This window comes from Bidens hawaiensis, unplaced genomic scaffold (assembly GCF_021521415.1).
Source record: "Bidens hawaiensis isolate Kalapana, Puna unplaced genomic scaffold, B.hawaiensis_p1.1 tig00067459_1, whole genome shotgun sequence".
Classification (NCBI taxonomy): Eukaryota; Viridiplantae; Streptophyta; class Magnoliopsida; order Asterales; family Asteraceae; genus Bidens; species Bidens hawaiensis.
This window is the reverse complement of record NW_027501958.1, coordinates 1-67,668: the sequence shown is the minus strand read 5'-3', so window position 1 is coordinate 67,668 and position 67,668 is coordinate 1. Positions and strand designations below refer to the sequence as shown.

The window sequence follows — 67,668 nt, the reverse complement described above, 5'->3', positions numbered from 1 at the left end:
CCCGAGGAAAGTAGATCTGCTACCAGTGAGTAGATCCACGTTTCTTCACAGCCCTCCACTTCCTTCAGTAGTTAATCTAACTAGGATATTACCCTCCTTTATAATTAGATCTTTGTGTCTCAAAATAATTCATAAACTGAGAAACAGTGGTCCCCTTATCATATGCATAAAACTGGAAATTAATATAGTCTATAATATGACCATATCTCTTCCAAAGAGCCTGATAATGACTTTGAACTTCATCATCTTCATATGGAGCTATAGATGCAAACGAGACGACTCCATTGTTTTTAAGGGCAGTTATAAGCTTCCCGATGCAGTTAGCAAACGTTTCAGGATCTGCATGAAAATGCTCATAGTCGATATCAATCCCGTCCAGATTATACTCTTTGATGATGTTAGTTGTAGGGGTATGGTATTAAACCCGGTTTACAATCCTAAATTTATTATATTTGGTTTGTTTTATTATATGGGCTAATACATTTGTTATTGGGCTGAGGAGGTTTGTGGAGGTAGCCCTAATTGGGCTAGGCCCATTAGGGTATCATGATGGTGGCCATGAGACTCTATATAAGGAGGTCTTCACCTCCTTATCATGGGGTCATGCTCAGTAGGTGCCACCACCAGTTTTTGTGTCTGTGAACAAGAGGTCTTGAAGATCTCTTAGCGGTCACCTCCACACCCCCAAAACGCCACTGCAGATCGCGAGCAGCCGGAGGAGAGGATCAGCAGACCAGGATGCGGTTCATTCATCTCGAAATCCGTGGAAGCTCCGTCATGAGTCAGGTCAGATTCCATTTCATGCTTCGACATTTGCGCCATCCGTGGGACGGCAATGAACCACACTGGCCTCTCTTCTCGGCCCTCCGATCCGTTCATCAAAATCTCAGGAAGAACCACCGAGCTCTTGGGGAAACCCTTAGATCTATGTTTTCAGATCTGGAAAATACTTCCAGATCTGGAAGATGCAGGAGGAAACCACCAAGCTTTTGGGGAAAATCCTTAGATCTGTGTTTTCAGACCTGGAAAATACCTCCAGATCTGGAAGAAACAGGAAGAAAATGAGCTTTTGAGGAAAACCCTCAGATCTGGGTTTTCAGATCTGGGTTCGTCCGAGCAGCAGCCACACCTCATATTCATAGGTTTATAAACCCTATCAGATCTGTTGGTTTTACATAAAACCTACCTGATGTGGATATTCAAAACCTTTGGGTCGCGCGCGTGCCCAGGCGATTACTCTGCGCCTCAGCGGGTCGTGTGCGCGCGCCCAGGCGATTACTCTGCGCCACAGCGGGTCGCGCGCGCGCCCAGGCAATTACTCTGCGCCTCAGCGGGTCGCGCGCGCGCGCTTAGGCAATTACTCTGCGCCACAGCGCGCGAGCGCGCGCGCCCCAGGCGATTACTCCGCGCCACAGCGGGTCGCGCGCGTTCCAGGCGATTACTCCGCGCCACAGCGGGTCGCGCGCAGCGCACAGGCAATTACTCTGCGCCACAGCGCGCGCGCGTGCCCAGGCGATTACTCTGCGCCACAGCGTGTCGCGCGCAGCGCCCCCCAGACATGAAGGCAGAGCATGCTCAAGCAATAAGCATGCTCAAGCAATAAGCATGCTCAAGCATCAAGCATGCTCAAGCATCAAGCATGCTCAAGCAGCAAGCATGCTCAAGCATCAAGCATGCTCAAGCAATAAGCATGCTCAAGCAGCAAGCATGCTCAAAGCATCAAGCATGCTCAAGCAATAAGCATGCTCAAGCAGCAAGCATGCTCAAGCATCAAGCATGCTCAAGCAATAAGCATGCTCAAGCAGCAAGCATGCTCAAGCAGCAAGCATGCTCAAGCAATAAGCATGCCCAAGCAATAAGCATGCTCAAGCAGCAAGCATGCTCAAGCATCAAGCATGCTCAAGCAATAAGCATGCCCAAGCATCAAGCATGCTCAAGCAGCAAGCATGCTCAAGCATCAAGCATGCTCAAGCAATAAGCATGCTCAAGCAGCAAGCATGCTCAAGCATCAAGCATGCTCAAGCATCAAGTACGCTATCAGATCTGTTGGTTTTACATAAAACCTACCTGATGTGGATATTCAAAACCTTTGGGTCGCGCGCGCGCCCAGGCAATTACTCTGCGCCTCAGCGGGTCGCGCGCGCGCGCCCAGGCAATTACTCTGCGCCACAGCGGGTCGCGCGCAGCGCCCAGGCAATTACTCTGCGCCTCAGCGAGTCGCGCGCGCGCGCCCAGGCAACTACTCTGCGCCACAGCGGGTCGCGCGCGCGCCCAGGCAATTACTCTGCGCCACAGCGCGCAGCAGTTTTGCATTCGCGCCACCGCATACAAGTTTTCGCATACATGTTTCGCACTTCCTTTTACTAATTTGAGCAATATGACAACATTATATTGACATCAAATTAAAAAGAAAGCGAAGTAAAACATACATGCGTGAGCTCCAAGCTCAAACGCGTTGACGAGTCTTAACTCTAAAACGTCAGGGCCTTAGCCCAAAAATATGAGTCTTAGCTCAAACTTGAAGGCTGGGAATCCTCACAATTTCCCATACGGCTCCGCGCCATAGGCTGGGAATCCTCACAATTTCCCATACGGCTCCGCGCCATAGGCTGGGAATCCTCACAATTTCCCATACGGCTCCGCGCCATACTTAAAGGTTGGGAATCCTCAATTTCCCATACGGCTCCCAGCCATACTTGAAGGTTGGGAATCCTCATAAACCCGTCGGCCACGCGCCAGCTTTTATTATCATTACTTTCATTGCCCGTAAGACGCCCCGCGCGCAGGTTTCCATTATTATTACAGCCCGTAAGACGCCCCGCGCGCAGGTTTACATTATTATTACAACCCGTAAGACGCTTCGCGCGCAGGCTACTGTTATTATTACAGCTTGTAAGTCGCCTCACGCGCCAGCTCAGTTATTATTACAGCTCGTAAGTCGCCTCACGCGCCAGCTCAGTTATTATTACAGCTCGTAAGTCGCCTCACGCGCCAGCTCAGTTATTACTCTTAGCTCGTAAGACGCCTCTCGCGCGCAGGCTTTATTATTTTCAGCTCGTAAGACGCCTCTCGCGCGCAGGCTTTATTATTTTCAGCTCGTAAGACGCCTCTCGCGCGCAGGCTTTATTATTTCAGCTCGTAAGACGCCTCTCGCGCGCAGGCTTTATTATTTTCAGCTCGTAAGACGCCTCTCGCGCGCAGGCTTTATTATTTTCAGCTCGTAAGACGCCTCTCGCGCGCAGGCTTTATTATTCTCATCTCGTAAGACGCCACTCGCGCGCAGGCTTCATTGCTCAGCTTGTAAGACGCCTCTCGCGCGCATGCTTTATTACCCAGCTTGTAAGACGCCTCTCGCGCGCAGGCTTTATTTCTCAGCTCGTAAGACGCCTCTCGCGCGCAAAGCTTTATTATCCTTATAACTCGACACCACCATTATCTTAAGGATCACAACGCGTCACCATCATGGAGAAAATCTCCCAGACTCAAGACAATAAAGATAAGGCCGAATAAAAGGGAAAAAACGCCCTAACACCTTATAAAGTCCAACGCTCCACCTAAGCGTTTGCGCGCCCAGGAGCAACGCTGGACTTGGGGGGGCTTGTAGGGGTATGGTATTAAACCCGGTTTACAATCCTAAATTTATTATATTTGGTTTGTTTTATTATATGGGCTAATACATTTGTTATTGGGCTGAGGAGGTTTGTGGAGGTAGCCCTAATTGGGCTAGGCCCATTAGGGTATCATGATGGTGGCCATGAGACTCTATATAAGGAGGTCTTCACCTCCTTATCATGGGGTCATGCTCAGTAGGTGCCACCACCAGTTTTTGTGTCTGTGAACAAGAGATCTTGAAGATCTCTTAGCGGTCACCTCCACACCCCCAAACGCCACTGCAGATCGCGAGCAGCCGGAGGAGAGGATCAGCAGACCAGGATGCGGTTCATTCATCTCGAAATCCGTGGAAGCTCCGTCATGAGTCAGGTCAGATTCCATTTCGTGCTTCGACATTAGTGAGTGAAGAAAAACCCATGAGTCCACTGAAGATGGGCTAAAGTTACATTGTTGTTTATTGACAGTGTCACCTCCTAAGCTCAAAGCCACTTTGACATTAGAATGTTGGTTCTTGATTAAAGAAACTGTAGAAGGGTTGAAGTTATTTGTGTCCCAGAACACGTTGAATTTGCCATTGGTTGGGTGGGGGGAGACGAATCGGTGTAATCGATTGCAAATGCAAGTATGTAGTGGAATTCGAGGTTTGGATTTACGGGTACATCTGAAAATTCGACATTTTTGGATTCCGCTCCAATATATTCTCGAAATATTTTCGGTTTTTGATCAGTAGATTGGGCGGATGCTGTAAGTAAAAGAGTTTGTAGAGTGAAAAGAATAATTAAAAGTTTAGAGAGACCCATGTTTGATCAGAGATTTTAGAAGTGTCAAGTTGATATTAATTGTGGTAGCATAAGTTTGATTCTGATGTTATTATATAGGTTAAATAAATATTAATCTTGTTCTTAGCTGTCACTACCACATTGTCACAAACCAAAGTTTTTGTCATGTCGGCCGTCTGTAGAAGATCACAAACAGTGTCACTGTCATTCCTTGTTTTTTCTTGTTTCAATGTTTTCTTTTAGTAACCAAAGATGCATTTATTATGGTTTATTCAATTCCAGTAGTTGATTAGATCCTGTTTTCAGTCAAACCCTGAAGATGCATTTGATACATTTTTATTTAAAACAACTAAAAAACGAGATGTATTGCTTCATCTGATGGTGTGTTACTTATTTTTTATGAAAGAAGAAAAGAAACAATCTGCACAAGAAATCTTAGATATGCCCATGATTAGAAAAAGGATGATGCCAATATGCCCTGAGATTCTTGTTCATATCTAAAATAAAACCAAAGGCTTTGGATTCATCAACACACCGAACAAATATGCCTCCAAGCTTACCTTGTCTCTTCAATTATTCGCAGGCTTCAAATAATTCATTATCAGGAGGTAAAAACAAATTCATGGTTGTAAACTAAAATTTTAAAAACCACATTAGCTAATAAATTTAGGGAAAAAAAACCGCTTGCAGCTTAAATTGTTTCATCTGTTATATTATTTTTGTCACAAAATGATGGTTTAAACTTTTCATGTATGCTTATTTTTAATAGCTTGTATGGGTCCTTTCATGTTGTAATCATCTGTTTGATATGTGTGTGTCAATTGCGTACAGAAATAATAAAGTTCTTCTCTCTACGAGACTGCTTGGTCTCTTTTTTTTTTTTTATCATATATCATAATTAAGCGAATTAAGGTTCACTTAAGCTTAAGATCACAAAAAAGATTTGTAAGCACTTCAATAGTAGATAACAATCATATTATACACATACAATCTTTCGCACCAGAGTCACAACCACAAAGATATTTAAGTACAAAACATAATATATATACACTAAGGATGAGCAGCCAGCAAAGCTTGTGATTGCTTCTCGTAACGGAACCCTAAAGCCTTCGAATCATCTGCAGACCATACAAAGATCCCACCTAGCTTCCCTTGGTTTCTAAGCCTGCTACAGGCAGTAAAAAAACCGTTCTGTGGCGATAAACCTCCACTTCCATCACTGATGAAGCTAGCCAAGATACTACCACCATTATAATTCGAGCTTTGAGTCTGAAAATAGTTCATAAACTGAGAAACAGTGGTCCCCTCATCATATGCATAAAACTGGAAATTAACATAGTCTATAACGTGGCCATAACTCTTCCAAAGAGCCTGATAATGGCTTTGAACATCATCATCATCAAACGGAGCTATAGATGCAAACGAGATGACTCCGTTGTTTTTTAAGGTGGTTATAAGCTTCCCGATGCATTCAGCAAAGGTTTCAGGGTCTGCATGAAAATGCTCGTAGTCGATATCAATCCCGTCTAAGTTATACTCTTGGATGATTTTAGTGAGTGAAGAAACCGCGTTAGAAACCCATGAGTCCACCGACGAAGGGCTAAAATAACAGCTTCCTCCATTCACACTGTCACCTCCCAAGCTCACAGCTACTTTGACATTAGAGTGTTGATTCTTGATTGAAGAGACTTGAGGAGGGGCGAGGTTATCGGTGTCCCAGAAGACGTTGAACTTTCCATTGGTCGGGAACGAAGAAGATGAAGTGGTGTAATCGATTGCAAAGGCGAGTATGTAGTGGAATTGGACATTTGGGTTGATGGGCACATCTGAGAATTTCACATTATTGAACTCGGCTCCGATGTATTCACGAAAAAGGTCTGATTTTGATGCAGTAGCTTGTGTTGATGCCAAGGCTAAAACTAAAAGAGCTTGTAGAGTGAAAAGAACAATGTGAAATTTAGAAGAATTCATTTTGATCAGAGAGCAGATTGTATTGAAAGTTGATCAGTGTTGATGACTTGATGATGATTAAATGTTGGGAACAGCATTTAAATAGGAGATTATTTAGCGAGTTAATCATAATTTGAATATGGTGGCGTATGTGTGCTCCTGCTGGTGTTGTTTAAAATTTTGGTTTGAAGTCAAATTTGCAAGGGAAAAAAAACAAGAAAGTTGTCTCTGTGTTTGCTTCTCTTTTGTCATTTCTTGGGCATTTTGGTGAACATGTCTAAAATTGCATTCATTTTTCTTTGAAGATTGTTGCCAAGGTTGAACCTTTTAGTTTGTTCACATGACAAAAAGATTTTGTGTTCAAATTGAACACCTAGCCACCTAGGCATTAGACGAACCAAACGAAAACAAACATGTTCGTTTTCGTTTATTTAACTTTAAATGAATATAAACAAATGTTCAAGAACACAAACAAACTTCCCATCAAACAATTAACAAGCAATTCAGTAAACATTAAGTCCGTTTTAGGCCTAAACAGTAAACACCTACAAAATAAATGACCAAAATTCTATTCAAACTGGTTCCCTCCAACAATCAATCAAGAATTTGAATCACCCAATCAAGGTTGAATCAAAGAAACCAAACTCACATAGATAACATAAGCTCAAAAATCATAACCCGATTTCAAAATAAAATGATCCGTCTCATGCTTATTCAAAGAAAACATCAGTTATTCAAATCATTTATATTCTAATGTTTTCGAGTACTTGAAATAACAAAACAAAAATCACATTGTTTAATTCTCCATACACACAATTATAACCATAAACGATTTCAACTGGTAGAACCAAACTCAAAACCCTAACCACCAAACCCGTACAGGGTCCGGCCTTGTCTCTTCAACGCGTACACCACATCCATGGCGGTCACAGTCTTCCTACGAGCGTGCTCGGTGTACGTAACCGCGTCTCTGATCACATTCTCTAGAAAGATCTTCAAAACTCCACGGGTTTCCTCATAGATCAGCCCGCTGATACGTTTCACTCCACCTCTTCTCGCAAGACGACGAATCGCCGGCTTCGTGATGCCTTGAATGTTATCGTTTACGGTGTCGTTTCGCTCCTCCTTTGCCTAATCCCTTACGTCCCTTCCCACGGCCTGACATTTTCAACTCTCTTCAATCAGTGCTAATTATATTAATCGGATAAGTGACTGATAATGAGAATATAATGAATTGAGGTTTGCCTGATAGTTTAGTGAGATTGAGTGGATGGATGAGTTGAGGGGAAAGGGGTTTGGTGAATGTTTGTAGCTGTTGATTTTATTATTATTATGGACGGTCAGCATTCACGGCAATGTGATTTGTCACATGGATCGATGACGTGGCAAATGGAGTAAAGTGAGATGAGGTCAAATTTTACCAATTTTAATAAAATGTAATTACCTTTTGTTTTCTTTATTATTTTTCCTCACATAAATTAAGCGGGTCTATTTTCATCACCGTAATTACATAAAAATTACTATATTTTTTTTATTCTTTTTAGTTAAATAATATTTTTAATTAAAAAAATCTAGAAATAAAGTATACGTAATTAAAAATTTTATTGGCCATTAAAAATTATTATAGTAATAGTCGCTAGTCTAGCTAACGATTAATCATGATTAATTAGATCAAACTTTAATATACAATTTTTATTTTTGTATACGCACATGTACATATATGCATTTTTATATGTAATGTTTAGTTTTTATATATACACGTACACATTTTGACTGAAAATTGATTGGAATCATCGTAGAAACCGTTGATTTTGGTCGGAATCTCGACGGAACCGTTGATTTTGGCTGGAACCTTGCAGAATGTCGACTAAGTCCGATTAATTCTGAGTTTAGCTAGATTTGATTATTAACCAATTAATTGACCGATTGGCCCAAAATAATGAATGTGGTGGGGACTAACAATTAATCAACGTCTGATCAAGATTTTACAACCATAATTATTATATATATATATATTAAATACCAGATGTTAATTAACAGACAACAATTACTATTTATTGAACAAACCAATTACTTTCTTTACACATAAACCATAAATTTTTATTAAAGTCAATGGGTAGTTACAATCTCTCTATACCAATATATAATTCATTTTTAAAATTAATAATTTATTTTATTTGTAAGAACTTTAATACTTTGATGTATTTATATATTTATCTTTTTGACATATTTTATTTTTTAACTTTTTTTTCGCAACGTAATGTTACTTCGTTCGAAATCGATCTACGTCAACTATTATATATTTTTAACTTTTTTAAAACGTAATTTTACTCTAAATTTAAAAACAAACGACAATGTTTCTACGTACGTCTCGATATAAATTTAATTCAATGCCGAGCTCATGCAATGCACGACCAAAACACATGTATTAGCTATAACTAGTATCTTGCCCAGCACGTTGCGCCGTGGCAGGTCGGTGAAATTCCGTCGGTGGTAAAACCCAACATTGTCCGTCCCGGGTGTTGAGGCGGCAAGTCAACCCGAATTTGGTCGGTTTTTGTTACCTGCGTTATGGTATTGAACTAAAACAAAAAAATATATGAATTTATATGGCCCAATGGGGTGGCATCAGTCGGTCAAACACTAGCGTTTGTAAAACTCAAGCGTTGTCATTCCCGGGCGTTGAGACGGTGAGTCTACGCAAATTCGGTTGGTCTCCTTCACGTTTGTTACGTATCAGGACTAAAACAAAAATAAATTTGGCATTCAGTTGGTTTTCGTTACGGTACTTAAACTAATACAAAATGTAGTGAGCTTATGCAAATTCGGTTGGTTTTCGTCATGTTCATTACGGTACCGGAACTAAAACAAAAAAGAAAAAATTTGACATTTGATTGGTTTACAATATGTTCATTACGGTACTGTAACTAAAAAATTTTTAAAAAAAACACAAAATTTCGCCGACCACTAAGGTGCCGCCAAGTCGTCCAATGAGGGTCCTTGCGGTACCAAAGTTGTCATTTATTATATATAATATATTTTTATTTCTTCACCGCAACTTAGTTTTTTACAAAGGCAACCTTATTTCTATCTATGTTTCGATATAAACTTTATTATAACCGAGCCATCGTAATGTGCGAACAAACTTTTTAACTTTATTTTTATAAATGTCACCTTCACGATGCACGGGCTACCCTCTATCAATGCTCCCCGCGCTTTGCATGGGCATAGGATTCGATCCAACAACAGCTTCTCCCTATGGCTATTCTGTTGTGAACGGAAGATTGGAGCTCTATTCTTCTAGCAATCTTCTTTCGATAAGAAAAAAGAAAGAAGAGAAAGAACTGGGATTTGACGCCTACATAATTGCTTGCTTGCTTACCAAGCCATCCTAGCGAGCTCCTCAAATTTGATTATGATTCATTATGATTCTTGACTTATTATAAAAACAACTCACTGTATAAATGAAAGACGATCTATTATTGTAACACTCCGCAACCGCAGCGGAAATGTAAACGGGATGCAACAGACACCTCTGATATCAACCACATTGTTTATAAAGAAAACTGAATACATTAATATACTTCAAAATTACATTATCTCGTATTTCATTACCGTCTAGGTGATACACACATCATACAATACGATACATAATTCTATTTATTATAATGCATCCTAACATTCCGCACACAAATCTTACACACATCAAGCACTTAGCACGTAAGCAATCACTTCATCTCAGTTGTACCTGAAAAGCATGTGAGAAAACGGGTCAACTACGAATAGTTGGTGAGTTTCACAATTTGAGTAAACCATGATAAATCCATATCAAAATATAATATTATCTGGGGACACTTTTAACCCAGTACTGTACTCATTCCGGGGGCAATGTTAACCCAGAATTACGATGTAATTATGCTGAGCCCACAAGTGAAACCTCTGACTATCACACACAACCCCCGTGGCATATCCCCCGCCCACGGGCCCGTGGCATATCCCCCGCCCACGGAACTGCCCCAAACCGCTATGTCTAACATTACATAGCAAAATAAATAACAACAAAATAGACATGTGCAACTGGCTGGGAAACATCAGCAAATCCATCCGGACCAGTTGGGTTTGTCAAACCAATAGTACTATCCACACTCTACCGGCTTTCAGTTAATCACTCGTGTTCCGGGGCCTTAGAATGTTAGCAACTCAGACAATTACCATCTTAGTACATTTCCGTACGATTCCCGTACAATAAAATATATATAAATCCACGCAAATCCATGCGTTCAGTATGTACTTAAACATTTCAGTAAAAACATGCTTCCGCCCCGAGAAAATATTCGAAAACAGTTCAGAAAAAGGGGCTCGTGAAACTCACCTTAGCACATGCAAGCAGGTAACAACAATCATTATCAGTTAACACGTCCAATCTGTAATATGATCCCTGCGATCGTTACTATACACTCATTATTAATATAACTTTAACCAAGTTAACCGGTACATCTGGGGACACTGTTAACCCAGCACTGTACCCGTTCTGGGGGCAAGGTTAACCCAGAAACACTTCTCCGGACTCAGATTGTGATGTCGTTTAGAGTTCAACAGTCAAATTTTCTAATAGCTTGTTTTCCCCGTTTTGCGTGCCTAGCACGGTTACCCGTTTTTATGTTTCAAAAATGAGTTTGGTCACACACGACCCGAGAGTAGTGGTTGACTGATAATTTAATTAAAGATGTGAAATTAGAGCTCGGTTTAGACGTCCCGATTGGCCGCGGGACTCGTTTCCGTCTTTGGCGTACCGGAAACTGTTAAAATAGGTTAAAATTACTCAAATCATCCTAATTATGTTCGGATGATTTATTTTTACTTGTTTAACTCAATTATATGAAAATAGTTCATTTTTAGGGTTTTTATACACCAGTCAGCTTGCTTAAGCGAACTTCACCGGTTTACGCGTTTTAACTCTAAAAGTTAGATGATTAGCACAAATAATTATCCGTTTAATCTCGGATCTTGAAATTTTGCACAAATCACTTTTTGACAGTGGGGAATTTTATAAAAATATTTCCAGAATTAATTTCTATATTTAAAATTTATTTATCTATTTTTAAACACCATTTAAACACTAAATATGTCGTAAATACCAAACGATCTTAGAAAAATCCCAAATTTTTCCTGGGTGTCCCCTGCTATCCACATAGTCTCCTGTAATTTTTCCAGAACCAAAATCTTCTTTTACATGCCATTTTCACTAAAACCGAGCTAGAAAACCCTAGAACTCGTTTAACCGAAAAGCCTACTTAGACTTCTCCAACGGACCTCAAATTTTGTGTGTGACTTATACATGATATAAAAAGATTATGTGAAATTTTTCAGAATTTTTCATTATATTTAACTATTTTTCACCATTTTTGGCCAAAACCGAGAATTAAATTCACCAAATATTCATCCTTTGTCCAAAAATTACCAAAAATTCACAGAACTCATATTTTCATATATAGAACATCCCTGTAAACTTTCATGACCCAACTCTAAACACACCACAATCTGTCCAAAAACTCCAAAACCGAACATAACCGAATATACCTTTCGTTTTCCGCCACTACAAGCTACAAACTCGTCTTTCCGCCTTATTTACCACTAAATACAGAACCTACAAACAACATACCACAATACCAAGCAAGTTACACTCACGATCAAGCCATTTCTTTCATGGTTTCAGTTATGATTCCAAAAAAACAAAGATTTAACCGTAAAAATTCATTTTTGCTTCGTTTAACTCCTTTCTTGGACCAAGATCCCTTGTATAACCTGTATACATCACTTGATCATGCAAGAATCGGTTTTCATCTTTGAAACCTCATTTTCTTGCGAACCAACTCAAGAAACGAAGATGAACAAGTGATTAACTCGGTTCTTTACCTTGTTTTCTTGCTACAAAAGCTCGGTTTTGGATCATGATCTTGAGAGGATTGAAGAACTTGGGAGTGTTTGTGTAAAAAAAAGAAATGAGGGCATGGGGTTGGACCCTTAGGTCCGATCAGTGTAGTGAGGGGGTGGGGTGGGACCCACCTCTGCATTCTTAGCCACATGTTTGGATATCCGCAATCCGGATAATGTTTTGGATAATCTGGTTCAGTTCGTTTTTCGGTTAAATGTTTAATTTGGCTTAAAACGAGGCTAAAACAGTCGTTTTTCGGCTTAAAAATGAAATTTATATAAAACCGATTTAAGAACTTTAAAAACTTAAACCATGACATTTATTAACTTAAAACATCATATCATTAATTATCGCGCATCTTTTTCGGCTTGATCGATCGTCTCTTGCTTGGTTTGGTATTAAAGGTTTCGTTTAACGTACCGACGTACCATTAAATCGAAATTCTTTTTCTGTGCCGTACTTCACTTATCCCGAAGCATGAATGCTTCGTAAAATCACTAAATATTATAGATATCGTCTATAATTGAACCCTCGATTCGTTCGGGTTTCCATAACTATCGATCGATTGATCGCATATTCAATACGATGAATTATATATTCACGTACAATCGATACAGTGAACCACGTATTCTCGTATAATTACTATGGTAATTCATGTATCCGACATTAAATATGACGTAACTCTCGTCTACCGGTTAGGGTATCCCTGGTTTCGTCGGAATCGTTACATTCTCCCTCCGTTAAGAAATTTCGTCCTCGAAATTTTACACGCCCACTATCCCCTTTCGAGAGAAGGGTGGGGGGTCTTTCCTTCAGAATTCACCCTCGCGTTACCAGGTATAATCTGGTCCTCGCTGTGAATTCCACTTAATCTTAATCAATAAAGCTTGGTATGTCCAAACTGTTTAGTTTTCCCGTCTACTATCTCTACGGAATTAGTTATGATATCAAGCATGTCTTCTATGAGTACTTCTATTACTAGTACTTTCGTTGCCTCATCGCTTAGGCACTTTTCAATCCGTATACATGGCAAAACATTATGTATAGTACTTAGCCCCTGGAGTACTTTAATCGATAAACTACATGACCAAACATAGAGATAGTCTCATGAGGTCCTGTATATTAAGGAGCTATTTTCGGTTTTGCCAAACCTCATATCACCTCTCTAAGGTGATGCCTTAAAAATACCTTGTCACCTCTTTCCAGCGACAATGGTTTCCTTTGAATGTTGGCATAAATCCTTTGCCAATCTCGCGCTGCTTTCAGCTTATCTTAAATATTATAAATCCAATTGGTTGTTTTTCGAATCAATTCAAATCTTATGGTTTGATTGGCGCCCATTTTCAATTCAATAAATTGGTGATAATTACTTCACCTATAGAAAGCTTCAAGCTCTCGATGCTTCCTTCCCCGCCTTCCAATAATGGAAGTAGGATGACTATTTCGATCTGAGATAATTGAAACTGGTACTCCACGACGAGATACCATTTCACTATCATGAATTTGGGCGAGAATTCATTGTGGTAATCGTCATGGATTGGGATGAAATGCGAGGATTGGTTAATCGATCCGCGATTACCCAATTTGCCTCATGCCTTTGATATATCTTGGGAATTTGCGTCCCGAAATCCATTGTAATTTATTCCCACTATCATTGGCAAATTTTCTGTCGTTGTGGCGTTCCCAAGGGTTTTCGGTATGCAGCCTTATCTCTTGCATAACTTAAATATTCACCAACATACGTAACCATATCTTTCTCCAAACTTGGCCATTAATAAAATCCTTTCAGATATTCGTATCATCAATAGTCTAATCCGATCCCGGATGTATGGAATATTTCGATCTATGCGCTTCGTCCATGATTAATTCACGAAGGTCATGGGGGTCGGGATCCAAACCCAATTTTTGAAGTAGAGAATTTCGTCCACGCGTTGTTCGAAATTCTTCTCATTGCCGTAAAGTCCCTACTTTTCCGATTGTTCATCTTTCAACGCCTCACGTTGAGCGACTCAAATCAGGTCCGAAAGGTTCGACTAGACTATCATCCCCAGTACTCGCACTCGCAGTGGCTTACCCCGATCTTTCCTACTCAAGGCATCGGCTACGACGTTAGCCTTACCGGGGTGATAACGGATGTCACAGTCATAATCGCTTAACAACTCGACCCATCTTCGTTGCCTCATATTCAGTTCCTTCTGATCAAACATGTGCTGCAACTTTTATGATCGGTGAAGATGGTGCACTTCGTACCGTAGAGATAATGTCTCCAGATTTCAAGTGCGAAGATAACCGCTCCCAGCTTTAAGTCGTGAGTAGTGTAATTTTTCTTGTGTACTTTTAACTGTTGGGAAGCATAGGCTATAACCTTATTATACTGCGTCAACACGCATCCTAACCCTTTACGCGATGCGTCACAACACGCGACAAAACCATCGTCTCCATCGGGGAGACTTAAAATCGGCGCTTGGCACAATTTTAATGGTTTCTATCTTATTTGGATCTTTGTGAAATCCTTGTTGCTTTACAACATGACCAAGGGATTATGCCTTCTTTATTCAAAATCACATTTCGAAAACTTCGCGTATAGCTCCTCTTGCTTTAACACTTCCACAATTTTCTTAACCGTCGTTCGTGCTCTTCTTTACGTTGCAAATATATCAAAATATCATCAATGAATGCTATGACAATTTTGTCAAAATAAAGTTTATAGACTCGGTTCATGAGGTCCATGAACACTGCCGGCGCATTTGTTAGCCCGAAAGGCATAACTAAGAATTCATAATGGCCGTAACGAGTCCGAAACGCTGTTGTTGCAACGTCCTCCTCTTGGATTTTTCATTTGGTGATAACTATATTTAAGATCAATTTTCTAAAAAATAAATCGCCCCTTCCAATTGGTTAAATAGATCATTTACTTCGAAGAAGTGAATACCTATTCCTGATCGTCACTTTATTCAATTCTCCCAAATCAATACATATCCTAACACTTCCGTCCTTCATTTCCCAAACAACACTGGTGCACCCCATGGTGACTAACTAGGTCGTATGAAACCTTATCCAATAATTCTTGCATTTCAACTGGTGCAAGTCGGTAAGATGCTTTAGCAACAGGGCCAGCTTGAGGTATTAAATCGATTCTGAATTCGACCTGTCGGGTTGGCGGTATTCCAGGAAGTTCTTCTGGGAAAACTTGTGGAAATTCGCGTACCATCGGGATATCTTCTATATGTTTTCTTTTAAATACTTTGGCAATCGCGTTTGTTAAATACACCACGTCTTCTTGTCGTAAATATTATAACATCTCAAGATGAGATTAGAGTGGTAACATAATACCGTACACTTTTCTCTGTATCAAATCGCTTCATCGTCCGAAGGAGATCTTCTAATCATCTTCTTTTCATATTTGATTTCAGCTTCATGTTGAGTTAGCCAATCCATGCTAACTATTACGTCAAAACTTCTTTACTTTACTGGTCGTAGGTCAATAAGGAAAGGTTAATCGTTCAGAATAATAGGACAATCCCGAACAATTTAGTTAACCATTAGGGATTTACCGTTAGCGATTCTACAGTATAAGGTTCTATAGTTTCACTAATCGGTATCTTTCCAAAGGGTAGGAGATTAACAGGAATTAACTACTATCGACGACCGTAAAAATATCACTGGTGCCTATTGATTTAAAACCACAACATATTTAATACCACCTTTGGATCATGACGTGCTTTATTCAAATTACTCACAAAAGCACGGCTCCTTGCTTGATCAGAGGTTGATGCTTGTCATGAGGTTCGTCTTCCAACGACACTTTGGTTCAACTTTGGGCATTTTCTCTTGAAACGTTCTGTACTGCCACATTCAAAGCAAGTACAACTGTTTGGCATAATTTGATTTATTTGGATGGATGGTTATTGAAGCTGTTGGGTTTGGAGTGGTTGAACACGGATGGGTTGGGGTTGCCGGTTCACATGGCTTCAATTGGTTCTACAATTGGGCATTACGTCCATCTTTACCACACCTGTGGCCTACTATCACTCGACATTCTTCTTCCTGCTGATAACCATATTTTCCACATTTAGGGAAGGACCCTTCATGCGGTTCATGTTTTCACACCAGAACTAGTCTTAGTATAATTCTGGGTTGTAGGACATACCTACTTATTCAAAAGCCTATCTTGCACTATACCTTTATCACTTCTCTTCTTTAACACCCGATGTCTCACCTAACGTCCTTCCAGTCCGCTTCCCATAGAGTTAAATATATCGATGCTGGCTTGTGACACAACCCTTCCAAAGGTTGTATATTTTACAGGATTGACTATACTCCTTATCGATGGAGTTAGTCCCCGATATAGCGCTCACTTCGCTTAGTTTCAGGAGTAAGTAGCCATGTTACCAGACATGACAATTCCTTCAAACGATTAGCGTGTTCTAAGTGATCAGCACACAACATTTCTATCTTCCATAGCTCAGTTTCCAATCTCTGAACTTAATTACTCGAATAAAAGTGCTCTAGCACAAGAATTTTAAATCCTGACCATATCATCTGAGCAATAATTTTCTAACTATAATTTTGTACCATCGTGTTCCATCACGATACAACATAATCTACCAACATATCTGTAGCATATTTCACTACACAATGTTCTAGACTCTTACCAATATCCTAAACCATTTCGATCTTTTCTATCCACTCGTTAATCTATTCCTCCCTTTACCATCAGTAAACTATTAATAATTTCCTTAACACAGTCAGCAAACATATCCTTCATACCGGATCTAATTCATTACGACTACTATTCACGTTTAGTTTATAACTAATACTGGTATTCATAATAGTATTCGGTGGGACATTAACACTCTTAGTAATAACACTAAGAATTGAAATATTCATAATCATGTGATTGCTCGATCTATAAGTCTGCGATCACATTTGCATCAACACTAGCAGTGATCTGTGATACGACATTCGGTATCATCATCTGCTATCTTTGAGCAATCAACTGAATCATATCAATCTCCATTATTGGAGTTACTCTTTTTATGTCATTCTGCCGTACTCATCCCGTACGCAGTAATCAATACTAATCTCACCGTATAACTCGTTAACAGTTCAATCATAACAGCAGGTATACATACACACCGATTATTATCATACATATTACACACACCAGTATCTAGTATACATGTCCCACAAGTATAATAACATATGGACTTAACCTGATGTCGGTTAACGTTTAAATATGTTTCATAACCCTTGTCACCAACCGACATATAGATCTTTCTCAACAAAGATCAACGTTTAATATACTTGATTTCAATATCCTTCTGCATGTCAGCATAACCGATACATGCTCACCGTGAGCACCAAACGATTACGTACCACGGAGTTATAATATCCGTGTCCATTTGTATATCCGGCATACACGGTATACCACCTACGAACGAACAACCAACCATGCTATAATGATTCCAACACCTCTTTGTGTATGGGTAATCATTCTATTCGAGTATACATGGGTATAGGCATCTAACGGATGTAAGGTTAGTATAGGGAGTTGCAAGGTTCAAGGTGATCGCGCAACATGGGTTGCCTTCAAATATTATTAATTACTATTATGGGAAACTCTATCACTTGCTCAGTCAATGTCCTCAGGCGTTCTAGGTTTGCTAAAATCAGTAATTCTCGATCTGGAGGTGGTATGACTCATATGTTTGAGAGTGAGAAATACATATATATTTCTATATATTATTTTTATCTGCTCATTTATTATCAAATTTTTTTTTTAACGGAAAAAGAATAGGTTCACGTACAGGTCCGTCCGTACGTGAGGGTCGTCGGTTCGGGTGAACATAGGGGGCTATTAAGATATATGGTACCGGTGTTGGTAGGGTAAGGGATTTATCAATTTCGGTTGGGAGTGACGCTTGCTAGATATTTCTGGTTAATATCAAACGGGAGATCTAACTTGGTACTATCATAATTATGGCCCGATAAGTCAGACTTATCATCAACCGATGCTCTAGAAATTTTCAGCATCCTCAGTACTTTTATTATTTCATCCCCCGGTTCCTTATCCGGGTCCTATTTCTCAATACCTGTACCCACAAGATATGTACATATATATATACACATTAGCACGTATAAATAATATTATATACTTTACACATATGTTGCCATTTTTACCTATTAATGTACCCCGTGACTTCCCCTGAACTCCCTCGTGCGGACAAGTCTGTTATTATGTTCCGGACCATAATAACTCACTTGTCCATCCAAGTTCATCCAGATCTCGTCACTATATATTATTAGTTGATATTCAGATCCTATAATACTTGAGCTACTGGTTATATTTTAGGTATCTTTTAAAGACATCCTAATTCTTTTATAACCAATGGCTCTGATACCAACTTCTGTAACACCCCGCAACCGCAGCGGAAATGTAAACGGGATGCAACAGACACCTCTGATATCAACCACATTGTTTATAAAGAAAACTGAATACATTAATATACTTCAAAATTACATTATCTCGTATTTCATTACCGTCTAGGTGATACACACATCATACAATACGATACATAATTCTATTTATTATAATGCATCCTAACATTCCGCACGCAAATCTTACACACATCAAGCACTTAGCACGTAAGCAATCACTTCATCTCAGTTGTACCTGAAAAGCATGTGAGAAAACGGGTCAACTACGAATAGTTGGTGAGTTTCACAATTTGAGTAAACCATGATAAATCCATATCAAAATATAATATTATCTGGGGACACTTTTAACCCAGTACTGTACTCATTCCGGGGGCAATGTTAACCCAGAATTACGATGTAATTATGCTGAGCCCACAAGTGAAACCTCTGACTATCACACACAACCCCCGTGGCATATCCCCCGACCACGGGCCCGTGGCATATCCCCCGCCCACGGAACTGCCCCAAACCGCTATGTCTAACATTACATAGCAAAATAAATAACAACAAAATAGACATGTGCAACTGGCTGGGAAACATCAGCAAATCCATCCGGACCAGTTGGGTTTGTCAAACCAATAGTACTATCCACACTCTACCGGCTTTCAGTTAATCACTCGTGTTCCGGGGCCTTAGAATGTTAGCAACTCAGACAATTACCATCTTAGTACATTTCCGTACGATTCCCGTACAATAAAATATATATAAATCCACGCAAATCCATGCGTTCAGTATATACTTAAACATTTCAGTAAAAACATGCTTCCGCCCCGAGAAAATATTCGAAAACAGTTCAGAAAAAGGGGCTCGTGAAACTCACCTTAGCACATGCAAGCAGGTAACAACAATCATTATCAGTTAACACGTCCAATCTGTAATATGATCCCTGCGATCGTTACTATACACTCATTATTAATATAACTTTAACCAAGTTAACCGGTACATCTGGGGACACTGTTAACCCAGCACTGTACCCGTTCTGGGGGCAAGGTTAACCCAGAAACACTTCTCCGGACTCAGATTGTGATGTCGTTTAGAGTTCAACAGTCAAATTTTCTAATAGCTTGTTTTCCCCGTTTTGCGTGCCTAGCACGGTTACCCGTTTTTATGTTTCAAAAATGAGTTTGGTCACACACGACCCGAGAGTAGTGGTTGACTGATAATTTAATTAAATATGTGAAATTAGAGCTCGGTTTAGACGTCCCGATTGGCCGCGGGACTCGTTTCCGTCTTTGGCGTACCGGAAACTGTTAAAATAGGTTAAAATTACTCAAATCATCCTAATTATGTTCGGATGATTTATTTTTACTTGTTTAACTCAATTATATGAAAATAGTTCATTTTTAGGGTTTTTATACACCAGTCAGCTTGCTTAAGCGAACTTCACCGGTTTACGCGTTTTAACTCTAAAAGTTAGATGATTAGCACAAATAATTATCCGTTTAATCTCGGATCTTGAAATTTTGCACAAATCACTTTTTGACAGTGGGGAATTTTATAAAAATATTTCCAGAATTAATTTCTATATTTAAAATTTATTTATCTATTTTTAAACACCATTTAAACACTAAATATGTCGTAAATACCAAACGATCTTAGAAAAATCCCAAATTTTTCCTGGATGTCCCCTGCCATCCACATAGTCTCCTGTAATTTTTCCAGAACCAAAATCTTCTTTTACATGCCATTTTCACTAAAACCGAGCTAGAAAACCCTAGAACTCGTTTAACCGAAAAGCCTACTTAGACTTCTTCAACGGACCTCAAATTTTGTGTGTGACTTATACATGATATAAAAAGATTATTTGAAATTTTTCAGAATTTTTCATGATATTTAACTATTTTTCACCATTTTTGGCCAAAACCGAGCATTAAATTCACCAAATATTCATCCTTTGTCCAAAAATTACCAAAAATTCACAGAACTCATATTTTCATATATAGAACATCCCTGTAAAATTTCATGACCCAACTCTAAACACACCACAATCTGTCCAAAAACTCCAAAACCGAACATAACCGAATATACCTTTCGTTTTCCGCCACTACAAGCTACAAACTCGTCTTTCCGCCTTATTTACCACTAAATACAGAACCTACAAACAACATACCACAATACCAAGCAAGTTACACTCACGATCAAGCCATTTCTTTCATGGTTTCGGTTATGATTCCAAAAAAACAAAGATTTAACCGTAAAAATTCATTTTTGATTCGTTTAATTCCTTTCTTGGACCAAGATCCCTTGTATAACCTGTATACATTACTTGATCACGCAAGAATAGGTTTTCATCTTTGAAACCTCATTTTCTTGCAAACCAACTCAAGAAACGAAGATGAACACGTGATTAACTCGGTTCTTTACCTTGTTTTCTTGCTACAAAAGCTCGGTTTTGGATCATGATCTTGAGAGGATTGAAGAACTTGGGAGTGTTTGTGTAAAAAAAAGAAATGAGGGCATGGGGTTGGACCCTTAGGTCCGATCGGTGTAGTGAGGGGGTGGGGTGGGACCCACGTCTTCATTCTTAGCCACATGTTTGGATATCCGCAATCCGGATAATGTTTTGGATAATCTGGTTCAGTTCGTTTTTCGGTTAAATGTTTAATTTGGCTTAAAACGAGGCTAAAACGGTCGTTTTTCGGCTTAAAAATGAAATTTATATAAAACCGATTTAAGAACTTTAAAAACTTAAACCATGACATTTATTAACTTAAAACATCATATCATTAATTATCGCGCATCTTTTTCGGCTTGATCGATCGTCTCTTGCTTGGTTTGGTATTAAAGGTTTCGTTTAACGTACCGACGTACCATTAAATCGAAATTCTTTTTCTGTGCCGTACTTCACTTATCCCGAAGCATGAATGCTTCGTAAAATCACTAAATATTATAGATATCGTCTATAATTGAACCCTCGATTCGTTCGGGTTTCCATAACTATCGATCGATTGATCGCATATTCATTACGATGAATTATATATTCACGTACAATCGATACAGTGAACCACGTATTCTCGTATAATTACTATGGTAATTCATGTATCCGACATTAAATATGACGTAACTCTCGTCTACCGGTTAGGGTATCCCTGGTTTCGTTGGAATCGTTACAATTATCTACCCAAGAAAATAGAGAGTCCCCCATACAAAAAAAGGTCACAAATAAAACCAAGTAACCTTCATCATTATAACTTATAAGAATCTAAGATATCCATGTTAAGAAATATTTTCACACGACGCGGCTTATGTGGCAATTGCCGATAGGGATGAGTGTTTTCGACACCAGTACCATCGGTACCAAATCGGTCCCGGTGCCGGTATTTCCCAAATTTACAAGAAATACCGGTATCTTACCGGTACCATTTTGGTATCGACATCGGTATCAGATATTTCAACTTTTCAGGATCGGTACCGGTACCTTCCAAGCTCATTCCTACTTGATGTGCTTGAATAATGCCATGACATGGTCTAAGAATCTAAGATATAGTATTTTTATCACGTAAAAGTTTTTTTCTAGAGTTTAAAAGTAAATATTTATTTTTGTGGAATGTGACTAGTCAAGTGCTTATTTTGTAGATATTACCTCATTGGATTGTTGCCTCATCAAGCCAGGCGTATTTTGCGATTGCTAATAATTTGCATATCTCAAAGTAAACGTTGACGCTGCAATTAAAAGTCAATGTAATGCATTGACTACAAGTATTAGCAGCCAATTACAATTTTGTTATACTGTTATTCCATACCACGAAGCTGTCAAGGAATAATACCACTTGCCATTTAGCAGCAAGTACCACATTAATATAGAATTACGAATAAAAAATATTTTATTTTGTGAAAATCATCAAAATACAAGTTTGACCGAGTTACTTTTACAAAATAGACACTGATTTGTGATTTGTAAAATGTATACTAAATTTTAGCGGAAAGCTAAAAGTACAACAGTGTCTATAAAAATAACCAATCAAGATAACACACATTTAGGGTTAAACATTAGCCGGCATCTGAAAACGAAAGCTAATTCTTAGCCGACAGTTAAAATTGGGGCTAAGCCTTAGCCAGCCGCTACAATTTAGCCGACACTTTACACGCGTATTTATTGGTCGTAATGTGTTAGTGTTGCCTGATTGATTGGCTTTGAATAACTATTTTGGCAAGGACTTATTTCTAATGCTTATTTTGATAAGTTTTTCCTTTTTTTCTTTTTTTTTTTTTCAACTTGCCTATTCTAATAATTATCCCTTTTATTTTAAGGCGGGAGCAAACAACTTATTCTAAACCAAATACATAAACAATTCATTGCAAAATAAATGAACTAATATTTACGACCCGCTTGTTGCGAGTTGTTAAACCGTACAAAAAAATACGTGAAAGCGTTAACCACATGGAGCACCCGCTAGTTCTGAAAAATAAGTAATAAATATACTGGAAGTGGGTACAGAGGGAAAGCCATGTCTGAGCTGTTTAAATATGTAGTCACCACTCACCAACCTTTGTAACAATATGCAGTGGATTAGTACGCTTAATTGAATTGGAATATTGCATTTTTTTAATAAGTCAACAAACTATATTGTTCAAACCAAAAAAAAAAAAGAAACTATTGTACTTTGTTAATCCATCTCTCTTATAAAGACAAACTCCATGTTAAAATTACGTGTGAGGGCAATGATACGAAAAGAGTAGGTTTTTTTTTGGTACATTATTTTGTTGGTTTGTATTTTTAATCAAAATCATCCAACTTTTGTTTATTCATCTGAGTTATGTTAACCAAATAAGTAATTTTTTTTAATAAGATTCTTTTATTGAAATGACAAATACACGATAATTTATATAACAATAAAATTAGCATCTTTTATATTGATGTTATACTACGAAAGGTACCTTATGACTTTCAAAAACAAGTTGAAACAAATAAGACGTGCCTTCACACGGTTTTATGGTGATAAATCAATCTAGTATAATATTGTATTCGACAAATTAAACGCTCAAAAGTCTTCCCATTGAAAAAGTCAACCAACGAGATGGCCATGCATATAATGATATAAACATCACAAATCAGGCTTTCAAGTTTCAACACTTATCATGTCTTCTATGATCACCATGGCCGCTAGACCTTACAAGTTGCTGCCTATTCTTCTCTTGGCTCTATTTACATTATCCGTTTCCGGCAGTGGTAAGCAACTTAATTATAAAAATATATTTTGAATTTATGATTACCTTTTCTTTGGTGATGCTATCAATCTATTATTTAACATTTTAATTAATACGACGACTTTTGATTGTAAAATTGTGTCTCATATCTATCTAAAATTTTTTTACGTGTATGCCTAAGGTAAATGTGTATTTATATTTCTGGTAATAAGGCCGGGCACATATATCACCTAATATATACCATACTCTCCCCATTAGCGGAAAAAAATTTAAAACTAATTGCATACCTAAACACCCTTACCATGTCCGGTGTAGGTAGTTTGCCATACCTAAATTTAAGTTGTGTATGCACCCCAATACACCATGTTAAAATCTTAGTCGTTAATATATCTTATTGTTTCAGTTTATGTTTGCATTTTACCATTAGACTAGATGATGTGATTTTATGGTTATGATTATAGTGTTTGTGAGCATAAACTGCGGGGAATCAGAGTTCAAGACTGACTCAAACCTCATAGTTTGGACTCCAGACGATACTCTAGTTTCAAATGGTGTTGCACGAGTGGTTCAATCTAGCAACCAAATATCTCCGATTATGGACACCCTCAGGGTTTTCACAACTCGCAAAAAGAACTGTTATTCTACCCCGGTTACACAGGGCGAAAAAGTCCTGGTTCGAGCAAGTTTCAACTATGGAAACTATGACCGGTTGTCAAGTCCTCCCACTTTCGACCTACACTTTGATGGAAACTTATGGGCCAACGTTAAGACTTCGCTTACGGGGCTGACACAGTACGAAGTAATTATGTTGCCAAAGGAGAGGCGGTTAGCGTGTGTGTAGCTCAAACCAAACCCAACCAGTTCCCGTTTATGACGGCTCTTGAAATTCGAAGCGTCGACTCAGATGTTTATAGCGACGTAGATGAGAGTCGGGCATTGTTCACAATCATGAGGAATGCTTATGGTGCTAGTCAATCCCTAAGGTGTGATATATGTCTAAATTCTCTTTTTCCTTGTTATTATTATTATTATTATTATTATTATTATTATTATTTTCTTTTTAGTTTGCATGTCGCACCATCAAACACGTTACCATAACCTTTTGAAAGTCATCTTAAACGATCTCGTTGGTTAGTAAAGTATTAGTCAATTCCCTGGTTTTTCTAGGATTTTAAGGCTATTTTTTTTTCTTTTCATAAAGCAATTAGCATTTCAACTTTTAACTTATCATATATGACAAATGTATTTCAGATTTCCAACCGATCCTTATGACCGAATATGGGTACCCACCTCTGCCGGGACAAGTAAGGTCACAAGCGAAGCACTTTTTATCGACCCGGCCGGACCAAATAATCCCCAGATGGGGATTTTACAAAACGCGGTCACAGTTGAAACAACGTCTGATCCTTTAATATTGTTCAAAATTTCCCCTTCGAATGACCTCTACTATGTAACCATGTACTTTTCAGAAGTTACTGATCTTGGTTCTACTCAAACTCGATCGTTTAGCATCTATGAGATGACAACCGCCGGAAGTAGTCCTTTGCAGCTCCCAATTTCACCACCTTACGGTGCTGTGGTTGTACGGGACCTTAATAACTATAAAGCTGACTCTTCACCAACATCTCTTTAATTGCTAGTACCAATTCTGATAACCCCCCTATCGTAAATGCCGCTGAGGCGTTCAAAATTAGCGAAGTTTTAACCGATGGTACCGATAGCAATGATGGTAAGCAACACTTATACTTTGGATTTCCTTCTTCAATGATTTTATTAAGAATATTGCGTTTTTACGTAAGTTGTTTTAATGATTTCTCTTTAATGATAAAACAGTCGAAGCTTTAGCTTTGTTACAAGCAGCATTCGACGTGTTAGGAGGTTGGAGTGGCGACCCGTGCCTTCCAGCACCATACTCGTGGGACTGGCTCAACTGCAGCAACGACGCTACGCCTCGCGTTACCTCATTGTAATTATTATCTAAACTGTTATGGCTTTGTAGGATAATATTAGTTTGGTAACATCATATGAATATAAAATTATAAATAACTTGAAACAAGTTTTTGGTGTATTCTACTAAAGTTATTATCACTTTCTTGTTCTTTTTAAAACATTAGAACGCTTTGTATATATAGTTGAGTTTACTTTAGAGAAATATAACAGTTTAAGTTACCTTAACAGGACACACAGAAAACATTTTACTATTTGGTTAAATTTCTCTTTTCCATACATGTGAATATGTGATGCCCTATATATATTTTCATCATATACAGGTTTCTTGATAGTTTTGATCTTTCGGGTGAATTTCCGGATATTAGCTTGGATGCTTTTGAGATCATGTGAGTCATCCAACTTAACTTCATCAACCTGAAAAACTCATCAAATACATTTTTCTTATTTTATTTGTTTTTTTTTCAGTGATTTGAGCAATAACACCTTCACCGGAATGATTCCTGGTTTCCTTGGCACCATGCCTAAACTCCAGCAACTGTAAGTGTATTTTATTATCACTCTTTGTGACATCCCAAACACGACCAATTTTCTATTATTTGCATGTCGTGTCTACAAAATATGAGTTTTATACTTCTAGATCTACATGTGTACAAGTCCTCACATCATCATCATCATCATCGTCATCGTACTCAGTATATCCCACCAATAGCAATGCTATGGTAGGGTCTGAGGAGGGTAAGATGTAGACAGCCTTACCTCTATCCCATAGGGATAGAGAGGCTGCTTCCGGTGAGACCCCCGGCTCGAGGAGGGTAAGATGTACAAGTCCTCACATGAAAGGTGTTATTTTGTAGGAATTTGGCAGATAACCAGTTTAGTGGAAGCATACCCACTACAATATCAAAGAACAACAAATTAAAATTAAAGTAAGTTATTTAGTAGTTGTCATACATTGTGTTTTGTTATCTATATTCTTTGGCTAACCGATGTTTTATTTATTAAAAGTTATGTACCATTGTTTTTCGAATTATGAACAGTGTTACTGGGAATCCTTCGTTGTGTACATTTGGTAAGTCATGTCCGAGTTCTCCAAACTCCTCTCCTGGTAACACCAATGTCACAAAGAACAAGAAAAGCAGCTCGCTACCAATAGTACTCGGCACCACAATCCCCGCCTTCTTGCTCATTTGGGTGGTCGCTGGTGTTTTTATCATCTTGCGTAAGAAAAGACAACTACCAGCCAGCACGAACATGCCGAATGCTACAGGTTAGATCTTATTTGTGACCAATGATGTAGTAATTTTTAATGTAAATCATTATAACATATGTAACTAACCACATTTAGGTGGTGGAGCAAATGGGAATTCCAACGGGTTGCCTAAGATCGGTGAAGAAGTGGTACACGAGACCATGGAAAACGTAGCACGACAAACGTTTGGATCGCCTTCACCGTTACTTGATACTTCTGGTCAAACTAGCGATCTATATGGAGAAACAAGAGTACAAAATCCATGATCTATTGATTGTAATTATTTTGTATATTTTCATTTTTTATGTTTTTGAAACAAGAAAAGCTTTATTTGGTTCGTTTATGAGTACTCATAACATGAAAGGGTAAATTGAAAGCATTAATACGTTCAAATTTATGTTCATGCGTTACATCATATGATTTTAGTTTATTTAATGTTATTTTAGTATGGTTGGATTAATTAATCTCAAATGAGAAATATAAATAAACATTGATATGATTTAAAACATGTGTAATTCACACATATGTTCAAAACCATTCTAATTTGGGCTCCATGGAATCATGGGTTCTAAGTGGCGAAACCTTGAGAGGGACCGTCACGAAGGGGTTAATGAGCATGACTCTGTTATTGACCTCTATAAAACTTTGAAATATGACCTTATGATATATTGACATCCAATATTAAATATTATTTAAAATCATATATATATATATATATATATATATATAGGGGAGGGATATTTTAAGAACCATATTGAGTTTTAAGAACTTAAAAACTCAATTCTTGGCCACACATTTAATTAAATGAATTGGAATATGTGGTTGAGATTAAATCTGACAAAAAAGTTAAAGTAGGAGAGAGAATAAATATGTAAGTGGTTACACAAACTTTTACGTCCGTTACACATGTGTAAAAAGTCGACTCGGTGCGTAAAAAATTATGTAATTTTTTTACGTGTATGTAACTTACATATAACGCATGTGTAAAAAAAATTCGAAAAAAAAATGGTTACACTGAGTTCTTTCGAGTTCTTAAAACTCAAAGGGGTTCTTAATTGAAATCTCCCCTATATGTAAGTTATATACAGGTAAAAAAATTACAGAATTTTTTACGCACCAAGTCGACTTTTTACACATGTGTAACGGACGTAAAAGTTTGTGTAACCACTTACATATTTATCCTCTTTCCTACTTTGACTTTTTTGCCAGATTTAATCTCAACCACATATTACAATCCATTTAATTAAATGTGTGCCATAAAATGAAGTTATTAAGTTCTTAAAACTCAACATGGTTTTCAAAATATCCCTCCCCTATATATATATATATATATATATATATATATATATAAACCTATTATAATATAATTAACAAACATAAAGTAAACTACTAAACTTAGTTTATACAGTTAAACTAAGAAGCTCATTTTATATTAAACTCATAGCTAACAATAAATTTTAAATACCAAATAATCAATTTTAAACGATTAATAACCCCAAACACAATTGAACCCATCTATTTTTAACAATTAAAAAACTAACCTAATAAAAAACTAAGCAACATTTTTAATCACCTAAACCCACATGTCGAGTTTTCAAACTAAAAATGCAGTCGAAGATTTTGCCAAGATGCATAATACCACTAGTTATTGGGTTTTGCATGATGATTAAGTTTTGGGCTCAAAACAAAATAAAAAAAAATAATTGTTTTTTGTTTATTTAAAACAGTTCGGAAATATAAACTTAAATTGTAACAAAAAAACTGACGATTCTGTTTGGACTCTGAATCCAATATTTTTGAAACGTATGTTCATGGTTTAAATTTGTAAATTTTGGAAATATGAATGTGATGGAACGTTTTCTCAAAATAAAAGTTAAACCAAAAATTTATTTTATTTTAATTTTTAAAATATGAAACGACCCGATTCAAACTAAAAAAAGTTAATAGTTAGCGATACACAATCAACTACTCAAAATTTATGAGCATCATGAAAAAATTTATAGACCCGCTGCTTGACAACAGTGTCTAGTATTTATAAAAACAATTAGGGGTGGTGTGTTAGCCCTTAAGAAAATCAATTTTATGTTTTGTTGTATATGTATGGATTTATACAAACAATGTTACGTTACATAGGATTTTGTCAAAGATATTCAAATTGAATAAACATATTTTGTATCCTTCCTTTCCATCATTCACAAAGAATATGAATAGAAAAACAAATAACTATGTCTCATTGACCGAAAGTAAACGGTTTGAAACTTTGAATGATTGATTATTCATGAGGCTTTACAGGTTTTCCATTTGATGCATTTTTTTCAAGCGTTGACATGCAAATTGCAAACTAAAGTCAACGTCAACAGGCAAAGCACACAAAGCGTGCTGGAATTTTTCTGGTTTAATATCAACTAGTGGGCTTACCCGTGCTTCGCGGCACGGGCAGAATTCACAATTGTCGATACGGTACGGGTGGCTCATTATGTTACATCTGTAACTAAATTTCGCAGGCTCATTATGTTATATTTGTAACTAAATTTCGCAAGTACATAATGCGTTTTTCGATTATAGCACCATTCCCATATATGGAATAATCACTAACATTGTGATGTATGTCCCAACATACACTATTTCATTATCAATCATCAAACACCAATTGGTCTTGGTCTTCTTGTATCACTATAATAATAATTAATAAGAGTAAAATCAACATCCTTAAAAAAATAAAAATAAAAAAAAATTCAATCTATTGACGTGTTAGGTGATAACTAAGAGATCTGGCATGTTTATCGAATAGACCACTTATAATATGAGCAACATGATCACTCAACCAATTAACCCAATAGCATCAAAGTTTAAACTAATGGTTCGCAGACATAGATGACTGAACATAGTTGCGCTAAAACTATTTAAAAGTAACTTGAAGAACAATGCGTTTGGCCTATAAAGTTAATAAATTTAGACTAAGTTGCAATGGGCCAAAAAGTTTTAAATGAATATATTAACGAACCAGCTTAAAATAAACACAACTAACAAACATAAATGGTACTACACAAATGAGCATTAACGAATTTAAATGGTGTAACGTTAACAAATATAAATAAAAGAACGAGATTTGTGTTAATATTTGTTCGTTTTAATTAACACTGCATTCTCGGGTTTAAAATGCAAGGAAAAGAAATGATAAGATTGGATAGGGGAAGAAAGGAAAAGAAATTATATATTTAAAAGACATTCTCGAGTTAAAATAAAAGAATAAAAAAGAAAGTGTTAATTACATTCTTGAGTTAGATAGGAAGGAAAAGATAAGAAAAAAATTATAACTTTACAATCATATTCTTATTATTGAGTTAGATAGGAATGAAAAAATGGGGTAAATTAGTAATATTATACATGACTATAAACTTTCCTTCCGAATCATGCCATATTTGGCTGGAGCGTTTTGAAGGAAAAAAACCATAACTTTTCTTTCCATTTTCTTTCTTTTCTTTTAACGAAAAAACTCGAAAAAAGAAAAATTTTCTTATTTTTTCTTTTACAAAACCTTAAATAAAAAACTAAAAAATACAGTGTAAATGATAAAAATATTGTTCATATTTGTTTGTTGAACATAATAGCAGTTAAAAAAACCAAGCTTATAGCAAAAGGAGTGTCAATATTAAAAAAACGTAGCTGTATGTTAACGACCAGTTTGTTCGTGTAGATGATTGATTTCCTTTGTGTTTTCAATATTTTATAATTTTAATTGGTAAAGCTGAAACCAAGGCTCCCGAGGAATGGCGGAAAGCCAAATTGATAAGTTTGTTTTGCTTGGGATTCTTTTGGAGGATATATTGCTGCTATGTACGCACTACATGTAAGTTCTTGATCATGTTTTTTGGTTAAAATGCAAATAACTTTCAAGTCTTTTGATGAGTTTCTACTATGTTAACTTATGAAGCATCCTGAGCATGCTGAACATCTAATTTTGGTAGGATCTGCTGGATTTACATCGGAGACTGATCATAAACCAGAATGTGTTATTAAATTCAGAGCAACATGGAAATTAGCTTCTGCGAACCATTTATTGGAGTCTAATTTTACTCCAATCAATTTTCTTAGGTAATATGATCTTTATGAATCATTAGATTTTCTGGTTTTTTAATGGTTTTTGTGAAGATTACACATATTACAAAATTGGCTGCAAAGACAAGTGGAGAGCTCTGCTTGAAATAAATCTTTTCGTTTGGTGTGTTTGCCCGAAGTTATCGATTACCAATGTTTTATATTATATAATTATAATTCTTTTCAAGAATAATGTATGTTTTGTAAATTCATACAAGTAAATAAATAATATTGCAGAGCTTTTGGGTGGAAAGTATCAACAACCTTTATTTACGGTGTTCAAGATTGGATTAATTATCAACGGGCGGTAGATGCACGAAAAAAAGTGTTTGTTCCGTGTGAAGTTATAACAGTCCCAAAGGTACATCTTCATGGTTGGTTGAATTTTTGGATTTGACTTATGGTCATGTGATAAGCAAGCATATTGACTTAGGTTTGACTAATTTCATTGCAGGTTGGTCATTTGGTGTTTCTAGACAATGCAAACAGATTCCACTCGGCTATGTTATAACTTATACGCTTGTCGTAGGTTTCTTTCATCGGATCCTAATTGTTATCCTTTATCGAAAGTTGTTATTTCAATTTAGTATTGTTTGTTTGGATTGTGTACAGAAATTGATCTGAGATTAGTTAAAAGTTGTCACAATTTGTTTTTTAAATGATGTCTTGGTTAAGTGGATCTCAATCTTTAGTTAAGTAGATAATAATATAGCTTATACTATTATATAAACTTTTGGAATAACATGCATGCTTTGGCAACCAAACATGCACTTTATGAGTTAATTGTGAAACGTAAACAACACTCGATAATATAGGGTGGCTCGGTTACGATCTTGTGGGGCGGCTTGGTGGAGATCAAGATAATAATTAAACTAATTATTATCATTATCAGATTATTATTAATTGTTTTGTTTATCCAGTATCTTGTTTTAAATTTGAGTTATATCCTAATATCTAGTTTGAGTTTGAGTAGGAGAATAAATGTAAGGTTACTTATCTATAAACCCATTAGTTCTTTGTTTCAAGTTGTAGTCGTTGTTTTCCAGTATAATAAAACAGAGAGTCGAACAATTCGTTCAAACCCTTGTGTACAAGTTTCCAATTGTTGCAGATTACCATCTTGATATTCAACAAGTGGTATCAGAGCCACGTTTAGGGCTCGTAGAAGAATCCGTTCAAGCTCCAGAAGGTGTGATTGAAGCAGTAGCGGGTTAGAGGAAGGCTGCGGTTCGATCGCAAAGAAGATACTATGGCATATCTTCAGGTTACCGGTGGGATAAGGAAGCTTAATCAGACGAACTACAACACTTTGTCTACTTGTATGATGTCGTATCTACAAGGACAAGATCTAAGGGAAGTTGTTAATGGTACGGATACCGTCCTACCCAGAAACGATGTGAACGGGGCAATCGGCAAGTGGAGAGTCAAAACGGGTAAGGTGTTTTATGTTCTCAAGACTACGACTGAAGAGGAGTTGCTAGAACACATACGAGACCTTCAAACACCTAATAGAAATGGGATGCCTTGGTAGCCTTGTTTTCCATGAAGAATGATGCAAAATTGCAACTTCTTGAGATTGATTTGTTCTCCGTAGGCCAAAAAGAATTGACGATACCGCAATATTTTCATAAGGTGAAGACCTTGTGTAGAGAAATCTGGGAGTTGGATCCGGAGGCAAGAATCGGGGAACCGAGAATGAAGCGAATCATCATACACAGGTTAAAACCCGAGTATAAAACGTTTGTTGCTGCCCCCTGCTGGCCGAGCAGGAGTCTTTAGCCAAGCAAATGGCGGATACGTCGATTGGAGGATCAACAAAATCCGAAGACACAGTTCTTTATGCAGATCGCGGTAAAGGTAAGTTTAGGCCAAATAAATGGTCTGGTCAAAAGAATTATGGTGAACGGCCTAAGAAACAGGAGTGGCGGAAATCGAATCACAATCAAGAAAAGGAATTGAATGATCAGGGTTTCGAAAAAAATAAGAAGACATGGAAACGGTTCCCGTTTAATTGCCATAAGTGCGGACAGCGAGGTCACATGGCTAAATATTGTAGAACGCCATAGAATAAGGAAGGCAATGCTGCTGCAACCCAAAAAGAGGTTGTTTGGGATGTCGAGGCACACTGTGCCACTGTTGAAACTGTACTAGCATTAAATGCAACAACCGCAAAAAAGAACAAAGGAAAGGTAGAATGGATAGTTGACTAGGGGGGTGCTCGAACCACATGACGGGTGAGAAAAGTCAACTGAAGAACCTGGTGAAGTATGAAGGAAACCAAGTTGTGGTGATCGCCGACAATTCCCGTTATGATATTGCTCATGTAGGCGATACACGATTGTGCCCGGAAGGAAAGCAAAAACTAATGTTAAATAATGTGTTTCATGTACCGCAGATGAAGAAGAATCTTTTATCAGTACTTCAAATCACTGCATCAGGGAGGTACGTTTTATATGGGCCGAATGATGTAAAAATTTGTGACAAGTTTGAAACTTAGTCTAAAGCCGTGTACAAGGAAGAAGGGCTGAAACAGTATATGCTTTATCGGCCGGAATGACCTATGTTGAAAAGGCGAAATCAAATCAAAACGCAGATCTGTGGCATTAAAGGTTAAGCCATGTGGGATATGATCTACTCGAAATAATGATGAATAGAAGCCTAGCGATTGGGTTGCCAAAGTTAAGTATAAATAAAGATGTGGTGTGTGGAGGCTGCCAATATGGGAAGGCACACGAGCAGCCCTTCGAGAGCTCAAACCACAAGTCATCAAAGCCATTGGAGCTCGTCCATTCGGATGTGTTTGGGCCCGTTAAGCAAGCCTTGCTATCATGTATGAAATATATGATATCATTTATTGATGATTTCTCTAGGTACCTTTAGGTTTACTTCATGAAAGAAAAGTCGGAGGCGTTCACAAAGTTTAAAGAATTCAAATATGAATCAGAAAGAGATGTCAAATATTTGATTCAATGTCTAAGATTGGATAATGGGGGCGAGTACACATCAAGAGAGTTTAAGAAGAAATTGACCTGAGATGTTTGAAAAAGCACAAAGAAAACCGGTTTGGAATGTTGCAATGCGAGAAGAGATCGAAGCACTATTGAAAAATCAGACCTGGGAATTGGTACCGAAATCGGTCGAGACAAAGCCGATTTCGTGTAAATGGGTATACAAAATTAAACGGAAGGTAGATGGATCGATTGATAGGTATAAAGCGCGTTTGGTTGCACGAGGTTTATCCCAACAGTTTAGTATTAACTATGAAGAGACGTTTAGTCCCGTGGCTAAACTCACAACTGTTCGGGTTTTACTGGCCATAGCAGCAAGTAAGGATGGAACCTATGGCAGATGGACGTGAGCAATGCGTTTTTATATGGAGAACTTGATCATGTAATCTACATGGATCAGCCTGAAGGTTTTAAGCGTTTGGATCGGCCGATACGTGTGTGCAAATTAAAGAAAGCATTGTACGGGTTGAAACAGTCACCTCGAGCCTGGTTTGGAAAAATGGGTGAATTTTTAGAACATAATGGGTTCACACCGACTGATGCAGGTACTAGTTTTTTTGTTCGAATAGAAGGTAAAAAGGTTGCTATCGTATTAGTATATGTCGATGATTTAATAATAACAGGTGACATGGTAGATGAAATCAAGAAACTTAAAGAGAATTTGCTTACAAGGTTCCATATGAAAGATCTTGGAAAACTAAAACATTTTCTAGGATTAGAGTTGGAGTACAGAGCTACTGGATTACTACTACATCAACATAAGTACACTGTTGATATGTTGATGAAATATGGTTTAGAATGTTGCAAACTGGCAATGAATCCAATGGAGCCAACCGATCAGTTTCGCGCAACCGAAGGCAAAGAATTACAAAATCCTACTATGTGCCGAAAGATAGTAGGAAGTTTAATTTATTTGACACTAACCCGGCCCAATATCTCCTATGCGGTTGGTGTTTTAAGTCGGTTCATGCCAGACCCGAGAAAGCCGCACTTGGAGGCGGTTAGACGAGTGCTACGGTATTTGAAGGCAACACCAAAACATGGAATAAAGTTTGAGAGGGAGTCTCGGGCTGAATTGATTGGTTATTGTGATGTAGGTTATGCACGAGACCGGGATACCCGAAGGTCGACAACGGGTTATGTGTTTATGATAGGATCGGGTGCTGTGTCGTGGTGTAGTAAATGACAACCGACCGTGTCGTTGTCGATTACCGAAGCGGAGTATCGGGCCGCCGCAATGGCAGCTCAGGAGTGTGTGTGATTTAAGCAACTTTTGCTAAATCTGAATCAAGAAGTTGATTCTAAAGTGATAATATACTGTGATAATATGGCATCTATCGCATTAGCGGAAAACCCGATGTTTCATGCGCGCACTAAACATATTGAAGTGCATTATCACTTTATTCGGGAGAAAGTGTTGAAAGGTGAGATCGATTTAAAGCATGCAGACACGGAGGATCAGGTAGCGGATATGTTTACTAAACCGTTAACTGGAGTGAAGTTGATCAACTTTCGTGATGGCATTGGAATAGAGAAGTCGAGTGTTGAGAGGGAGTGTGAAACACTCGATAATACAGGGTGGCTCGATTACAATCTCGTGGGGCGGCTTGGTGGAGATCAAGATAATAATTAAATTAATTATTATCATTATCAGATTATTATTAATTGTTTTGTTTATCTAGTATCTTGTTTTAAATTTAAGTTATATCCTAATATCTAGTTTGAGTTTGAGTAGGAGAATAAATGTAAGGTTACTTATATATAAACCCATTAGTTCTGTGTTTCAAGTTGTTGTCGTTGTTTTCCAGAATAATAAAAACAGAGAGTCGAACAATTCGTTCAAACCCTTGTGTATAAGTTTCTGATTGTTGCAGATTACCATCTTGATATTCAACATTAATGATGTATACATCTTTTATTGTGTTTCTTTATAAGTTTTTCCAAGTGTTGAATAGATTTCAATTATACAGACAAATATAACTTGTTTGAACAGGCTCACCACTGCTGGTTTGTTGCAGAGGTGGGACAGTTCGTAGGTAAATAATGAAAGCAATTGGCATACTATGTTAGTTCTACAAATGTGTTTTGAGAAAATTGGCCAAGATGACTAGAGTATAGATGATAAATGCGCACTTTTAGATGTTTAAAAATAGGGATGCAAATGATCATAATCTAACTCACCAAGTCGATGTTTAAGCTCATGCTAGCTGAAGTTCAAACTTAATAAAAATATATATAGGATATAGTGTAGGGTTAGAATATGAGTTTTCGCTCGCAAAGGACCCTGATACATTCTTTTTTCTCTCGCAAAGGTCCCTGATGCATTCTTTTCAGAGTAAAAGGATAATATTTATGTTTGTGGTTGACTGAATATGCTGCAAATTAACGTAGATTCACCATATAAGTTTCATTTGTTTGTTCATTTTCTCATATACTAAACATTAATCGACATTTGAACCTTTGAGTATTATGATTGCCGATCGGTGTTGATATCGCGTGGGTATGGACCATGGTTAAAAGACTACTGGTATGGCGCATTTAATGTTTGTTAGGCCTAATTAACAATTATGGTTTGGATAAATGAGATGGATTTTAATGTTTGTTAGGCCTAATTAACAATTATGGTTTGGATAAATGAGATGGATTATGGCAATGAAAGTAGTAAACTGATATGGGTTTGGTCGGGACAAGAAACATAGTTCAGTTTTTTTTTAATCAAGACTTTGAATTTGGTACTTTACTTTGTAAGTTGACTTTGATATGATACATATATATTTATCTTATTTATGTAATTTTTTATATGTAACCCCGTCAACGACAATCACTATTAAGAGTTGATTTGTTTTAAGAAAAACCAGTTTTTACACAATGTTAATTGTATGTCATATTAAGGTTACTAAGTTACATGTTAATTTGATTTTTCAATTTTCATAAATTATATTTTTTAATATGTTTTAAAAAATTATTTTTTTAACTCGTGTGTCACACAGGTATACAGACTAGTTATATACTTAAAAAACATTTTCGAGTTTAAAGAAAAGAAAATAAAGTGTTAATTACATTATTGAGATAGATAGGAAGAAAAATATAGGAAAAAGAATTGTAACTTTATAATTATGTCCTCATTCTTGAGTTGGATAGGAAAGAAAAGATCGGGTAAATTAGTAATATTGTACATGGCTATAAACTTTTCCTTCACAACCATGCCATGTTTGGCTGGAAAGTTTTAGAGGAAAAAAGCCCTAACTTTTCTTTTCATTCTCTATCTTTTCTTTTAAAAAAAACTAAAGAATGAAATTTCTTTTTTTCTTTTCCAAACTCCTAAATAAAAAACTCAGGAACGCAGTGTAAGTCAGAAACAAAGGACGATAGAAGGCACCGTCATGCAACTCCATCGCGGCAAGGCAATAGCCACTAACGCACTTATCGGAGTTGCCGGCAACAGCCACTAACATTGTTACAATCATCGTCAACCAAAACAAAGAGGTAGGAATTCCGTTGTCCTCATGCACAACGGCAATGCAAAAGCAAGATGTTCAAAGACAGTCACCCTAGACTGCCGAAGCCAAAGACAACGACAGCCACTTATCTGTTTCTCTCTATAAAATCACCGTTCAACCACCAACGTTAACACTCCGGAAAAGGACTGGACATAATACAGAGAGACAGAAGGCGCTGTAGATGCAATTCAGCCGTCGTCATGAACGAACGGAGCCGCCGGCAACAGCGGTGACTATTCGTCTCTCACTCTACAATCACAATCCACCTAACCTCGTGTACAATCCTCAACTCAACCAAAAGGTTCACAGCCAAAAACAAAGGACAACATCACCCACCGTCGCCATAAACGGCCAGAACCGCCGACAACGGAAGGCGACCGTCCAAGTTTTCATTCTATGTGTAGAACCACCGGTCAAGTAATTTGTCTCTAGATTCAAAGTGGAGATAAGATCTAGATGTGTGAGAGAATCAATGTTAGTGGTCTGCAACAACACTCATAAAGGACACGTGACATAAGCTAGCATATTAAAGATGCTTTAAAGACTTATAAACCATGCATAAAATGTAGGAGCAGTAGAATAGTAGTGAATTGTGAGTGTCCAAGAACTTTCAAATTAATATATATATATATATATATATATATATAATTTGATCGAATATGGGAAAAAAAAATCCACACAGTTGTTTGTAATTAATTATGTTATTAACATATATTTTGTCTTGTTATACAAACCATTCAATAAAAGTTGTTACAACAATAGTATCAATAGAAACCATTCATCAAGGCCTTATCATTTGGGTGAAGAATAACTTAAGCGAGGACAGTTTTGGGAAATCTTCTTACATATTATATGTGTATCTCTAAAACCGGGATTCCGAGGAAATTCATACGGGGAGATGTTAATATGGGGCAGGAAGATAAGGTGGGTGATGTGGGAAAAAGTTTATGGCTGCTACAGACTTCTGAGGATTAGGGTTCGGGAGTATAATAGACGCAAACATAGCTTTGCTTACGAAATGGTGGTTGCGACTAAAAATCCAACCGGATTAGTTATGGCCTAGAGTAATATTAGCGATTCATCGGAATGGAAGATGGCGTTTTCTTTGCATTGTGTCTCTTCAGCGTTTTCTTCTTCTTTTTTTTTGGAACGGGACAGCCGGGGGGAACATTTTAGTTTTTTATTTATATTTTGAGTTATAATTTTTTTATTATTATTTTTGAATATTTTTTTGAGGGGTTTTTGTTTGTCACAAATCCTTCTCACATTTCTTATTTTTATCTCCATTTATATTTTAACTTTTCCTTAGATATATTAATTAATTTATTAAGTAATTAACACCTAAATACAAGCATGCATATAAAAGAAATTTACTAGAGGGCGCTACAATTATTTCAAAGAAGTATAGTAAATTGACACATGAATAACTACGAGGACATAACACTTTGTTCTCGAGTTTAATGTGCTATATTCCCGAGATCATTAAACGAAAGAAAAAAAAAAGAAAAAGAATCCTTTCTTTTCATTTCCTTTCACTCAATTTACTAACTTTCTTTCCTTTCAATTCCTTTCAAATCGGAAGGAAACACTTTCCTCCAATTTATTCTTTAAAACCCTTACTTTTTTCTCTTTTCCTTCCCTTAAATGCAATTAGGGAACATACTATTTTTATCTTAGGGATTTTTACATATTTCCCCTTACTTAACATTGTTAATTACATATTTCCCTTTTCATATTAAATTACCAAGTTACTCATATCTCTTACCATTAATAAATAGAGTTAAACCCACACCATCAAATCATCTTCTTCAACCTACTTCCGGCAAGTTTCTAGCCATCTCATCACTGCCATAAATGACTACCACCACCATTTCCCTATGAATCCCGCCGTCTCATGTACACTTTTTTTATTATACTTGAGTTTTTTTGTTGGTAAAAAAGATTAATCCAAAACTTTTTTTATATTGACAATTGATTAAAAGTTCGATGCCAATTGGTTTATTAGTGTTCGATATATTCGTCTTTACATCGACTCGGTTTGGATTGAACTTGAGGGGATATGTAATTGATGTTTTAAGGAAGGGGATATATGTAAATACTTATTTAATTATGTCATTAAGGGTAAAACAGTCATTTAATTAGTTAATTTTAATGAAATGGGGAGATATGTAATATGTGTGGCTTAGGGAGGGGAAATATGTAATTCATTTTAAGGGATGAGTATATATGTAATAAGCTGACTTAGCAAGGGGATATATATAAATGCCCCTTTATCTTAATTTCCAGTCTCTTCTAAATAAAAACTAGGGAACACACTTAATTCTTTCTTTCCATTCATTTTCTTTCCTTTCTCTCCTATGGATAGCACCAATGAAGAAACACTATACTAACCCTTGGTAGGCCTAGCTTAATGTCTCACCCAAGAGTGGATTAATACCCAGTCTAACCCCCAATGGGCTTAGTTTGATGTTTTCCGATGAATGTAACGACAACTATTCAAGTCTCCGACAGATGTAGGCATGCAAAACAAAACGCTGTGAGCTCGCTACGAGAATGGGAATAGGGGGGGGGGGCTTCTCGTAACCACTAGCTGACGTGAGAATCAGTATGGTAAGTGATTAGTATTCTTTAAGAAAATGAGAGGAGATCAGATCCTTTTACTGTTGTTCTACCCTTGGTATTTATAGCCGAAAGAGGGAGAAGGATGATTGGACCATTTGTCCCACTCAATGAAACCTTTTATTCTTATGGCTGTGCATGATGTTGGCTCCGGATTGGTTGTCTTGTTGGCCTATGGAAGTCCTTGTCGTGGGTAGGTATCGCGCAGGCGCTTTTTCATTGGTCCATCGTGCGTTGATGGATAGTACGAGAGCTCAGCCTATGACTGGCTCTCCCTTCTCTATCAAGTGCTCCTGTGCTTGGTCACGAAAAGTCTTCCTGTCTTTCTCCTTTCATTGTAGATTACTAAGTGTTCATCCTGCGGAAGACTTGTGTATCCTCCCGCGGACGAGTTACGTGTTTTTCCGCGGAAGGTATTCTTCCCCGCGGGTGATTGTGTTTGGCTATATTTTTTGCGGTTCCTTGCCGTTGGTTATTCATGGTCACGGAGGGGTTGTCTCCTCATTCTTAATGGATTAGTACCCTACCTCCACATAACATAAGGAGGGGAAGTGAAGGAAATGGATGGATGGAAACAAATTGTTGTGTTCCAGAGTTTCATTAAGGAAAAGAAAAAACAAAATGTATGTTCCCGAGTTTCATTAAAGTAAAGAAAATCAAATAAATAAAGGGAAATATAGAGTAATATTTCATTACCTTTACTTTCAGTCATTAAGTGAACTCATGAAAACAGTAATAAAGGCTTTTGTTGTTTGTTACCATTTTAGGGTAGATGGATTAATGTTGTTTAATCTTGTATAAATCCCTTTAAAAAACTTAATGTTGGAGAGGAAGTAGAAATTTAGGCTAGAGATAAGAAGGTCTTAAGTTTGAATCCGATTCTAACCGGGTTTTACTGTAATGGGCAATGAGTTTTACTATAATGGGTGTTAGTGAGTACACGACCTAACTAACTAACTAACTAACTAACTAACTAACTAACTAAAACTAACAAAGTCTGCTAGAGTAGTTACAAGAATAACCCTCCCTACTTACAAGAATTACAAACAAGCTCTTTTATTTCAAATTATTACATGTTGACCCCTATACTTCCTGATATGCAACAAAAAAAATAATATTGGAAGCCTGGCCTTGTCTTTTCTTCGTGTTGGATCCCTCGTTATCACCTTTGAATTGAAAACACACACACACACACACACACACACACACATCTCACTTGAAGCTTTGACAGATCCATTTACCCTCAGGTAATCTCTTTCTTATACATGCGAGTTTCATTTTCCTACGACCTAGGGTTTTATTATTCCCCCAAATAAGTAGTAAAAAAATGTGGCCATTTGCCATGATTAGACACTCTACTTGCTGTGTATATATATTTTATTTGCTTTACCTATTAAATTTGAGAGTTTTCGTTAACTGTGATTTATGAAATGAAAGAACAGGATGCTTGTTTCTATTGATGTAAGAAATGTAGAATCAATGCTTAACTAGGTTTAAGCTTATTTTTAACTTCTGATTGAATCTGAAGCCAATTGTACACTTATTTCTTGATGTATTTTATTATATCATGACCATGCTTGGTTAATGAAATGAGTGTCGGAAATTGTTTTACCATTTCTGACCATAGTTCTTAACCATTTCTAGATGTCACGTGATATAAGATATATTAGTGGTTATCATGCGTCGGCCATTTACATCTCAAACCAGATGGGCTTTTTATTTGTTACAAGAAAGAGAACGCGTTATAAGCAAGTCCTATCCGTAGTTATTAAAAGCCCTTGCTTCTTGCTCCTAGGCCCATTTTTCAGGCGAGGCTCAGTGAATGCGCTTTTAGTTCCTAGGCGAGCGCTTCGGCATTGTCTATGCCAAGAACATGAGATCTAGGAGAAGGCAAAGGCATTATATTGATACATTTTATTATTCAAGTTTTGGGATCACGTTTGAATCTTGACTATTTTAGAACTTTTGGTACTGATTAGATGATATTAAATGTTATATAATAGCTTTTGTTTATTTTATTTGAAGAATAGTATTATTTTTCATATACATAATATATTTTAAATGTTTTATTTAAGTGTGCTTATTTTTCATCAGGGCCTCGCTTTTTTTGCGCCTTGGCCCTAGGCGAGGCCTATGCGCCTTGAGTGCGCTTAACACATTTGATAACTATGGTCCTATCTAAGGCATATGTTATTATGCTTTGTTTTGTATTGTACAATATCTGATAACAGATGAGCACCTTGGTTTAGGGTTTAGGGCTATAGGAGCTTCACTAATATGGGATACACTTCAAAACAGGAATATTGTTTATAGCACCCCTGTGACATTTGTTTTCATCATTCAAAAGTTGAATATCATGTTACATGATCCATATATGCATCTGTTTGTATATTAGTTGTTTCTTACTTTTTTTAATAGTTTTCTAACCTGCTCCTTTGATCTTCTTCTTTTCAGATAATAGGCTAATAAAGCACTGTGAAAGCTTCGAAATTGAAATTTTCAGAAGAAGGCGTAGTTTTCTGCATGACATTTTGGCATTTTTGCAATGTCAGGGTTACTTAATAATGTATTGGAACATCTTTCACATAGCCCACATTCTAGTCTTTTTTTGTTTGGATATGTTCTGTTTTTGGTTATAATCAATTTATTATACTTTTTTGCTGCAGTCATCTCTGACCGTGCCAGCTTCAAATCTTCAAGACAACACTGGGCGACCATTTTCTGCATCTTTCTCAACTCAATCTGGTGCACCTTCCCCTGTTTTTCATCAAAGTGGTTAGTGAGCTCTACTGATTATTATTTCTTATATGTAAAACTATATGGAAACTTTTATATGTAAGCGGGCATGCATTGTCACACCATTTTGGCATTATGATATGCAAATATCTTACATGAGTAGTTCTGTTTATACTTTATAGGATCTCTTCAAGGGCTCCATAACTTACATGGAAGTTTCAACATTGCCAATATGGTGGCTACACTTGGATCAAGAAATTCAACAACTGCTAATGTACCTTCAAGCGGGCTTCAACAACAAAGTGGAAACCTTTCTGCTGGAAGATTTACATCAAACAATATGCCTGTTGCTCTTTCTCAGGTACTTTTTCAGTATTGTTTTATTAAATAACTATTAACATAAGTTTAACAACTTATTGAACTTGGTGTCATCTTATAAGCTCAATTTTAAGATCAAAGTTTGAAACACTAGATTTGTCTCTGCAGACAAACTTGTTTTATTGGTATATTTTCATCACTTGTTAGTTTATATTTTGTGAGCTTATCATCAATGTGATCACTAACAACCAAACCACGATCCAGTAAAGTTTCATAGTTATTTAAACTTTTTGTCGAAATAACATCTATTCTATAAAATCTCAAAAATATTAATCAAATCTGAAAGTTGATGATATATCTCACTGTCATTTGTTCCAGATAGCACATGGCAATTCACATACTCATTCAGCGCTGAACAATAGAAGTGGAATGAGTGTTGTTGGAAACCCTGGGTTTAGTAGTGGCGCAAATGCAATCAGTGGTTCAATTCCTGGAATCCTACCTACCTCTGCACCAATCAGTAACCGTAATTCTATTACGGGAGTCGGAGTGACACCGGTTTTGGGAAGTCTGGGTTCCCGGATCACCAGCTCAACTGGAAACAATGGCGGCGGTGGCGGCAGCAGTAGCATTGGAAGAAGCTTAAGTTCTGGTGGTGGTTTATCAATTCCCGGCCTTACTTCTCGATTAAATCTAAATACTAATAGCAGTGCAGGAAATTTAGGCATGCAGGGATCAAATAGATTAATGGGTGGTATGCTTCAACAAGGTACCTTTCTCATATATTTTCATACAAATAATGTATCTTCAATTCAGTTTTTTAATGATTTATAAATGCAGCTTCCCCACAGGTTATGTCTATGTTTGGAAATTCATATCATTCAGGTGGACCACTTTCTCAAAATCATGTTCAAAACTCAATGGGAATGCTAAGCGATTTGAATAACAATGACGGTTCACCTTTTGATATAAATGACTTCCCTCAATTGAGCAGTTGTCCTAGTTCATCTGGAGGAGCCCAAGGGCAAATTGGTAAATCTGGAGTTATATATGTCATCATATTTATTTCTGGTGTTTACTTTATTATTCATTACAATTTCAGGTTCATTAAGGAAACAAGGTCTTGGTGTTAGTCCTATTGTTCAGCAAAACCAAGAATTCAGCATCCAGAATGAAGATTTTCCCGCTTTACCAGGTTTTAAAGGTGATTGCACATTGTATCAAATGTGATTTTTTGGGCATTTTTTAGAACTTGACACCTCATGTTCTTGACTGGATTTTAGATATTATTATTTAGGTGGCAATGCTGATTATTCTATGGATCTGCACCAAAAGGATCAGCTTCATGGCAACAATGTGTCCATGATGCAATCTCCACATTTCTCTGTGAGTGCCACTTTTGGGTAAAGATGGTAATACTGGTGGGTTGTCAACGGGTCAAAGCTGGTGGGGTTGATCCAAAACACTTGGCTCCTTTTTTTTGGGGTTTTTATCGATACACTTTGGGCGACTTTTGACCCGTTGAGATTGAACACAACCCTGAGTTTTGGATCTGGGTCAAAATTGCCACCTATATAGACCTATATACAAATCGAGGGAACACAAATGGGGCTTGTTTCTGTTTGTTTGTTTGTTTAACTTTGACAGAACAAATGAACGGACACTTAAACGAACAGATTTTATTGTTTGTTCGTTTGCTAAGAAAATGAACGTTTTCATGCTTGTTTGTTTTGTTCGTTAATATTATAAATGAATGGTTCGCGAACATAAATGAACACAAATGTAAGAAGTCAAGAACGTAAACGAACAATAGTTAAAAAAGTAAATGTGAATATCCAAATTATAGTCTAAAATACCACCACTTTACAATTATATCCAACATTTTAAAACTTTACATAGATATCAAACTGATTTCAATTTGGACTTAAGGGTTTTAACATATGAAAACCAAATTAATTTGAAATTAATATTGGTAATAAATGAATTTGAATGAATACGTGTAAAGGAATGGACACAAGTGAACAAATATAAACCAACGTAAATGAACGAACATAAATGAATGAATATAAATGAATGTAAATGAATGAATGTTTACCAAGGTTAATTAACGAATGGAACATGTGCTCATGTTCTTTCGTTTAGTTAAATTAACAAAAAATTGTGTTAAATGAACAAAAAGTTGTGTTCATGTTTGTTTGTTTGTTTATTAAATGAACGAAGATAAATGAACTTACCGCGAACAGTTCACTGAACGTTTGGTCCGTTTACGGGCCTCGTGTTTTCTGGTTTTCGAGGTTCCATAATAAGTCCATGGTCCATATGCAGATCGGAAGATCTTCTGGATTCAATTTAGGAGGAACATTTTCATCACATCGGTCACAACCACAACATATTCCATCTGTAAATAATCAAGATCATTTGCACGGTTCAGATATGTTTCGAGGATCACATTCATCTTATCACTCACAGGTTTCCTTGCTTGATCACGATTTGTTTAAGTTTTAACTTTACATTTCTTAAAGTGGTGTAATATAATATATACTTGAATTTGAAATTTTTTTAGGGCGTTGGATCGCCAAGTGTTGGCTGACCATTGAACTCTCCAAACACTGTCTCGAGTGTCGGTTCATATGACCAACTTATCCAACAGCATCAACAGCAACAAAATCAATCTCAATTTCGATTACAGCAAATTTTTTCTGCCAGTCAATCTTATAGGGATCTAGGAATGAAGTCAATGCAGGGCCCACAAACCGCCCCAGATCGATTTGGGTTACTTGGATTGTTAAGTGTAATTAGGATGAGTGATCCTGATTTAACGTCTCTTGCACTCGGAATCGATTTGACAACACTTGGTCTCAACTTAAATTCTCCTGAAAATCTTTACAAGACGTTTGGTTCCCCATGGCTGGATGAACCTACCAAAGGACCTCCAGAATTTACCGTCCCACAATGTTATTTTGCCAAACAACCGCCTGTTCTTAATGTGAGTCAAATGCTGGTATTGATGACGTTGCAAAATGGATGGTTGGGTGATTAGTCAAAATTGCCATATCAAAAATAATTTATTTCTTCCACATTTTTAGTGTAAATTCTAGTGTGTTTAAATATTTATTGGTATATTTGCAGCAAGGCTATTTGTCGAAGTTCCAGTTAAATACTTTATTCTATATATTTTACAGGTAATTTGAGTTTTAATAATTCCATTTGGTGATTTTACTTTGTCAACAACTAAAAATGCATTTCTCGTTATTGCATTATGCAGCATGCCAAAGGATGAAGCCCAGTTGTATGCTGCAAATGAGCTGTAAGTTATCTAGTTACAAATGCTCATTTATTTGAGTTCGTCTTTTATGAATAAAAGATTTAGGAGGCTATGTGCTTTAGCAGCTTTTGACCAGCTGACCCAGTTTGTTTTACCTGTTTGACCCAATTGTTGCAGGTATAACAGAGGGTGGTTCTACCACCGGGAGCATAGATTGTGGTTTATGCGGGCAGCAAACATGGAGCCTCTTGTTAAGACAAATACATATGAGAGAGGATCATATGTTTGTTTTGATCCAAACACATGGGAAACAATACGCAAGGTAGAAACAAGTTTGTGGCACATGTTAAGTCTAATAACTTTTTTCGGTTGTTTTTAAAGTGTCAACCTGTTTTTATGTCGCATTGCAGGAGAATTTTGTGGTCTACTACGAGATGTTGGAAAAAAGACCGACGCTACCTCAACATTGACAATTTCACATGTAAAGTTTGTTGATAGTTCATTGGTTATGGTAGTCAGGTTTCAGGTTTAGGATTAGGTTCCTGTTGCCTAATCCTTTGTAATATGAGTTATTCACTTGTTCATTATGAATATCATTCTAGTGTCTTTTTTAAAATTGATATTGAACAGTATTAAGCAATTTTTTACAACTTTTGTCATTGCCATATGCAGGCAAGTTTTAGTGTTTGAAAATGAAATTGTTACTCGTATTATAAATTGTAGGGATGAGCAAATAGTACCGGGTACCGGTACTAGTACTAAGTTTTTAAGAAAACCGGTAGCTATACCAAGTATTTAAGAAAATCGGGATCTGAAAATTCGGGATAGGTGTCGTTGGTACGGGTATGGTACCGGGCCATTTTAGTTGTATCCAAGTCCATTTACTTACACTTCATTACTACATTTATTCTATTGTTGCTACAATTAGGATGAAATTTAAACAAGATTGATAAGATTTTTGTATTTTTTTTTCTTTAAATTGCATACATTTTCTTGAATTCAGTATTAATCACATCCGGATCTGAAAGTACAGACATTGACCATGTTGTAGACCTTGACCTCGACCTACTTCTGCCATTTGACGTCAAGTTTTTTCTTAGTCTTCTCATATTCTTACTTTCGATCCTATGCATGATTACCCAGTAACACATTAAACCCAAGGTCGTGACCATTATCGTTGTTCCTATAATGGTCACACAAACCGCTAGCCATTTCTCACGTTCCCCCACCACAATGAACGCGAGTGCCAAAAATGCCACCGACACAAGCACACAAGCTAACCACATTAGCTTGTTTATTATAGCCATCATTTGCTTCTTTGCTTTGCTTTCTATAACCACCACGGATGTCTGAACTACAACCACTGCTAACGAAATAAATAGAGCCACCGAGTCGAAAACAAAAAAGACTATAAACAGTGGTTGTGGGGCTATATTCGCCTCACCTAGGGAGAATCCATTGGGTATGTTATTTCGGTCATCTGCATATTGGCCCGGGACTGTAAAGATTGCAGCAAAGGCTACAGTAGCGATCAAAACTGCCACCACGGTGGTAGAGGTTATCGCATTGTTGAGTCCCTCGGCATGCATTTTATTGAGGTGTTTTGCAATGCCTTGGACCCGCCTTTGAGTTTGGCGCGTGTGTTCTAATTGGTGGTGGACCTCAAGCTTTATGTCGCTCACGGTTTGCTTTAGCTCTCCTGTTGGAGTCGTTGGAGGTTTTAGGACCCGCGCACTTGGGACACCGTGTTCTTGTAAGATGGATCCAATGTGGGGATGGCCCATTTTATGGGCCGTGTCAAAGGCGGTCTCGTTCGACCTATTCACGACTTTTGTGTTGGTTTCGCTACGCGCTAGTAGCACCTTAACAATCTACAAAAAACATTAAATAATAATTGTGAGAAAACAGAAACTAACAATCCTTATAGCCCATTGCATCTTACGTCATAAATGCACATTTAAGATGTCAGGTGCACTTAAAGAGTGCACCAAGTGCATTTGATGTTCAAAACCACATAAGAAATCAGATGCACTCATTGATGTCTTAAATGTCACCATTAGATAAAAATAAATTAAAACTTTATTCTTTTACCTGCGCTCGGCCTTTGCGGGCCGCTATATGCAAAGCGGTATTTCCCTTAGCATCGATCATATTAATCAACGATGGATCTGCCTTGATCAGCTCCTCAACCACCTCATGCCTTAGCCCTTTGGCCGCCATGTGAAGGGCGGTCTGCCCCTTCTTATCGGTCCTTGCCGCTATCCCAGGTGCCTTCTCCAAAAGAGCCTTCACCACTTGAAGATGCCCGTTTCTTGAAGACGAATGTAGCGCCGTTTTCCCGTTACTTCTCGCTATGGATGCCAAACTACTCTCTAAATCCAACAAATAGTTCGTCACGTCAAAGTTTCCTTGCACGGCCGCTGTGTGCAACGCCGTGGTGTTCGATGTATCCACCGTCATCGCTAACTCCGGGTACGCTTCCATTAAAACTTTTACCACCTCTGTAAATCAAAAGAAATACAATAGTTTTAAAACAAGAGTGATGCTAAAGAGACATCACCAACAAAACTGTATATTACTGCATATCACATCATACAGGTCATATGATAAGACGAAAAAGGTCATGCGAGCTATATTATGTGTCAATTAATTAAACACATCATACTATTTGTACGATCAATTTTTGTATATCATACGACCCGTAAGCCATATGACTCGTATGAAACGTTAGTGGTGTATAACTAATGTGTTTAGTGGTTAAATTAATAACAAAAAAGAATGATTTGATTACCTAAATCTCCTTGTTTAGCAGCAATATGAAGAGCATCAAAACCATTATTAGCTTTAATGCTAGCAGTTGCAATATCACATTGATCAATCAAAAGCCTAACCAAATCAACATGACCAAATTCGGCGGCCACATAAAGCGGCGGTTCACCGGCATAATTCTGTTTCGACAACAACGAAATCAGCTCTTCCTCGCTGTAACAGTCACCTAAAATATTCATTATCGCGTTAATATCCCCAGCCCGGGCTGCTGTATGCAAAGGCGAATCATCCCGTTTTCCCATCATCTGCTTCGCCATCTTTTTAGCCGGTGGCAGCCTTGTTTCCATATGAGAAATTTGTATATCGCCTAACAATTAAATTATTTTATCACACAATGCAAATGTTGTCCAAAAGTTACATCACAAACTTCATTATAGATGTGTTGCAAGATCTTGGGCCTCAAATATGTGCCCTGTAAACACATAAATTATAAATAATAATAAAAATGACAATATTTTGGATTTTATATATAAATGAAAACAATAGGACGAAGGAAGACAACAACCTTGGTAGGAAGAAAGGTGGTGCTTTTGGTGTCTTCCATTTAGAAGGAAAAAAGGCCATGAATTGAATATGGCTTTTTAGAGATCAATCAATCTGTAAAATGGTATTAAAAATAAAAAAATAAAAAATAAATCTACGGTTGTACGTGCATCCTTTTGTGTTGAATGAAAGAAAGAAAGAAAGAAAGAGAGAGAAAGAGATGTCTATGGCACATGCATGCAACAAAGGTTTTTAGACTTGTATTATATTTAATTAAAATAGAATCCGAATCACTCACACAAAAGGCCTTTTCTTTTTTATTCAAACAGAATAAATGATATATTATAGACGGAATTTCATTAATATTGTTATTTTTAGTTTATTTATGTATCTAACTTCGAACATGCATTTATCGAAATTATTTTTAATAAACCATTTCATTTTTAAAGTTGTAGTAAAGGATTTTAACTTATAAAAGATTAATTATATACTAATATAAAATCATAAGGTGTGTGTTGTTGTTTAACTAGCAAGAATTGGTTAAAACATCACATCATTATCATGTATATAGTGAATTATTAAATGACTCATTCTTTATTAGTGCGTTGTAGTTTTACTTGATTTAACTAAAAAGAAAAATAAAAAGTAAATAAACATGTATGTGTGTGTTTGCATATAATTGATGAGTTTGAAGTGGAACTCATCAATCAAAGGAGAGCAAGGCATTAAGGGGATGGCGCCTAAGGGCAAAAAATTGTTTTACGTCGGAATTGTAACTGGGGCGTTGTCATTTGGGGGTGTTGGCTTTGCCGCCTTCCTAAGTTTTTATAAGATAAAATTTAATGGAAGAGGTAAACACATGGTGGGCCCTACATGTGTTTCCATCCCGGCTGACCTAGGATTTTTGGACAATGGGTCCCATTTTTTCGATTTTCAAAAATTTCGGGTCGGTTGTTGTTCGGGTCGAGTTGAGGCGAAGGACATAATAAAACAATATTATAATAAAACACATAAAATATGATGTTATTCGAAACGAGAAAAAAAAACACTACAAATTATGTATGACTTTTCGTGTTTTGAAAACGAATGCAAATACCTCTCTTTTCATATAATAAATACAAGTATCATTCATATAATTTTATCTCTTTGGTTAACATGATAAGATGAAATTGGTTTTTGTTCGGAGAGATCCCATGAAAGATCTTCCAAATCAATTTTCTTATGAGTATTACTTGAAAGAAGATGATGGCTCAAAACTTCCTTTTCAATAATCCTTGTATAATTAGCTCTAAAATTCAAGTTTTTAACAACCTAAGTCACAACCTAACATCATCGTTAATAATACAAGACTATGTGTATTAAGTTTTGGAAAATAATAATGAAATAGAAGTTTAGAACTACACTTTGTGTACTGGACAAAACTCTATAGTACAACGTTCAAAGGCTTTTAGACAAAAGTTAATTAAGCTAATATTGAATATGATTTACAAAAACAACAGAAACATAGCCTAATAAAGTAATATTGAACATGATTTGAAAAAAACAACATAAACATAGCCTAATAGGCTGGTACATTTAAAAGGAAAAGCAGGAGAGTTTCCATCAAACCAGTTAAACTAGTTCAACTTTATTAATATGGGTTTCAAGTTCTAATTTTTATAGGGTTTTTAAAAAAATTAATATACCGCTTCTAGTAAATTTTAAGAAAACATTGGTATACCTTGATCCATACTATTTGGGTCCGCCCCTAGACCTAGTTAATAATTAGGGGTAACTTTCGTTACCCTTCAACTTTTCGTCGGTAGTGTAAATTTATTTATTTTTGAGTCGATTTTCGTATTTCGTTACTCCCAAAAAAATATAACGTTACCCCTATTTGTTTAAAGCTCAATCAAACTAAAAGTTAACACCAATCAAAGCCCAACCAAAGTTTAAAGTCCAACCAAATTAAAGCTCAAACCAAATAAAACCGTGGTTCATTGTTCCTTCGGTCACTCGACCTCCATGCCGCAGGCAAGTAGCTGATGGCCGGTGTTCTCTTAGTCCCTCTTCCACAGTTTGACTTCTACTTGTTCAATTTAGGTATTTTTCTACTTTTATCGAAAGTTGTGATTGTTAATTTGTTTATATAAAGTATCAATTTGGAGATGTTTATGGGCAATTGAATATTTGAAAGATTGATTAAGATTTATATTGGATATTTGGATAATGTAAATTGGAAATTGTAATTGATAAGAGATTTAGGGTTTATGTCTAAACTGGAATTGATTATGGATTTAGGTTTATGTATAAACTGAAATTGATTATGGGTTTATGGTTAAAATTTAGTTTATTCAAAAATTAGGGAACTTGAAAGATGAAAACGACAAAGTTATATTTGCAATCTTTTTAAATGAAAATTTTAAGAAAATGATGATATCGGTCTAACATCAAGTTCAAAAAAAAAAAAAAGGTTATTGTATGAATACGATAAAAAAAATTCGGTTATTATATGAAATACGACAAAATAAACAAAAATCGTTTACATTATTATATGAAATACGGTAATTTTTTTTTGTTTTAAACATTACCCCTGAGATTTTGGTCTAGATCCGTCACTGTTTCCATCGATGTCCATACACGAGCAACGACGATAAAAACACGGCTTATTGATACATACACAACATAGGTATGAGCTCGGGACGGTATCGATATCGATATCGATCCCGAAAACCCAAAATATTTGGTACCGGTACTTAAATGTTCAGTTCGGTACTGGTACCAATATTTCCCGAATTTTATATGAAATATCGTGTAAAATTCAGGAAATACTGATACTACCGATTGATACCGGTACCAATCGATACGAGTACCGAAAATGATTATCCTTACACAAACATGTGAACGAAAAAAAGTATTATGTACGTATAATAAACATTATTTTAGTGGCTAAGCCATGACAAAAAAACATGGGGCAACCGTACTTTAAAAGAAAAAAAAACACTTTTAACTCCCAGTCCCACTTCCAAATATTTATTTTTTTATTCACCACCAGCCATGAACTTGTGGAATATTAGGACAAGAAAACAATCAAACCACAAGGTCGGCCTCCCAAATTTTTATGGTCTGGTATGTAATGGGAGTAAAAAGGTTTTTAACTTCAATGTTCGATTTATGGATTTATTGTGTCTAAAAAAATAAAAATAAAAATAATAGTTAATTGTAATTATGGTTCCTGTGATGAAACCTCAAACACAGGTTGCAACTTCGTAGTGGCATTTTTGCAATTATGTGCTCTGTGGTGGCACTTTATTTTTTTCACTTTAGGTTTTTCGTCAAATCCCTGTTAGTTTGTTCTGTTAAGCAGAGGGGCAAATCCGTCTATTTGCCCCATGTCCCTTCCCCGTCGATATTTAACTCCCCCAACTTAACAATTTACAACCCTAGCCGCCATCTTCGCCGTCATCCCCCGTAACCACCATCTTCTACGTCATCCCCCATCGATCATCATCAGCAACGCAATCACATGAATACTTGAGTTGTTAGTGGATAACGCCGCTCTCTCAGGTGTCTGTCATTTTCATAATTGTTAGTCGATTCTTGATTTAGAAGCCGTAAATGAAATAATCATAATCGTAGCTAAATCAGTTCCGTTTATCATTTTGTAGCGGCGATGTGGGTTAATGCCTCCTGGGCCTGATTCAGGGTGGATTTGGTTGTGATGCACATTTTATGTTGTATTTTTATTAATGTTTAAATCGTTTAATGATAATTGATAAATTAATATAAATTATAATCCATGTTACGTAAATAAGATATAGAATATGTAAATCACAAATCTACCATGTTTGTAGTAAATTACAGTATGTGCTTTTATCATACTGTCAGGATATGCGATTTCCCTACAAAAGTCTTACAAAATTATTTCAATGACTTTAGTTGTTATTCGTAAATAATTTTGCCTAAAGCTTTTAATATTTAGTTAAAAAGGTTTGAAAATCAAATATCTTATAAGATCAAAGATTTAAAGTAAAATTAAAACATGATACTTTGTGTTCTTCTAGGTACTATTCGTTAGCAACGCTATAATGAATTCAATATAAATCACGTGTCACACGCCGACTAATGACGAATTATACATCGAGCTGTGCCTTTAATTGCTCATCGCACAACGACACTATTAAAATGACAATATTTATTATTATCGATTTCATGCATCACACATTACACATTGTTTAAATCTAACAAAATAAACAAAAGTAATCGCAAATAATATTGTTTTCGATAAATAACCTAAAGTCCAACTAATGATCTTTAATCTTGAAATATAATCAAACACTTGTACCTGCAGCATGTGTAAAGATAAAAGAGTCCCCCACAAGTAGTGGGTGAGTAAATAATTTTTTTTGTGGTTTCTTTTTTTTCATTATTCTTATATGTTGATATTGCTAAAAAAAAATCTAGCCAGTAACTCATTGGTGTAGTGCATATGTGCAATATTGTATATTGCATATATTCTAGAGTGTTGTATTGCATAGAATACAACACTATTTCACATATTTGATACACTTATTATATATATGCAATATAAGAGTAATGCACACATCTAATACACATTATACGTATGTGCAATACAACACTAATGTACATGTGCACTACATCGACTTTTATTTTTATTATATATATTTTTTGCATATAATACAATGCCACTGCACATATAAAATACACAACTATTGAATATATGCAATTAAACACTATTGGTCATAAAAATACACAGTATTACACATGTGTAATACAACATTATCACGCAGTAATACGTATGTGCAACGTCTTTTATTAATTTTTTATTTTTAGTTTTTTTCCGGTGAAGAGTAACAAAATATAAGTAGAATGGAAGAAGCGAAAATTTGAAGTTCTTATATTTTTTTTTATTTTTTACAGGCAAACATTTCAATTTCTAGCAATTAAGCTAACTTTCTTATTCATTCTTACATTATACATGAAGTAAATCATGTATCTTACCTTTGCTAAGCTTGCTTGAGTGACACATGGCTTTCTTGGACTGGTGTCTTATTTCTCTTCTTCGTTAAGTCCCATTCCCTGTTCGAGCTTAAGCATGTAGGATGCTTATTTCTCTTGAACTTATGCTCTGATACCAACTTGTAAAGCCCCGATTCTGGTGCCCTACACTGGGTGTTGGATTTACTCATAAACAAAGTTCTAAACATCATAGTGAATTTAAACTTTTTGCGGAATAATAAAAGTCAACAATTTCTTACAAACCATACAATACTTGTCTTAAAACATCGTAAATTATCTCAACATAAAAACATAAAAAAAAATTATCCTGTCTTCCTTCTTAGATGCCAGCCGCTCAGTCCATACCATGTGCCATCCTCAAGCCAGCTCCTTTAGCCTATTTACATGCGTGCATACTAAAAGTCAGCTACGCTAGTGAGTTCTAGTTAATCAGGCAATATACATTTCATTCATTTACTTACAAATACGTATCCAAAGATACATATTATATACTTAATATGTTCCTCTTTCATTCATACAACTTGCATACACACGTTCATTCATTCTTTCATATTTTCATACTTTCTTCCTTTTTATACTTTCATGCTTTCATATATTTCATACTTTCTTCCTATGTTTTAAAGAGCATTTCGCCCAACATACCTCGGATATTATTAAGGTCCGGTGCCCTACGTACCTCGGATATTATTAAGGTTCGGTGCCCTACATACCTCAGATACTATTAAGGTCCGGTGCCCTGCATACCTTAACAAGTTACAGGTATCAATTATCTAGTTCTAACTATCTCATAGTTCAAGGTTCGTGAAACTCTCAACGAATGGGGGTTAGGGGGTAGCGCCCTGGGCAGCAGGGTCTAAGGGCAGCAACCCTTAGCAGGGTTCCAAGGGACAGAGACCCTGGCAGGGGTCGAGTTGCCAAGTCAGCTTGGAAAAATTTTATTTTTATTAATAAGCCTTTACCAAAAACTTCATCAGAAAACGACCTTTTTCTTAATTTCGAACCAAGTTCAAAAAAGTTGAATCGAGTCCTTTTTAATCGAATTGAGTCCCACAAAATTTGGTTTCAGTCGGGTTGAGTCCCACTCAAATCGACTTGATTTCAGTCGCGTTGAATCACTCGAATCGACTTGAATTCAGTCGAGTCGAGTCTACTCGACGGGACTCGGATTCAGTCGGGTCGAGTCATTCGACACGACTTGAATTCAGTCGGGTCGAGTTCCACACGACTCGACTCTAAACTCTTTTTTTTTCGAATCCTTCCAATCGGGTCTCTTCCTTACGTCCCGTTATGCCTGTTTTACTGCTAGAACGAGTTTTGGGTCGTAACAACTCCATTTCCTAACTTAGAACGACCTGAACATCACGTGTTCATCCTGTTTCGTTCTCAACAACTTGTTTGCTACGAATTTTACGTTTTTATTACTTTATGAGACCCGATTTGCCTTAGTTATCGGATCTTAAAACAAACCGAAATCAAGAACCAAATCTTTATCCTAAAAACATAACTTTCTTGGACTTTGGATCGGTTCGGATCTAAACCACTCGTGAATCAAGACGTGTTTTCTTGTTGTTTGATGTTGCTTGAACAAGAATCTCCTTGATTTCTCATGGATCTTGGATCCATATGAGAGGAAGAGAGTTTGTATGTGTGTTTTGAGTGTGTGTATGGAGGCTGAAGGTGGAGAATGAGAATGTTAGGGTTTTAGGGAGGTTTAGGAGTTTAAATACTCCAAGCCCATGGACCTTAGGGCCGTAAACATTCTCAAGTCCATCTATTATACCTAAGCCTACCACTCAATCCCATTATTATTTAACAAAATTAAATAACAACACACATTTAAATAATAAAACTTTCTTTATTTATTATTTTCAAAAGACGGATGTTACAAGTTTGGTGCCGCAAAGTCCCGATTGGGTCACTTTGCGACACCTTACTGGTCTTTTTTGGGTTGTTTTAGTTTTGGCCCATAACAAACTTAATGAAAATCGGCCGAATGTCAATTTTGTTTTTTGTTTTTTGTTTTTGTTTTAGTTCTAATACCGTAACGAGCATGACGAAACCGACCGAATTTGAGTAGACTCATCGCGCTTTGTTTTAGTTTCGGTAACAAACATAATGAAAACCGATTGAATGCCGATTTTGTTTTGTTTTTTTTGTTTTAAGTTCCGGTACCGTAACAAACATGACAGAAACTAACCGAATTTGCATAGACTCGCCGCCTCAACGTCTGGGATCGACAACAGTCGGGTTTTTACCAACGCTCGAGTTTTACCGGTCGAAACCACCTCGTTGGTCCACCTCAAATTTTATTATTATCTTTTTTATTTTGGTTTTAGTTCTGGTACAATAACACACGTAACCGAAACCAACTGAATTTTCGTCGACTGACTGCCTCAACACTTACGACCAACAATGCTTGCGTTTTTCCCATTGCCCAGATTTTACCGACATGTACTGGCGCAACACGCTGGGTAAACCACTAGTTATTATATATAAAAATTACAAGGTTTCGTGCTGCTGGATTATGATTGGTCCATGTGGCACCAATCATGTGTGGCCACGTCAACCTTTTCTTTTTTCTTTTTTTAAGTTATGGTCTGCAATGAACGCAACAAAAATCGATCGAGTGCCATTTTTTGGGTTTTAGTTTTGGTATCGTAACGAACGTGACGGAAACCGATCGAATTCGAGTAGATTCATCGCGTTTTATTTAGTTCCAATACTGTAACAAACGTAATAAAAACCGAATGTCGTTTTATTTTTGTTTTGATTCCGGTACAGTAAGGAACGTGAAATAAACCGACCAAATATGCATAGATTCACCATCTCAACGCCTGGGATCGGCAATGGTTACCGATCGACACCACTCTATTGGTCCGTCTCAAATTTTATATTATTTTTTGTTTTATTCTTTGTTTTAGTTCTGGTACAATAATGCAAGTAACCGAAACCGATCTAATTCGTGAAGACTTACCGCCTCAATTCTTGAGACCGATAACACTTAGGTTTTACTCCTTCCTTGGCGCAACGCGCCGGGTAAAACACTAATTACAATACAAGGTTATATGCTTAAAACATATGAACTCGAAATAAATGCGTAATTAATACATTAAATGTTTTCAAAGAACAAATATGGAAGAAAATCAACGGACAGTTCAGTGTAAGCAAATCAGATTTACGTGTCAAACTGATTAAGTTTTGAAAACTCGCTTTTCTATTTTATTTACACAAATATTTTAATTAGATTAATTCGCCAATAAACCAATTGAATATTAGGAAAAATAATTAAAGGCCTTTACCATCTCTTTATACGTGTTTCGTTATATTATCATTTAATACTAATATATCTAGATATCTTAGAATATGGTACATGCATGGTATATTTTGTATGATAGCCTTATATAAAGGATACTAACATTTCATTTTCCAAAGAGTTTGTTATAGACACGGGCCGTGGAGAAGAAATAGTGATGATCCCGTGGAATCGTATGCTAGGTGTTTGAGCGATGTAAATTAGTTGGTTTGGATAATAGTCTCATGTGAAAAACAGTTGGAATTTTGATGCAATTATGCGTTCTCTTTTAAGGATCTCAAAAAACAAGAGCCTAATTCTTCTGTTTGCTGAGAAATGTTCACACAAGACCAACTCATTTGTCCTCCCCGTGGGCTGAAATAGCCATCTCACTCGGAGACTTGATGGTTTTCGGTGGTTTTTTCTAATTTGGGAGGTCGTACCGCTGCTCATGTCGATGTAACCCTTTGGAAGCTTGACATGAGAGGTGAAGAGATCTCCTTAATAGAAAAACCACCTATTACCATTTTGTCTTCGAGAGTGATGATTATTTCACCTCATGGGAGGACAAATGAATTGGTTTTGGGTGATCATTTCTCAGCAAACCAAAGAACCATGCTCTTGTTTTTAGGATCCTTAAAAAAGCATACGTAGTGACATCGTAAATTCCAATTGTCTTCCACACGGGACTACTATCTAAACCAACTATTTTACACACCCTCAAACACCTAGTTCACGATTCTACTTTCTCAACACTTAATCAGCTTGACATGTAAATCTGATTCACTTATACCAAATCGGCTCGATGATTTTCTTCGGTATTTGTTTTTTAACACTATTTAATGTATTGATTGTGCATTTATTTCTAATAATACATTTTCAACATATAACTTTGTATTTTAATAACTTTTTCTTTAACAACTAATTTTTTTTATTCTCATCTTTTGCCTCTTGTGGCTCGAACCCCAGCCTTTGCTTATCTTTCAACTTATTTTTAGTCGTTATTGCATCTGTAGTTTGAGTATTAGGATAATTATTGGCATTTTATCATTATTTCCTTTATATTGCAATTCGGTTACACCTCTGCATATGAAAATATGTAACGTGGTTGATAACTATATAACTAAACCCAAAATTGCAGATTGATTGTCTTCGTATAAATTGGTATTAAACAATATTTTGACTAAAATGTGTGTAAAGAGAGAGTAAATGCACATTTTATGTTGTATTTTTTTAATGTTTAATTCGTTTATTGATAATTGATAAATTAATATAAATTATAATCCATGTTACGTAAATAAGATATAAAACATGTAAACCGCAAATCTACCATGTTTGTAGTAAATTAAAGTATGTGCTTTTATCACACGTCATGATATGCGATTTCCCTATAAAAGTCTTATAAAATTAATTCGATGACTTTTGTTGTTATTCTTAAATAATTTTGCCTAAAGTTTTCAATATTTAGTTAAAAAGGTTTGAAAATCAAATATCTTATAAGATCAAAGATTTAAAGTAAAATTAAAACATGATACTTTGTGTTCTTCTAGGTACTATTCATTAGCAACGCTATAATGAACTCAATATAAATCACGTGTCACACGCTGACTAATGACAAATTATACATCGAGGTGTGACTTTGATTGTTCATCGCAGAACGACACTATTAAAATGACAATATTTATTAATATCGATTTCATGCATCACACATTACACATTGTTTAAATCCAACACAATAAACAAAAGTAATTGCAGATAATATTGTTTTTCGATAAATAACCTAAAGTCCAACTAATGATCTTCAATCTTGAAATATTATTAAACACTTATACCTATAGCATGTGTAAAGATAAAAGGGTCCACCACAAGTAGTTGGTGAGAAATAATTTTTTTTGTGATTTCTTTTTTTCCATTATTCTTATATGTTGATATTGCCAAAAAAAAATCTAGTCAGTAACTCATTGGTGTAGTGCATACGTGCAATATTGTATATTGCATATATTCTGGAGTATTGTATTGCATATAATAAGACACTATTTCACATATTTTATACACTTATTATATATATGCAATATAAGAGTAATGCACACATCTAATACACATTATACGTATGTGTAATACAACACTATTGAACATGTGCACTACATCGACTTTTATTTTATATATATATATATATATATATATATATATATATATTTGCATATAATACAATGCCACTGCACATATAAAATACACAAATATTGAATATATGCAATTAAACACTATTGGACATAAAAATACGCAGTATTACACATGTGTAATACAAAAGTATCGTGCAGTAAAACGTATGTGCAGTGTCTTTTTTTTATTTTTAGTTTTTTTCTGGTGAAGAGTAACAAAATATAAGAAGAATGGAAGAAGCGAAAATTTGAAGTTCTTATATTTTTTTTATTTTTAATAGGCAAACATTTCTATTTCTAGCAATTAAGCTAACTTTCTTATTCATTCTTACATTATACATGAAGTAAATCATGTATCTTACCTTTGCCAAGCTTGCTGAGTGACACATGGCTTTCTTGGACTGGTGTATTCTTTCTCTTCTTCCTTAAGTCCCATTCCCTGTTCGAGCCTAAGCATGTAGGATGCTTATTTCTCTCGAAATTATGCTCTGATATCAACTTGTAAGGCCCCGATCCTGGTGCCCTACACTGGGTGTTGGATTCATTTTAATAACCCATAAAATGTGATGATCAATTTTTAGTATTGATAACAGATTTTATCACTTCGATTCATTTTACCAACCCATTGACTCTTTTTGTACTACTAGAATTTATAGGTTTGCACTTAAACGAGTATTCCCGTTGTGAAGGATCACTGTTGTTACGACTAGTATTCGTGTTTGGTAAGAAATTTTTATTGCCAATGGCATTTAGTGTGGGAAATTATTATTACCAATAGTAGCATTAGTGTTCAGTGGTGGAGTATTATTCGTGACAATATTCGTATTTATCAAGAAATAACGTTTGTAACTGTATTAGTATTGGGTGGCGAAATAATATTCGTTGCCGTATTAGCGTTTGACATATGATTTGTATTCATTATCGTATTAATGCTGGCTGAATCGCACTGCTTTTGTCAGAGTTATTGTCTGCAGTTGCCAAACAATCATCTCAGCCACAACTGCCTCAGAACACGTGCTTGTTTTCTTCGGGGCCATCCTGTAATGATAAACAACTATAATTCACATAATAGTAATTCCCCATATATTCATCATGCAGGGAATTACATTAGTTAATACTCAAATATTTCAAATAACACATATGTATCACACACATTGAATCTTGTATCCATATACCAAAGATAGTACATAGATTCAGCCTAATAAGGCCATTGTTTGTATGTATATATCGAAAGTTGTCACCCAATGACCAGTAATTTTAACACTGTAAGGGTCAATGTTTGTAAAAAGATCCAAATCGTCCTCCATATCAACATAGCAAACTACCATATGCTTGCAGGGAGTATCGAAACTATATGCAAAGGTACCATACTATCCTTTTCTATCCGAGCACACATTATAATCATCATGAATAGTTCATAACTTGAACATCAATTATTCCAATATAATCCAACCATTGGGTAGCTGTTTTATCCTGCCTCTCCCGTAAGTAGGCATTTTTTCGTTATAAATTTAAACAATATTTTATAGTCGGGAGGCATTTGTATACTCCCCTTGACCTTTAGATGCTATTAAATGTAACTATAGAATATTCTTTCATCTGGTCATTCGGTACTCGCAAGCATGCTGAGTCTACTAAAAGTGGTGATTTATTAGTTGGGAGTAAGTATGTTCTCTATAACTCAAGACACATCATTGGTCCGCAAGTGTGAGGTTTCTCTTCTATGATAATTCGATCGGAGTGACAACAACATAAGAGTGGTTGGAGATACTCGTACACAGATGATTTGATAAATTTATTAGTTAAGGAGAGTTCTTCAAGGTCAGTGGTACTGGTGAGGTATAAAGGAATTATTATTTTTATAGCTGGTATATGATATATGTAGGTGGTCACGGTTTGTTATATTATTGAAAATTCAATAGGATAGTTATTTTATTTATAATTTGACAAACCATACTCTTTACTAGGTATTTTCTTAGGAGTAGTGTTTATTTTTGAATAACGGAAGTGGAAATAGAAAACGGTTCAGGTTACTATTAGAAATTGGTATATGAGATAAAGATTATGCCCAAATCAAGAAGTGTTGTGTTCCCTTGAGATGAATGTATGTAGATCACACCTTTCACGGTTCCTTTCTTGGGCCTTGAATTTACGCACGATCTGTGGTTCGATCATACAATAAGATTCAATTTGGACTCGATAAAGATTTATCAAAATTCTCGCTTATAGGTAACACCGGTTCTTCATCCGATGTGAGGCTACCGATCTCGATATCTTCCGGTTCGACAATTTGTCAAACCAATTGTACAATTCACAAGCCACCGGCTCGAAGTTAACCACTGTGTTCGTAGGGACTTTTGTGTGTTAGAACTTAGATAATTCTCATCATCAAATAATTCAGAGTATATAAGTATGTACCAACATGTTTTTCATCCCAAAAGTTCGTAAAAGCAGTTTAAAAGTGGGGTCATGAAACTCACTATTTAGTAGCGGTCTGGTACAGTGTCAGCTCGTAGCTGGTTCAACTCGCTATCACTAGTCCCTATAACCAATATTATAATAATATTAATATTTTAATATTATTATAATCTTCATACTAAACTAGGCTGTATAACTAATCTGGGTATAGCTGTTACACCTAGAAAGTGTCAATAGACTTAGATTGTGATGTTGTTCAATTTCTAATACTTAAAACCGAACTTGGCTCAGTTTCCCCGTTTCACCAGTTTGGCCAAGTTGTTTGTTTATGCATTTATAAAACAGTTATGGGGATGTAAGCTTGGGTAAAAGTGTTAGGATGATAAAATGATCAAATTATAAAGAAAGATCACAATTTAGGGGTCTAGATTCGCTACGGGGCTCGTTTCCGTTTAATCAGTTTCATTTGGAGAAAAACGCGCACAATCTATTCAAATTTTCCGGATTTCTCATAAAAAGCTTGTTTTTACTTAATTAATCCAAAATATAATTTCTGATCACTCTTGATGTTCTGATATTCCAACAGGTTCGTTAATCACGAACTTGCTGGCTTTTATTAGAATTAAATTTGTTTAAATTTTCAAATTAGCACCACTAAATTTTTGTTAATTATTAAATAATGAAAATTTAGCCAATTATCAGTTAAAATATGTAGATTTTTATAAAAATATTTCTGGAATTATTTACTTGTTTATTAATTTATAACAATTCATTTTATATGCTATATTTAGCCTGAAAATAGTCCGTTTATACCAAACGATTCCGAAAAATCCGCCAAAATTTCTATGTGATTATAATACATTCCAAAACAACTTGGAACAATTCCAAACTCTAAAAACCTTTCCAAATATCCTTTTCTAGCAAAAAATGACCACGGAAACTCAAATAAGCGCAAATGCACAAAACATATTTAGACTTTTTCAAATGACCTCAAATTTCATATGTGATCATAATATATCAAATATGAGTTCCTCACAAAATTTCATAATTTTTCAAGCAGTTTAACTATTTTTTCCCAAATAAACACCCCAATTCGGTAATAAATTCGCCAAATATTATCGGATGGTAGAAAAATTACCAAATTTAAAAAGGGAATCAATGATATGGTCCCTGATGTTCTTGCAAAATTTCATGACCTAAAAGTATGCACATCACAATCGAATCCTAAATATCCCGTAATCGAGCATTTTGACATTACCTTTGCGTTTTTCGCTAGTTTTTGGTCTCTTATTCCAATTTCCGGGTTCGTGTGCTTCTATGTAAGCTAGATACAGGTCCTATATCCCAAAACAAGCATGTTTAATCAATATGGCAGCCTCTTGACTTAGGGTTTCAGATAGGGTATTAAACCGAACTTTTGAACCATAAAAACGCGTTTAAACCCTTTAATCCGTGTTTATGGCAAAAAAAAGTATGATTCTGATTCCTAACCAGTGTATGATCAAAACATGTTTTTGGACTATTTTTAGGATTTTTGCATGATTCGGAATGATTTTTGGTAATCATACTATGTTTATATGAATTTAAACTTGTTTAATCCATCTATTAATGGTCAAATAAGAGATTTACCTTAGGTTTTCTTAAAGGGCTAATGAAGAACAAGCTATTTTTCCAGAAGTTGTAAAGTGTTGACTCAAAATATCAAAGTAACATATTATATATATATAAAAAGATGCTTAAGGGGTGGGAAACCCTTTACCGTACAGAAGATACAAAAGGGTCCTCTTGGGCCTTATTTGGCCCACATGCCTCGTTTCATGTGCTCCGAACGTGAAAAGCCAAGTCCAAATTTATTTCGGGTTAGGTTTTTGGTGCGAAAAATATATCGGGTTCGACAAACAGTGTGAAAACAAGTGTTTTTCGGATATTTTTGTGTAAATTTATAAAAACATACTATTTGTTTGTAAAAATCGAAAATATTTTCACGGATCGCTTAAACGTTCCCACTAAGTATTTTGTAAATCTTTTTTGGCTTAACAGATGATACAATGATTGTTTTGTAACTCTCTTTCGCGTTTAAGTTCATAGCGGGTAGTTAAACGAGGAGGTTTTCATCTAACTGGTTCGCTATCGTACTAAGGCCATAATATAAATATGTTGGCTTATATTAAATGTATATCACTTATAGATGGCCCTCCGAGATATCTGGGTCATAGCCAGACCCGCTTGGTTATTCGTTTGTTCGATACGTAATAAGCGGTTAATCGCTTATTCGGTTTGTAAATACTGAGGTGCATTCGGTTTTGTCACGAATGTCACAACATCATAGTGAATTTAAAATTTTTGTGGAATAATAAAATTTAACAATTTCTTACAAACCATACAATACTTGTCTTAAAACATCATAAATTGTCTCAACATAAAAATATAAAAATAAATCATCCTGTCTTCCTTCTTAGATACCAACCGCTTAGTCCATACCATGTGCCATCCTCAAGCCAACTCCTTTAGCCTATTTACATGCGTGCATACTAAAAGTTAGCTATGCTAGTGAGTTCTAGTTAATCATGCAACAAACATTTCATTCATTTACTTACAAATACGCATCCAAAGATATCTTTTATATACTTAACCTGTTCCTATTTCATTCATACAACTTACATACACACGTTCATTCATTCTTTCATATTTTCATACTTTCTTCCTTTTTATACTTTCATGCTTTCATACATTTCGTACATTCTTGTTTCAACTCATTTAGTTCATACATACTATCCCTATGTTTTAAAGAGCATTTCGCCCAACATACCTCAGATATTATTAGGGTCTGGTGCCCTACGACCTCAGATATTATTAGGGTTCGGTGTCCTACATACCTCAGATACTATTAGGGTCCGGTGCCCTACATACCTCATATATTATTAGGGTCCGGTGCCCTTCTTCTCGTTCCATACAACCATACAACCATGCTATCTCGTCATTCGACCGTACATACTTTACATATCTTTTATTATATATATATGTAAAGTATATATATAATAAGTATATATATATATACTTTACACAAATACCTCCCTTTAATTCCATGGCTCTGATACCATTAGGAATTATACCTCCTCCTGTCTACTCTGTTACTAATGGTATCAGAGCCATGGAATTAAAGGGGGATATTTGTGTTATGGTTCAATACTTTTATCTCTAAAATGATTAACCTATTTAAAAAGAAAAATACTGTTAAAAACAGTACAAGCAAAGAATATGATATTCCAAAAAATCTTGATTTATTAAATAAGAGGCTCTGATACCATTGGTAACAGAGTAGACATGGATAAGTAAGTTTTACAAAGCCATAAACCGTCAATAAGTTTACCATTATTTTACAAAATAATAAACCGTCAAGATAGTTTGTAAGGAACGAAAAGGCGTCCTAAAAACAAATTAAACATACGGACAAGGTTTCCTTACATACTAACTGCCAGTCTATAATTTTAACTTAGCCAGTAAATTGCTTTAACCTTTACTTAATTATACTTAGATAATTTTAGAACCATTTCTTAAAGGGGTGTTATTATGCCATGATTCAATACTTTAAGGGCTTAGCCATCATATAGTTTATAAATTTGTAATGCAAATATAATAGAATCAGAACTTCTTACTTGAATAAGAATGACAGACTAGTAACACTCCAATAGTAAGACTTCAAAGCTTGAAGTTTTTATTAATTTGCTGGATATTATACAAGAGTACTGAAAGGAAAGAAGAGAGGTGCTAAAACTTAGCCTCCCCCTATCTAAAATCTAACTCCCCTTTTATAGGGAAAACACACGGGAAAAGTACAAAACAAATAAATTAAAATTACAAAAGTTATAGAAAAGTAAAGATGCTCTATAAGAGCAGGGCCATTTAAATTGGCATCCAAAGTCTCCATTATTGTGCTATGTCGGAGAATCTTATCATGATTTATAGGCTATCTCCTTTTGTTAGAGCTTTACTCAGAGATTCCCATTATGAACAGGGAATAAGCTTTATTAATTTTGGACCATTTCTTTTTCTTTGTCGGATTTGCTTTGGGAAGATTCCCCCGGTTGGTCTATGAATTCTTCTTGGAGTTTTCTTAGATATTTCTCCAAGTCTGCATCTAGGCATGTGATGTCTTATATTTCTTGTGTCTCTCCTGCTAAACAAGAAAACTCATTATAATCTCCCTGACTATTAGACGAAATGCACATGGCCTTTGAGGAATCGGTTGTAGAAAAATGTTTCTTTAATTCTCTTTTCATCTCTTCTATATAAGACTTGATAATTTCAGACTTTGAAACTTCTTGTTTTCCTTCTATTAACCTTTTCGAAATATGTTCGAACGGACTGTTGATTTCCTTTTGTTGTCTTTTTACCATCTGGGTTTTATAATATTCTATTCTTGAGGTGATTATATCCACCGTATCCTGGCCTTCAATCTTGTTGGTAGACATATTTATCATGGTCATTTTTGTCCAGAACTTGTATAACAAGTTCTTTTAAGGCATGGGAAATTATCCCTTAGGGTATACCCTGTGGTCGGCTTCTATTTCCAAATCCATGGAATTGAAAATTCTATAAAAAAGTACATTGAGGCTATTCTCTCAAACCATGAATTATTATTTTTTGCTTCTATAAGATTGGGTGATACTTTTACCCATTCCAAATATAACTCTTTAAATGGTTCAGGAAGAATCTGAACTGTTGGTCCATATAGAATGAACCATTTTTGGAACCAACAAGGTATACCTTGTTTGAAGATATTATCACTGATTTTTATAAACTATGAATGTTTTCTTTTTG

General features: G+C 36.1%; 1 protein-coding gene, 1 long non-coding RNA gene, 1 other non-coding gene and 5 pseudogenes across 5 annotated transcripts; 4 read left to right on the top strand and 4 right to left on the bottom strand.

Annotated features, from left to right (window-relative positions):
* Positions 1-88: 88 nt before the first annotated feature.
* Positions 89-4,412, bottom strand: LOC143604964 (chitinase 1 pseudogene; annotated as a pseudogene).
* Positions 4,413-5,435: 1,023 nt separating this feature from the next.
* Positions 5,436-6,395, bottom strand: LOC143604966 (chitinase 2 pseudogene; annotated as a pseudogene).
* Positions 6,396-23,853: 17,458 nt separating this feature from the next.
* Positions 23,854-26,244, top strand: LOC143604963 (uncharacterized protein At1g24485-like; annotated as a pseudogene). Its single transcript, XR_013148402.1, has 5 exons — positions 23,854-23,926; positions 24,366-24,887; positions 25,156-25,633; positions 25,738-25,870; positions 26,175-26,244. The product of XR_013148402.1 is annotated as an uncharacterized protein At1g24485-like (transcript).
* Positions 26,245-26,315: 71 nt separating this feature from the next.
* On the top strand, positions 26,316-27,483 carry LOC143604968 (uncharacterized). The gene is made up of 3 exons (XR_013148403.1): positions 26,316-26,391; positions 26,709-26,780; positions 26,892-27,483. It is a non-coding gene; the product is annotated as an uncharacterized LOC143604968 (long non-coding RNA).
* Positions 27,484-28,686: 1,203 nt separating this feature from the next.
* LOC143604962 (putative 1-acylglycerol-3-phosphate O-acyltransferase) lies at positions 28,687-32,416 on the top strand (annotated as a pseudogene).
* A 10,419-nt stretch (positions 32,417-42,835) lies between these two features.
* LOC143604961 (putative NOT transcription complex subunit VIP2) lies at positions 42,836-47,301 on the top strand (annotated as a pseudogene). Its single transcript, XR_013148401.1, has 13 exons — positions 42,836-42,894; positions 42,995-43,103; positions 43,247-43,425; positions 43,761-44,151; positions 44,223-44,414; positions 44,485-44,586; positions 44,680-44,768; positions 45,708-45,851; positions 45,946-46,368; positions 46,512-46,564; positions 46,648-46,689; positions 46,825-46,969; positions 47,058-47,301. The product of XR_013148401.1 is annotated as a putative NOT transcription complex subunit VIP2 (transcript).
* LOC143604969 (small nucleolar RNA snoR35) lies at positions 43,023-43,103 on the bottom strand. Its single transcript, XR_013148404.1, has one exon. It is a non-coding gene; the product is annotated as a small nucleolar RNA snoR35 (small nucleolar RNA).
* Positions 47,302-47,621: 320 nt separating the features above from the next.
* Positions 47,622-49,904, bottom strand: LOC143604967 (ankyrin repeat-containing protein At5g02620-like). The gene is made up of 3 exons (XM_077081266.1): positions 49,439-49,904; positions 48,739-49,148; positions 47,622-48,518 (listed from the first exon to the last, which is right to left on the bottom strand). Exons 1-3 carry the CDS (start codon positions 49,761-49,763, stop codon positions 47,622-47,624), a joined length of 1,632 nt encoding a protein of 543 aa, XP_076937381.1. The 5' UTR covers positions 49,764-49,904.
* Positions 49,905-67,668: the final 17,764 nt, after the last annotated feature.

What these genes read in the sequence shown, in the direction of transcription:
- LOC143604967 (XM_077081266.1), bottom strand. Translation starts at nt 49,763, where the DNA reads ATGGAAACAAGGCTGCCACCGGCTAAAAAGATGGCGAAGCAGATGATG. An exon ending in TGCTAAACAAGGAGATTTAG is followed by an intron (nt 49,149 to 49,438) that starts GTAATCAAATCA and finishes TTTGATTTACAG; the next exon opens with AGGTGGTAAAAGTTTTAATG. An exon ending in CCCGCAAAGGCCGAGCGCAG is followed by an intron (nt 48,519 to 48,738) that starts GTAAAAGAATAA and finishes TGTTTTTTGTAG; the next exon opens with ATTGTTAAGGTGCTACTAGC.